The 72,089-nt window shown below is 39.2% G+C and overlaps 1 protein-coding gene across 1 annotated transcript; it reads left to right on the forward strand.

Moving 5' to 3' along the window:
• Positions 1 to 1,011: 1,011 nt before the first annotated feature.
• Positions 1,012 to 56,380, forward strand: GPR63 (G protein-coupled receptor 63). The gene is made up of 2 exons (XM_027090249.1): positions 1,012 to 2,284; positions 52,957 to 56,380. The coding sequence occupies exon 2, from the start codon at positions 53,107 to 53,109 to the stop codon at positions 54,364 to 54,366; it is 1,260 nt and encodes a 419-aa protein (XP_026946050.1). The 5' UTR covers positions 1,012 to 2,284; positions 52,957 to 53,106; the 3' UTR covers positions 54,367 to 56,380.
• Positions 56,381 to 72,089: the final 15,709 nt, after the last annotated feature.

The following is a 72,089-nucleotide window of genomic DNA, read 5'->3' on the forward strand; positions in this document are numbered from 1 at the left end:
GGGAATGGGAGGTGTGGGGAATAGACCATCTATGGACTTTACCTGCTCATTATTATACCAATCATACCAATCCATGGTTATAATGATTAGTTCAGAGACGGGCATAGGATCTAAGCAAGTCCAATGAGACTCATTCCTTGGCCTGCTTTCTTGTTAATGGGACCATTTGCTAAGGAGGTGGGACGAGGGGGAAAACCTGGGGCTGTAGGTCTAGGCCCTGATTAGAGAAAATAAAGCCAGTGTAATGAAAGCACAACCACGATTTGAAGAGAAACAGAGTCCTAACACTCTTTGAACACCTGGAGAAAAGCAAGGATTTTTTTTTTTACCTTTTTTTTTACAAGCAACATTTTATTAATTTATTTATTTTAATATCTTTATTGGAATATAATTGCTTTACAATATGGTGTTAGTTTCTGTTGTACAACAAAGTGAATCAGCTATAAGTATACATATATCCCCATATCCCCTCCCTCTTGAGCCTCCCTTCCATCCTCCCTATCCCACCCCTCTAGAAAATCAAGGATTTTAAAAAGCATTGTTTTTTTCTGCCAGTTCTACTCTTGGGATTTATAAGCATATGAGTCAATACATTTCAACCTCCTTTGCTGTAGGCTTTCAAAAGTCAGTTTGAGTTGGGTACCTATTACATCCAACTATCCTGACTATACAGCAGTTTATCATAAAACCAGTATAGCTTCACTCTTGCTCACTGCTAACCTCCTCTCTCATCTTGTCCTTTGGTTAAACAGGGCCATGTCTCCTGCTTTTATAGAGCCCAACATTCGTTTCCTCTCCACCTGGTAAGAAAGGTTTCTCCAACCTTCTGCGCATGGTCTTCCAGGTGTCTTCCCCCACAAGTTAACATGTGCTTGTTTCACAACAGCAAGTGGCAGGAGAGGAAAAAAATGAGGTCCAGTCTTAGGCAAGTGATGCGACTGCCTTTGTGTCTATTACAAAATACCTCTCCCTCACAGTCCCCACCCGCCCAGCACCCCCATTCTTTGGAGCCCAGGCTGGATTTTAATCTTCAATTGCCTGTCCACCTCCACCTCAGCCAGAGGACGCTGGGCAGGGTACAAATGACACAAAGACTGTGCTGAGGTCCCACAGTACTAAGAAGCAGCATGAGCTGGAGTCAAGAGGTAGAAAAACAAGCCCACACCCACACCCACTGCTACTGGGGTCATTTCCTAGGGTGCTGATAGCTGCTGATGCTGTGTCTCTGGGCATCGCCACACTGGGCATGTCCCGCTGTGCAGTGATCACAAATGTTGATGATAGCTGGAAAAACAGTATCACTTGTCACTTGAAAGCAGTATTTCCCAGTATCATTTAGATCTTAAGGTTGATATTTTTTCTTAAGGGCCTTCCTGAATTCAGTTTGGTGATCTTTACAGCCAGTCTTTGCTGATGCAAGTCAATAGTTCAAGACATCCAGTTGGAGGCCACCTGGCCATTGGCCATTGGAAGAGAACAGAGCACATGGTAAATCAGGGCATTTGGTAAGTCTCCCCTGACACACCAGTGACACCCTCAGGGGTCAGTCTAGGGACCCCAGCTGGTCTTTAGTTTTTTCGGTCTCCTGCACTCCTCGTGGTGGTGGGGGACTCTCAACACTGTGTTGGAGACAGGAAGATAAAGCAGGAAACGTGGGAGAAAACGCAATTCCACTGGGCAGTCTCCAGCAGCGCGCACGGGCTTCGGGGGCGTAGGTGTGGGCGGTGCCTCTGTGGAGGCGGGAAGACAAGCCCCTAAGGGGGATGGGGCGATTAGGAGAAGGGGCGAAGTTCCAACACCGTCGTGGGCGCAAACCAACGGCGAGTGCGGCCCGCCGGTGCCGGGTCCCAGCATTTGCCCTGTTTTGGCCCAGGCGGAGGGCTGGGGCAGACCGGGTTCTGGCCCCTGGAATCTCTCCGTGTCTGCAGGCTCCCTCCCTATTTTCTTGCTTCCTCCCCCCTCGCCGCCCGTCCTAAAACGCGGCGCCTTTAAGAGGGAGCTCGGTTATCCTGGGGGCGGGAACCCCTCGGCAGATCGCGAGGCGGCGGCGCTCGGCCGCGATGCTTCTCACTTTCTTCTCCAGCTGCCGTCGCTGCCGCCGCCGCCTGGATCGCCACCGCCATCCCCGCCTCCTCTTCCTCCTCCTCCTCCTCCTCTGCCTCGAAGCGTCGTTTTCTGCAGCAGAGGAGAGAAGTGCTATGTCAGGAAAGTTCCGGGAGGGACTGGCTGGGGCCATGCTCCCCGGGCTCTCCCGCAGGCGCCCGCGCGCAGCCCTTTGTATGAGGTGAGACTTGGGGTCCCTGGCCCCAGGGACAGGTAGCCGCCCGCGGGGAGCGCTTTGATTCGTCGCGGTGGGAAGGGTGTGAGGTTGGGCGGAGTGTGCGGCGGGGGAAGAGGCTGGTGAGACCGAAGTTGTGCCGGAGAAGCTCCGGGTTTTCGGGAAGGTTTTTGCAGCTGGACTAGAGGGATTTCGGCAGCCAGCGCCACACGGTGGGGCCCGGCCGGGACTCGGTGTCCCCGGGTCCCGCCTCGCCTCGCCTTCCGACGCCCCCTGCCCCGTCCCCTGCCCGCCCGAGCGGTGAGGCCTTCGAAGAAACCGCTCCGCTGCTGGCCGGACCGCGGTGCCGGGTTTCTCTCTGCCGGGCTCTCCCGTCGAGATGCTAAGCGCTGGGAGTGAGAGGCAGGGGACGGAATCCTCCTGAACTTTTACACTGTGGGCTCCTCACTCTTCAGGGGTGAAATTCACCTCGTTTGCCCAAGTCCGAGGGCTCCTTCGAGCTCCACCAGTTCTGAGAGGTTGCCTTTTACTTGTGGGTGAGCTTTCCGAGCTGTGGCTCTTTCAGCCTTGGTCGGTTTTCAGCGTTGCACTGATTTTCGTCCGCCCTCCTCCTCCCCTTTTGGGAAACATTTTTTTTTTTTTTTTTTTAAGAAAAAAAATATTTTGGAGGATTCGGGTGCTAAAACAAACCAACCAACCACCACTACAACAAAACCCAACAATGCATTTTTGTGAAATTTACCCCCCGGGGCTGACCTAAGTATTCCAAGTGATCGTTTAGTCCCCATGAAATATTTAGTGTTGGTCTTAACACTTAATGAAAGGCAAAGATCACTGCAGTAGGATGTAGGGTTTTTTTTTTTCTTCTTTCAGTGAGGTGAGATGAGGTTTCAGTCATGTTTTTTAAAAATTTCAATCATGTTTTTTAAAGATTTTTCTCTTTGTTTATTGGTTTTCATTATAGCTTAGATTAAGAAGGCTCCCATTAATTTTAGGAGTAATATTTCTAGAATCATAAATAAAACCTGATGTTTCTTGCATAATCCGACATTGCTTCAGACAGTTTTACTCCTGGATGAGGTATGTAGTAGGTGTAATTATTTGATGAAACCTAATATATAAGTACATTTATTGCCCAAGTGGCTAAGTTTTCTTTTTTCATATATCCTGTGGGTGAAGGAAGCCCATTTTCTCACACCCCCAGGTCTCTACCACAAATGTCTGTTCTTGTTTCTGTCTTCGTCACTCACATCGTATACATCTGACGACAGGGACAAATCAGAGGTGCTGATGGCAAGTCCCTATATTTTGTGAAGTGTTGCATAGCCAGAATTGTAGTGATGTAATTGATTATATCGTCCAGATTATTTTGAAAAATAAAAATAGAATGTGGGAGCTTGTTTAAAGAAAAGAGTGTCATGAAGTATTTAAATTCTCAAGTATATGCTTTACATATAATTTGTGTGTAGAAAGATATATTACCAAAATAGACGGGGAATACTGTAAGAGACAACTTATGTGCAGTGGGGAAGTTTTGAAAGAAAATCATTCCAGAATAAACATTAATATAATAACATTTTGTTTGGGATATAGGTTTTCATCTCTGAGCATGGTTTTGTCACTCTGTTGTCAAATATACCAGAATTGAAACTTTAAAAAAGCACTCTCCATCTCAAGCATTTTCTGAAAATTTGTAGCAAACTGAGCATTTTTGGAAAAAAATTTGCTTAGAAAAAGTCGCATACTTAAAGCCCTAACTGCAGTTACTATTTTATCTTAAGTTTGCTGGACTCTAGGCCAGAAAGTACCGCATTCAGTAAGGATTTGGGGTTCTAAGGTGGATGTGACTTATTTCCTAGAACTGTGTGGGTTAATATGAGTACCTTGAGATTTGGTATGTGACTTATTTGATTGAGATGATTGTTTTGTGAATAATCCTTTTTGAAACTAAGGATATATATTCATATGTATATCACATATACATATCACAAATATATATATCACAAAATCCATATCTATTTATAGATATGGGTATACATATATTTATGTATCTCTATATATCTATAGAAGGGAAAACTGTTCAGGGACTCAATAATACTCCTTCACTAAGAAGAGCATGTCTGAAAGATCAAAAGCTAAAAACATTTCTTGCTACGGCTTGTCATTTCTTCAGCAATTTCATCACTATCAGTTAAGTTAAAAAAATACTGTATTTTCCAGCATGTTCTTGTTCTCACACAAGGCTTGGACCAGGGAGCCATATGCCAATGATCCTAACCGCATATTTTTTAAATGAACTGAATTATCACACCAATGGATGATTGAATCAGGCATTTCTTAAGCTTCTGCAATTTAACTCCAGTAGAAGAATCCCTGGTAAAATTTAGCTTGTTAATATAGTGTTTTCTTCTTTTAACACTTCAATAATTACCTTCAGGGTATTCCCCATAGGTCTGGGTCTTAGAGAGTAGACATCAAAGGCATGGGAGGCAAACCTTGGGTAAGTTTTGGTACTCCAATTTGTGAAATGATGTCTTGAGTATTTGATTTGAGAGAGATACTCATTTATACTTGGGAAAATAATACCTATGATACAGTGCTCCAGTCTATAGGCAAAGCTTTGGAATATTTATCATGTTCCACAGCTGAAGCTGCTTCATTTTAGCATATGTATGAAAGTTAGAAATGAAATGATTTTTTAGACTTTTTTTTTCATTTGCTAGACATTTACCAGGAATGTGTTTATATTTGCTACAAATGCCCTTTATTGCATATGGCAATTTTTTCCTTTTCCTTTTCCTTTTTTTTGCTACTATGGTGTGTATATTTAGGGTGAGTTCTTAGTGTTTACTTGAAACAGACAGTACCATGTTTCACAGAGTTTATGTTGTGTGTCTTCAGCTTAAAAAAGTAACATTTGAAATGTTTGACTATGAGCATGAGATCACAGACTTTCAGAACTGATGGGATCTTGGTCAATTATAGTTTCAGTTTCCTGGGAATCTTCTGTTTAAGGTCAGATGCGGCCCTGATTTGAACTGGATGATGCACAAATAAGTACTTTTGCAACCACAAAACGTGGAGAACATTCCAAATAATTTGCAGTGTGGGCATGCTTTAGTGTTTAGTTGGCTTGAGGCAGTGTGCCATGCTTGTAAAAAATGGTTTTTGAAGCTGACAGCAAGCTGTTTCACTCTTTGAGTTTGACACATAGGATGAAGTGCCTTTTAGCCTCTGTGCCAGTAAATATGGACAGGATGGGAAAAAGTAATTTGTTCACATCTCTGTATGTCAGAAGATTCAGAAAACTCAAGCATGAAACTAGCTTAATATACTGGAAAACTCATTCATATTCATTAAAAATGTAATGAAGAGTTGAGAATGTTGGATTTTAACACAGCTTTCAGGTCATGGGCAAAAGAGTGTATATTTGCAGTTAGTAGGGTAATCTAGTGGTCATCTCTTGAAATTAATAATAACACTATTATTAATAGTATTTCCTTTGAGTGATAATCCTCCCAGGCCCAACTTTGATTAAAAAACATCCCCAGCCAGACACTGTACCAATCACCTAGCAAATATGTTAATTGATTCTTAAATAATTTTAAGTTGAAACCCTTATGCGTCATTGTAGTCATAAGCTTTATGTACCTTTGGGGGTTTTGATCAAAGTTTCTTGGTTAACTTCTTTTCTATCAATTGATGAAGCCCAATCTATATCACTAAAGCGTTTAAAAATATTTTAGGCACATTTTTTTATGTGAAAATTTCTAAGGATTTGCCTTGGGAAGGGAGTGCAGAAGGGACATGATTCTTTATTGCAGCTCTTACCTTCCAAAGGAAGGTGCCTTCATCTCTTCCTGTCTTTTTTTTAAACAAAAACAAACGCATAGGTAATTTTAGAGAAAGAACATTTGCAGGCATTTAAAGGTGCTTGAAGTTTCAATCAAAATAAGGGTTTCAGCTCAAAGTTACCTAAGAATCAGTGAACGTTTGTGCCAGGTGTTGGTTACAGTTTTTGGTTGAGGGTGTCTGCTGCTGATCCAAGTTGATCCTGGGAAGATACAGATTCAAAGGGAGTTGGAATGGAAAGGGGCTAATTGCAGGCATAGCATCTATGGCCTTCCAGAGGGAAAAATGTTTGCCTAAGTGTGTACTTCTATAAAATCCACTTTTTATCATTGTAGCTTATTTTTTCCGTTTCCTCCATGCTATAAATGAAGTGTATAGTGTCTTCCTGCTCCATTTTTTTTTTTTTTTTTTTTTTTGCTGTACGCGGGCCTCTCACTGTTGTGGCCTCTCCCGTTGCGGAGCACAGGCTCCGGACGCGCAGGCTCAGCGGCCATGGCTCACGGGCCTAGCCGCTCTGCGGCATGTGGGATCTTCCCGGACTGGGGCACGAACCCGTGTCCCCTGCATCGGCAGGCGGACTCTCAACCACTGCGCCACCAGGGAAGCCCCCTGCTTCATTTTTGATTAACCTTGCACTTCTAAAGTTTCACACTGTTCAGCACTAGCAGAAAGTCTGTTCTTTAAGCCTTTGAGCTTGTTCCCAGCAGTACTTTTCAAATGTGTTCCTCTTATTTTGAATTATTGAGTTCTTTAATGATACGTTATGAGTTTTGAATTTAAGATTCCTCCATCTTCCTTGTTAGGCCTTGGTTGAATTTGCTCCTACTTAAAGGTGCAGTGATGTTGGTCACTTCTCATTTTTGTGCCTATATTTCATGTACAGTTGCTATTGTGAGGTTTCAAATCTTTATTCTTTATTCGTACTCATGGAAAATTTAGAAAATCCAGACAAGCTAAAAAACAAGAAAAAAAAAGGAAAAGGAGGGCTTCCCTGGTGGCGCAGTGGTTGAGAGGCCACCTGCCGATGCAGGGGACAAGGGTTCATGCCCCGGTCCAGGAGGATCCCACATGCCACGGAGCGGCTGGGCCCGTGAGCCATGGCCGCTGAGCCTGCACGTCCGGAGCCTGTGCTCTGCAACGGGAGAGGCCACAACAGTGAGAGGCCCGCGTACCGCAAAAAAAAAAAAAAAAGAAAAGGAGAGTTATGCCTATTAACATTTTGATATATATTTTTATATACATATAGAAAAATACTATAATATTTCATTTTCTAAAAATGATACTTTACTTACTATATGTTTTTCTTTTAAATTTTCATACAAAGGTGAACCACATTCCATATCATAGAGTGATCTTCTGTAACATATTTTGAATACTAAATAGTGTTTTGTTCTGTGGATGTATCATATTTCATTGGGGAGATGCCATAATATCAGACAGGTTTTCTTTTTTTTAAATTGCTACTATATAGCAGTAAATATCTTAAAGCTCAGCTTTTGTACATATCTGTGGTTATTTCCTTTGAGTAAAACCGTGGAAGTAGAAATTTGGGGTAGGGATAAAAGGCAATGATGTTTTTTATTGACCTCAAGGCATTTTATTAGTCCCAATATAAATCTGTAGATTTAATCATAGCTTTCCTTGGTTACCGTCTGCAGGTTTTTTTGGTCAGTGTAATATGAAAGACTCAAGTCAGATAGCATTTGAACCCTGACCTGAGTGACTAGGGCTTTATCCAAATGAAATAACCCTAGATATTTACAAAGACTTATCTATAAGCTCCGGTCTCAACACCAGAACATCCATTAGTGCCCAGTTATAGCTGTAAATGCTGTTACCACCTAAACAGGAATAGCAGTTGATAGTGTGCTCTGAGAGTTCTCTCTTTTTCACTTTCGGTCTCCTTACTGTATTACCATCTGAGCTCCTGGCCACATTTACTGATACATACATAATTGCTGTATGGTAGAGTAAATAAATACTGTTTCCTTATGTATAGTCATCTCTAAGATTTAAAGATTCTATTTTCTGCCCTTTGCTGCCAACATCTAGACTCTTAATGTCCTCTGTGTGTTTATCTCTGTATCTCTATATCTATATTATATATTTATCTCTATCTTTCTCACTCTCTGTCGATAATACAAAACTTCATCATAGCCAGAAATTACGTTTTAAAATCAGATAAGTATCCCTCTGGCTACCACACAAACATAGTCACTCCCGGGAACAAATCTAGGGGTATAAAATGGGCAAACACCAGGAAAAGGACATGTGTGAAAACTTATGGATTGATAGTTTAATGTAGAGACAAATTTTCTCCTTCATTTTTATGACTGACGTTGTCTTTAGCTGTCAGACATGACCCTAATGACTGGAGAATGGCATTTGTATTTTCATGTACATTTTTCATCTTTAGAATTTGATGCTGGCTGTAAAAAGGAAACAGAGGGCTTCCCTGGTGGCACAGTGGTTGAGAGTCTGCCTGCCGATGCAGGGGACATGGGTTCGTGCCCCGGTCCAGGAGGATCCCACATGCCACGGAGCAGCTGGGCCCGTGAGCCATGGCCACTGAGCCTGCACGTCAGGAGCCTGTGCTCCGCAACGGGAGAGGCCACAACAGTGAGAGGCCTGTGTACCGCAAAAAAAAAAAAAGAAACATAAAGTAAGCGTGCACACAAACACAAACATATTTTCTGGGCCAGCTATTCTTTTTTCAGACAGTGTCTTCTCCACTGTGTGGAGACCATGTCCTTTCCTCCTTTCTCTAAGTCAGGCTGAGCTTCTCTGTGCCCTAGTATGTGGTGTTTTCCTGTTCTAGCACTTCAGAATGAATTTTTTGTTTAGATGAGTATAATGTCCCTCTTTAATATCTCAAACAACAGAATCATATCTTTGTATTTTGGCATGGAATTTAACAGGCATATAAGGATTGAACAGGTACATTTTTTCATGAGATTGTCTGGATGTTCATTGTTTACATGGAGAGGTTTAGAAAATGCTTTTTTTTTTTTTTTTTTTTTTGCGCGGTACACGGGCCTCTCACTGTTGTGGCCTCTCCCGTTGGGGAGCGCAGGCTCAGAGGCCATGGCTCACGGGCCCAGCCACCCCGCGGCATGTGGGATCTTCCCGGACCGGGGCACGAACCCGTGTCCCCTGCATCGGCAGGCAGACTCTCAACCACTGCGCCACCAGGGAAGCCCTAGAAAATGCTTTTGAAACTGATTTTACTACATATTTTTAAAAGAATATTTGTTGTGAAGTACCTTGTACATATATATAAAACGTATTTGTGAGTTAAAAAAATAGAATACCTTTGCACCTACTACCAAGGTTAAAAAGTATGATATACCTAGAATCCCTCAGTTTACCCATTCCCCACCTAAAGGCAGCCCTTGCTTTATCTCTAAAGCAACATATTCTTTAGTTTTGGTTATTTTTGGACTTTACATAAAGGGAATTATCATATGTGTATTATATACTTTTATGTTTGCTTCATTTGTTCACTGTTATGTTTTTGAAATTCATCAATTTCATAGCTGTAATTTGTTTTTGTTTCTGTTTAGTGTTTTATTGTATGAATTCTATAATTCATTCATTTCACTCTTAAGGGGAATTTGTCACTGTAACTAGGTTTTCAAAAGCATAAAGTTTTCCGTGATATCCTTTTATCTGTTTAATCACTGCCACATCTGTGATATGTCCCATTTCTTTTTTACTCCTGATGCTGCTGATTTCTGTCTGTCTGTCTCTGTCTGTTGCTGTTTCACTCTCTGTCTCTCCTTCAATCTTTTTTTAAATTTTTAAAATTTTTTGGCCACGCCACTGGGCACGTGGGATCTTAGTTCCCTGACCGGAGATCAAACCCTTGGCCCCTGAAGTGGAAGTGTGGAGTCTTAACCACTGGACCACTAGGGAAGTCCCTCTCCTTCTTCAATCTTGAGATATATCTTTTCAAAGAAAAGAGCTTTTCAAAGAACCAACGTTTGCCTTTGCTGATCATCACTATTACCTGTTTTTTTTTTTCCTAAATCCTTCATTTTTTGCTATTTTATTTTCTTTCTCCCATGTTTTTAGGTTTATTCTGTCATTATTTTAATTTCTTAAGTTGGGTGCTTAGCTCATTAATTGTGAACTTGCCTCATCAGAGGACAAGGAGTTGTCCTTGAATCATCACATTAGCTGTTTATCAGAATTTTTATGTAGTGCTTTTGTTATCATACAGTTCTAAATAATTTGCTATGGTTTCGTTGATTCATAGATCCAAGATCCATCTTGAGAGTGGTGTTTTCTAATTGCTAAACATAGTTTGTTGTTGCTGTTGCTGATTTCCAACCTACTTGTAATATGGTCACAGTATGTGGTCTCTATCATACCAGTCTTCTGATGCTCTTTGAGGTTATCTTCATGGGCTAGGGCAAATGTTCTCTTTTTAATAAGTGTCCCATGTGTAGCTTGAAAATCATGTATATTCTCCAGTTTCTGGGTGCAGTGTTCAATGTGTATCCAAAAGATGAAAATTTTAATTGTGCTGTTTAAATCTTCTTATTCCTTATTAATGATTTTGTCTGCTTGATTATTCAGTTACTGAGAAATTGTAACAATGGCTTTATCAATCTCATCTCCATAATTCACCTTCTGCTTTGAATATTTTGAGATTTGTTATTAAGTACCTTTGCAATTAGATTTTTAAATATTCTTATGGTAAATTAAACCTTTTTTCATATGTAATGACCTAAGTCTCTAATTGTGCTGTTTGACTTAACTTTTTCATTGATATTAATAAAACAATTTAGGGTTCCCTATAGATTTTGATTGGCTTGATATATCTTTCTCTACTCTTTGACTTTCAAGTTGGATTTATGTTCTTATGTTTTTAGATGTGTCCTTTGTAAATAGCATATAGCTGGATCTTTGCTTTTAACTGGAGAGTTTAGTCTTTTTATGTTTAGAATGAAGACTGACATATTTGGGTTTATTATCACATTATGAGGTATTTTCTGTTCTGCTTTATCTCTTTCTACTCTCCTTTGTTGCCTTGTTTTGAATAGGTTGATTCTCTCCCATCCCCTTTTACTATCCTTTTTATTTTGAGGGTTAGGGCACTGGCTATAAGCTCCATATCTATTCTTTTAGTGGATACCCAGGCAGTTTTACTAGGCATACTCATCTTAATCTAGTTTAATCAGTATCTTTGCCTTCTGCCATAGACTGAATTGTGTTCCTCCAGATTCATATGTTGAAGCCCTATGCCCCAATGTGATTGTATTTGGAGATGAAGCTTATAAGGATGTAATTAAGGTTAAATGAGGTCACATGGGTGAGGCCCTAATCTAATAAGACTGGTGTCCATATAAGAAGAGGAAGAGACCCCAGAGATATCTTTCTTCCTTTTACCTATGCACAGAGGAAAGGCCAAGTGAGGACACAAGTGAGAAGGTGGCTGCTCTTGATGGCTCATGTTGCCTTTATCATTTTAAGGTTTTGTTATTTTTGACTATGAGCTGCTCACTTTCCCTAGAACTTTATTGGTGGTAATTTTTTCAGGCCTAGGTTGAAGGTGAGTTCCTCCAGAGGGGAAATATATTTTGATTCTACTACTAGCTTGGACACTATTGGCTCAGGTACATTTAAATGAGATTTCTGCTTGAGGGTTGGTTTGTTTGTTTTTTTAATCTCAGGACTAGTTTGTGGATATGAATTCCTTGGAGAGATTATTTTCCCTCATCTGTCTAGCACTAGATTCAAGACTCGCAGTTTTCTTTGCTGTCTCTTTTGGCATGGAGGAGTTTATTTCTTGTTCACTTTTCACATAGTGAATTAGCCCTTTGAAGTCCTGGTTGCTGTTGGGGTCTTCTAAAAAAGCAGACAGTAATGTGTCAAGCTAAGATTGAAAAATGCTTACTTTTCTTTTTCTCTTTTAACTCCAATTTTGCAATTTATCATTTTCCTCTACTGATGCATTTTGAATTTCTGTATAGTATATTGGTATCAGCACTTTCCTAAGGCCTAAACGTCATCTTGTTTACAGTCATTTAATATTTCGTTTTATATTTTGTTCTTTAGGAAGTTAGTGTAGGCATCTTATTTTAAATTATTCGGTTACATCGGCAAGCTTGAAAGACACTGCCAGTTACATTTATTTTTCTATTGCTTCACATTTCTGGGTTTTGCCTTTAAATGGTAGTAGGGAAAGTTAAAAAGCCACCTTTGATCTGCATTGCCCTTATTTATAATCTCTAAAGCAAGTTAAAGATGGCAGACTGCAGGATTCTTCTGGGTAGTTCACTTTTGAAAAGGAGTAATTATTCCATGTTTATTTCAAATGGTTACATCTTGGTAAACATTTAAGAAATGTTTAGTTTTTCTCTTTGTTATACTCAGTATTTTTCCTTTAACCCTATGTAGTATAGATATGTGGATGCAGCCTTGGTTGTAATGATCAGTTAAAATGCAAAGAGTTTGTTTGAGAACCTCAGCATTTATATTTCTTAGTACTCAGTTACTATGGATTAGCTATAAAAACTTAGATACAGTGGTAAAATGAAGTCAAATACAGAAACAGACTGAAGTAATTAACTTGATTACCTTTGGGTAATTATTTCATTCATCAAGTCATAAAGCTAAGCTTTTAATATTTTCTGTGCTCTTTTTATGAAATAATTTTTCTTTTGCATTCTGAGTTTTAAAATCTTTTTGTCCTACTAATTTTCCTTATCTTGCATAAGGAATCACCAGGATAGAAATGATCTCCGAGGCTCACATAATAGAATTTTATTCTGGTAAGGTCTTTGCTCATATCTAGATTCTAGGTTGGAATAAAGTTTCAGGAAAAGATCCTTCAGGTAATTTTTTTTTAGTGGGTAGCCAGGGAAGACTCCTATGAAAAGCCTCATTACATAACATAGCATCCATTTAGTTTGCGGCCCTTGTAGAAAGGCAATTTTCTATTTGTCTAATATAAACTTGAGACTTGGAGTGATCATTTCACTGAATGCTGTCCCTCCCAGAATCTACGTTAAATGCTTATTCTATTCAATTCCAGCATAATAAATATTCTGCATATAAGAAGAATTTTCACGTTTGTTTCATCAGCCATTAGACAAACTCTATATTTGGGCCATTCCAGTGCAATGGTTCTTGCCATTATAGAATCTATATTGAGTCCACCCACATGTATACACACTCATGCACCTCTTTCTGGTATCACTTTCATAGGTCGCATCTGCTAGGAGAAATCAAATGAGAACCAACATGAATGAAGTATAACAAAACTGGAAGAACTCTCCATAAGTATAAACAGTGATGTGTATACCGTAGTATATAGTGTTCTTTCCGCCTTGAAATTGAAATTCCGACTATTATGTGTACAGTTGACATTGGGTGAGTGAATTCCCTCTAGTTCCTGGGTCTTACCACCCATATGTCAGTTGAATCAGCACTTCGTGAACTTGCAAAGCTTTACTGACACTTTGATTTTTGAGCAGAGGACCAGAGACTAGCAGGAGGCATCTTACTGAATGGCAGCATCATTGGGGCACTACCAGTGGGAAGCCCAGCAACAAACAAACATCACAGCCTCACCCCAAGTTCCTTCTCCTTTGTGGTTTTGTGGTGCATGATGAAGAATTGTTCTTTGGTGTTCAGAATACAGCCATTTTATCAACTTTATTTATTTATTTTTCATTTCTAAAGGTTCAAAATGAATATTCCAGATTTTCTTTAAATATTTTCTTTGCTAAGGCATGATTTTTTGGTGGGGAGGGAGCATGGTAGGTGTTGGGAGGTGATATGCAGTACTTTGAATTTAGAATGGCAATTATGTAACCCTTTTTACTTAGAGCAGTCCTTCCCCATTGTTGGCTACACAGCAAACTTAATTGAATATTAAAATTTGGAAATAATAGGAATGGAAATAAGGTTGTGTTAAAGGAAATAATTATTTTTATTCATGAACTTTGTTTTATGGCAGGATTTAGTAGAGAGTCCTTCAGCAAGTGAGGTTTCAAGAAACAGTTTTTTGAATTTAAAATTATTTGTCAACAATTTGGTTTTAGAAGACTTTTTTAGGACCACATGGATTTAGTAAAACTTTATTTATTCTTGCAGTGAAAACTTCCTGCTTTTAGTCTTCATTTATTTATTTTATTTTACCTCTTATTCCCTATGACCTACTTTCTCTAACCCTTCTCTCATCAAAAAATAAATAAAACAGAATACAAAATAAACTATAACTTCAAAATCAAAATATATAGGCCATGCCTCAGAGATATTGCAGGTTTGGTTCTAGACCGCTGCAGTTAAGTGAATATTACAATAAATTGAGTCACGGAATTTTTGGTTTCCCAGGGCATATAAAAGTTTACACTATACTGTAGTCTATTAAGTGTGCAATAACAGTCTGAAAAAACAATGTACATAACTTAATTAAAAAATACTTTTTGCTAAAAAATGCTAACCATCATCTGAGCCTTCAGCAAGTCGTAGTAGAAGCAACAAAGATCACTGATCATAGATCACCCTAACAAATATAACATATATAATAAAATATATACTATAATTATATAAAATACAATAATAAAAAGTTTGAAATATTGTGAAAATTACCAAAATGTGACAGAGACATGAAGTGAGCAAATACTGTTGGAAAAATGGTGCCAATAGACTTGCTAGATGCAGAGTTGCCACAAATCTTCAATTTGTAAAAAGTGCAAAATCTGAGAAGCACAATGAAGCAAAGCACAATGAAACAAGGTATGCCTATGCTAGTCTTTAGCCTAGTACTTTTGCAGTTATCTTAGTGGATAATATACTATCATAGAGCATGACATTTAGAGAATGTTGTAAGAAAATATGGACAAATAAATGAGGAATTATATTTTCTCTGTTTTCTACTCTTGGGGCATCCTGAGTTTTTCTTCACAGCACAGGCCACAAGGTGTAATGCAGTGGTTACTTTGTGTTTCTATGTCTGTTTGACGTGAGTCAGGGTTCTCCAGAGAAATAGAACCGATAGGAGATATATATGATTTATTATAAGGAATTAGCTCATGTGATGATGGAGGCTGATGAGTCCCACAGTTGGCCACCTGCAAGCTGGCAACCCAAGAAAGCTGATGGTGTTGGTGGGAACTGGAGGGCTGTTGGTATAAGTACCAGTTGAAGGTAGATGATTGAAGTCCCAGCTCAAACAGGTAGACTTCGAATTCCCCCTTCTTGACTTTTTTGATTTATTCAGGCTTTCAATGGATTGGGTGATATCCACTCACTTTGGGGATGGCAGTCTGCTTTCCTCAGTCTACTAGTTCAAATGCTAATCTCATCCAGAAACAAAACCACAGACACACCCAGAAATAATGTTTAATCCAGGCACCCTGTGTCCCAGTGAAGTTGACATGTAAAATTAACCATCACAGTGAGTATCCCCACTAGACTTGAGAGTTACCTGAGATCAGGAGATATACCTGTTTTTTCATTGTATGCCATGCTTAGTCAGAAGCTGGCGTAGAGCAGGTGCTTAATAACTATTTGTTAAAGGAAGAGAATGAGTTTAAATAAGTGTATAAGTTAAGTTGAAAAGTATATATCAAAGATTTAGAACATGAATGGCATGGTGAAAGACTGAGTATCAGGTGAATATCAAGATATGCAAGTGAGGTAATTTTAGTTGGCATATGATGATTCTGTTGACATTTCCTTTGTCTTTATTTGGTGGCCACTTTGAATATTAAAACTAAAGTATTACTTCGTAGATTTGTTTGTTTGTTTGTTTTTTTGTTTTGTGGTACACGGGCCTCTCACTATTGTGGCCTCTCCCATTGCGGAGCACAGGCTCCGGCCGTGCAGGCTCAGCGGCCATGACTCACGGGCCCAGCCGCTCTGCAGCATGTGGGATCTTCCCGGACCGGGGCACGAACCCGTGTCCCCTGCATCGGCAGGCGGACTCTCAACCACTGCGCCACCAGGGAAGCCCTACTTCTTAGATTTTTGAACTCCAAGAATTTTAAGTGTGACCTTTATATTTTTCAGAATCTTCCCAAGTTAAACATATTACTTTGATCATGGCAGTGAATCAAGGTCAAAACAGAATTGCCATTATTTCTGAGATGATTCAACGCTGCTCTTCAGCAATCCTGTTTTGAAATTGCACACCAAGAGCAGAATGATATTTCATTCTAGGCTGTTTCCCTTGCACTATTTTTTAGCTTCCCACTTATGAAAATGTTTAGTAATTACATATTTTCCCTTATATTGATTATTGGAATTTGCTATGGTAATGAATTTATATTTACAGAGCCAAGGGACCAAGGATTTTAGCATCTTTTTAAAGATATATATAAAATTAAGTTATATATATACATACATAAATATATATATTTTTGACTATTGTATATTCAAATATACACTCAAGAGGTTATTTGAAGTATCTGGTGATGTCATTAAGGTCTTCCAATTCCACATTCTGTAACATTTCTATTCTACCATCAGAGAAGATGTAGCTGGTTGATGCGGGTGGGGTGGGGTAGTAAGGTGGTAGGGGTAGGGAATCTTACACACTGTCTTATACCAAGAGATGACGCTTGAATCGTCTCAGACAGTATCATTGCCCAGATATGTAGCAAGAGAGAGGAGACCATGGTGTAGCATATATGTCCCCCATTTGTTTTGGATAGGATGTCCATGAATCTCCAACAACTAGCACACTACCTGGCACATGGGCGATGCCCTAAACATTTTTGTTTAATTGACTTGGTTGCAACTCTCAGGGGCAGTCACAGTCAGCAACAACAAGTGTTGTTCTGAAAAACAAGGAAGCTGTACTACAGTTTTGCACCTGGAAGTAGAGGAATAAACTGGGCATGGTTGTAGTGGACTGTTTCTAGGTGTAGGAAGGAATATACAGACTTCCACCAGGTTTGAAGCAATGACACAACAAAAGAAGCTGCATCTCTTTTGTTTTGAAAAGAGACTATTGAGGGTCACTTTTCTGAAATAAATGGGGTGGAAGCTGGAGTGGAGAAGGCCAGAGGAAGAGAAACAATAGTATCATGTCAAAATCACAGTGCAGAATCTTGAGGTGAAAAACAGGTTTAAATTCAGTTGGGTGAGATGTGGAAAATAGTCATTTCCAAGGGTGACGGGTAGAATGCTGGTTTTCTTTTTTGAGTAGAACTGCTAGCTCGTAAGTACTGGGCACTGACTGTGTGCCAGTACCTTACATGTGCTGTCTCATTTAACACGGCCCCACCGCAGCTTCAGGAACCAGGGTGTACCGTGGTCATCTCCATTTTTCTGAGGAAGAACCTGAGGACATGAGAGATTAAGTAGCCTGCACAATGACACTTAGTAAGTAAATGGTAACCAGGTACTCTGACCTCTGCTGAGGTGGACACAGTGGGCATCTGGAGGAAGGGCATGGAAGTGCTCAATAAAAAGCTTATTTTCACCCTTATTGAGTTTTGATTCCCTCCAAAGGATATGCCAAAATCATTTGTTGTTAAGAGGCAGTGGAGGGGCTTCCCTGGTGGCACAATAGTTAAGAATCCTCCTGCCCATGCAGGGGACATGGGTTTGAGCCCTGGTCCAGGAAGATCCCACATGCTGCAGAGCAACTAAGCCCATGCGCCACAACTACTGAACCTGTGCTCTAGAGCCCACGAGCCACAACTTCTGAGCCTGCGTGCCACAACTACTGAAGCCCACGTGCCTAGAGCCCGTGCTCTACAACAAGAGAAGCCACCACAATGAGAAGCCTGCGCCCACAATGAAGAGTAGTCCCTGCTCCCCACAACTAGAGAAAACCTGTGCAGAGAAACAAAGACCCAATGCAGCTGAAAATAAAATAAATAAATTTAAAAAAAAAACAAAAAAAGAGGCAGTGGAGGAGAGAGTAGCAGCATTTTTAGAAGAAATATATATGATCGTGGAAACATTTATTTTTTATTTTTTTTTATTTAAAAAAATTTTAAAATTTTTTGGCCACGCCATACAGCATGTGGGATCCTAGTTCCCCAACTAGGGATCGAACCCACACCCCCTGCACTGGAAGCTTGGAGTCTTAACCACTGGACTGCCAGCAAAGTCCTGGAAACATTTAGTTTTGATAAGATAAACTTAAGGCCTGGAAACTTTCACTTTGTGCTGTGTGACTATTAAAGAAAAATTAAATGTCTTATTTCACATAGATAGGTGTATGGGGTCAGATGGGTTACAGAGTTGCTTAAGGAAACAGTTTTTAAAGTAGAATGGCAAGCCGAGCTGTACCCAGAAATTCAGCTGCATTAAAAAAATAAAACTTTTGCAAAATAGCATGAAAGCAAACAAAAATTAGCACTTTTTTTTTCTTTTTAAAATTGCATTGATTCCCAAGAGATGTTTGTGGAAACCAGAAAGGTGATCTAGAGAATAATGTGTAAAGGTAGGTACTGTTTTTTAAAACTAGTAGGTAAATAATTGGAAGAAATATGGGGTAATTTATGAGTAGTGACGAGATAAATTACCATATATAAATTTTGTGCTTTGTGAGAAAAAAAAAATTCTTCTCATAAGTTTCTTATGCCCTTTACTGATGAGAGTACATTTCTTGCATAGTAATAGTAAGACTTGCCTAAAGGATAAGGGACGTTTCTAAAAATTTATTTTATTGAAGTATAGTGGATTTAAAATGTTGTTAATTTCTGCTGTACAGCAAAGTGATTCAGCTATGCACATATATACATTCTTTTTCATATTCTTTTCCGTTATGGTTTACACAGGATGTTGAATATAGTTTCCTGTGCTATACAGTAGGACCTTGTTGTTTATGCATCCTATATATAATAGTTTGCATCTGCTAATCCCAAACTCCCAATCCAACCCTCCCCTACCTCGCTCCCCCTTGGCAACCACAAGTCTGTTCTCTATGTCTGTGTGTCTGTTTCTGTTCCATAGATAAGTTCATTTGAGTCATATTTTAGATTCCACAATAGTGATATCATATGTATTTGTCTTTCTCTGACTTACTTCACTCAGCATGATAATCTCTAGGTCCATGTTGCTGCAAATGGCATTATTTCATTCTTTTTAATGTATTTTGTTGTGTATATGTACTACATCTTCTTTATCCATTCATCTGTTGATGGGCATTTAGGTTGTTTCCATGTCTTGACTACTGTGAATAGTGCTATGAACATAGGGGTGCATGTATCTTTTTGAATTATAGTTTTGTCTGGATATTTGCCCAGGAGTGGGATTGCTGGATCATATGGCAACTCTATTTTTAGTTTTTTGAGGAGCCTCCATACTGTTGTTTTCTGTAGTGGCTGCACCAATTTACATTCCCACAAACCATGTAGAAGGGTTCCTAAAGGATAAGGGACATTTGAGTAACTCTTCTTGTCACCATTTTCCAAATTTTTTTTTTTTTAAGTAGATGTTGGGGGTAGGTGTTTATTAATTAATTAATTAATTTTTGCTGTGTTGGGTCTTCGTTTCTGTGCGAGGGCTTTCTCTAGTTGTGGCAAGCGGGGGCCACTCTTCATCGTGGTGCGTGGACCTCTCACTGTCGTGACCTCTCTTGTTGCGGAGCACAGGCTCCAGACGCGCAGGTTCAGTAGTTGTGGCTCACGGGCCTAGTTGCTCCACAGCATGTGGGATCCTCCCAGACCAGGGCTCGAACCCGTGTCCCCTGCATTAGCAGGCAGGTTCTCAACCACTGCGCCACCAGGGAAGCCCCATTTTCCAAATTTTTAAACACTGTCTTCTGTTCTACCCATGGGCAATAGGCATGTTGAGAGAACGCTTATTTTGCTTCCTTCCTGTCTCCTCCTAAGGAGTAGAGTTTTTTTTTTTTAAGGAATGTGTCTTATTAAAAAGAAATATTAATGTTTATATTTATAATATATGAAAATATTCTTCAAGAAGAAGTCTTTCTTAAATATAAGAAAACTACTCATTTTACAAGATTTGGAAAATACAGAAAAGTAAGAAAAAATATGTTACCGATAATCCTACTGATCAGAAACATCTGTTAATATCTTGATGTGTTTCCTTCCAATTCTTTTTAAGAACTTGAAAAAACGTATCAAGAGCATGCTTTATATATGGCTTTGTAGTCTGTTTTCTTCACTCAGCATGCTCACATAATATTTTCTTGTGTCTTTATTTATTTATTTTTTTAAAGGAATCACTATCTTTTATTTAAATCCATATACCTAAAACAGATATCATATAATATCGCTTATATGTGGAATCTAGAAAAATGGTACAGATGAACTTATTTGCAAAGCAGAAACAGAGACACAGCTGTAGAGAACAAACATATGGATACCAACGGGGGAGGGGGGTGAGATGAATTGGGAGATTGGGATTGACATATATACACTACTATATATAAAATAGGTAACTAATGAGAACCTACTGCATAACACAGGGAACTCTACTCAATGCTCTGTGGTGACGTAAATGGGAAGGAAATCTAAAAAGAGAGGATATATGTATTTGTATAACTGATTCACCTTGCAGTATGGCAGAAACTAACACAACATTGCAAACAAACCACACTCCAACAAAAATGAATTAAAAAAACAAATCAATACACCTATTCTCAGTCTTCCTCTGGGTCAAACTCTCAGCATCTTTTAAAATAAAACTATTTTTCAAAAAAAAAAATTAAGAAGTCTATTTACAAGAACATCAAAAAGAGTAAAATACTTAGGAATAAATTTAATAAAAGAAGCATAAACTTGCACAATAAAAATCATAAAATGTTGTTGAAAGTAATTTTAAAAGTCCTAAAAAAAAGTACTAAATAAATGAAATGATATCCCGTGTTCATGAACTGGAAGACTTAGTACTGTTAAGATGACAATATTCCCCAAACCCCATCTGCCTTTTTTTTTTTTTTTGGCAGAAATTGACAAACTAATCCTAAAGCAATGGTAATTAAAACAGTGTGGTACTGGCATAAGGCTAGACACATAGATCCATGAAACAGAATCGAAAATTCAGAAATAAACTCTGACATTTATGGTTAATTGGTTTTCCAAAAGGGTGCCAGGATAATTCAATGGGGGAAAAAATAGTCTTTTCAACAATGGTGTAGGGACAACTGGATATCCATGTGCAAAAGAGGCTGGATCCCTATATCACACAGTGTAAAAAAATTAGCTCAGAATGGATCAAAGAAGGAAAAAAAAGGATCAAAGACCTAAATATACACACTAAAACTATAAAACTCTTAGAAGAAAACATAGGAGTGGATCTTTGTGACTCCGGATTAGGCAATGACTTCTTAGATATACCACCAAAACCCCAAGCAACAAAAGAAAAAATAAACTGGAATTCATCAAAACTTAAAACTTTTGTGCTTCAAAGGATGCCATCAAAAAAGGGAACAGACAACCCAAGAAATGGAGGAAATATCTGCAAATCGTATATCTGTTAAGGGTTCAGTATTCAGAACAAATAGAGAATACTTATAACCCAACAATAAAAAGACAAATAGCCCACTTTAAAAATGGGCAAAGTATTTGAATAGACATTTCTCCAAAGAAGATACACAAATGAAAAGATGCTCAACATGATTAGCCATTAAGGAAATGCAAACCAAACCCACATTGATACACCACTTCACATCCATTTGATCTTTTGTTGGGTCTTCATTGCTGCGCGTGGGCTTTCTCTAGTTGCCTCGAGCAGGGGCTACTCTTCACGGTGGTGCGAGGGCTTCTCATTGCGGTGGCTTCTCTTGTTGTGGAGCACGGGCTGTTGGTGTGTGGGCTTCAGTAGTTGTGGCACATGGGCTCAGTAGTTGTGGCTCGTGGGCTCTAGAGCACAGGCTCAGTAGTTGTGGCCCACGGGCTTGGTTGTTTCACGGCATGTGGGATCTTCCCGGACCAGGGCTCGAACCTGTGTCCCCTAGAGAAACAAGAATCTCATAACTGGTTCTCATTACTTGCTTGTAAAGCTCCTTGTGCCATGCCTCTACATTCCGCCATTCTTGCTCAGAGAAATAGACGGCTCCATCCTCAAAAGTCAGAGGTAATGGAGCCGGCTCGGCCATGGGCCCTCACAGTCCCACCTGGCCCCAGACTGGGTTATGGCCAAGCCAGGCATCCTGGCTGCCCATGGCACCTCCCCTCCTGTGTCTTTATTAAATACTGTTCAAATACATCTTTAATGGCTGCATAGCATTCTATTATATAAATCACATAGTTAACTCAATCTGTTTCCTTAATGTGAACCTTTAGATTAGTTCCATTTTCTTACTATGTACATGAATTTTTTATGAGCTTTATTAAGAGATGTATTTCATATATCATAAAATTCAGCCATTTCAAGTGTATAGTTTACTGGTATAATTTTACCAAGTGGTACAGCTATCACCATATCAGTTTTAGAGCATTTTCTCCCCCGCCCCATCCAGTAAGATCACTTATGGCCATTTATAGTTAATTCTTCATCTCATCCCTAGTCCCAGGCAACCATTGATCTACTTTCTGTCTCTTTGATTGCCTTTTCTGAACATTTCATTCAAGTGGAATTACATAATACGTGGTTTCTTATGACTGATTTCTTTTGTTTACCGTAATAGTTTGAGGTTCATCCATGATGTGGCATGTATCAGTACATTATTACTTTTTACTGCTGAACAGTATTTCATTGTAAGGATATACAGGCACACCTTGTTTTATTGCACTTCACTCTATTGAGTTTCGCAAATATTTCTTTTTTACCGTTTTTTACAAATTGAAGTTTTGTGGCAACCCTGAACTGTCAGATGATGGTTAGTATTTTTTAGCAATAAAGCATTTTTTAGTTAATGTATGTACATTGTTCCTTAGACATAATGCCCTTCCTCACTTAAGAGACTACAGTATAGTATAAACATAAGTTTTGTATGCACTGGGAAACGAAAAAGTTTGCGTGACTTTCTTTACTGTGATACTCGCTAAAATTTAATTGTGGTGGTCTGAAACCAAACCCATGATATCTCCGAGGTATGCCTGTAATAATTTTTTTCTATCCATTCACCAGTTGAGGGACATTTAGGTTGTTTCCAGCTTTGTCCTCTAAAGAATAATGATGCTATGAACATTCATGTGCAAGTCTTTGTGTGGACATACATTTTTGTTTCTCTTGAGTCAGTACCTAAAAGTGGAATTGCCATGCTCTGTAGGAGACTTATTTTTCACTATTTGAGAAACTGCCAAACTGTTTTCCAAGGTGGGTCTATCATTTTATTTTCCCACCAGCCATATATGAGGGTTCTTATTTCTCTATATCCTCACCAACATTTTTTATTATCTGTCTTACTTATTATAGCCATTCTAGCAGGTGAGAAATATCTTACTGTGATTTTAATATGCATTTTCCTAATGGCAATGATGTTGAACATCTTTTCGTGTGCTTATTAAGCATTTGTATATCTTCTTTGCGGTAATGTCTATTCATCTTTTGTCCATTTTTCGATTTGATTTGAATGTTATTGAGTTATAAGTGTTCTGTGCAAATTCTGGGTACAGGTCTTATATTTGATATCTGTTTTGCAAGTACTTTGAGTCTGTTGCCCGGCTTTTAATTTTCTTAAATATGTCATCTGAAGTGCAAAAATATGAATTTTGATGAAGTCCAGGTTGTTAATTTTTTCTTTTATGGACTGTGTCATGTGTATGAAGTCTTTGCCTAACCCAAGGTCTGGAAGATACATATTTTGAAGGACATTTAAAAATATTTCTAAAGGATGGATCCGAGAAGTAAAAGTTCTAGAAACTTGTAGTACAGTCAGCCTTTCGTATCCGCAGGTTCTGCATCCACAGAGTCAACCATCTGCAGATTGAAAATATTTGAAAAAAAATTACAGAAAGTTCCAAAAAGCAAAACTTGAATTTGCCATGCACTAGCAACTATTTATATATAACATTTACGTTGTGTTAGGTATTATAAGTAATCTAGAGGTGATTTAAAGCATATGGGAGGATATGTATTTTACTTATATGCAAATACTGTGCCATTTTATATAAAGGACTTGAGCATTCTCAGATTTTGGTATCCATGTGGGTGGTATGGGAACCAGTCCCCCACAGATACCGAGGGATGACTATATATTTTCAGTAAAGTTTTATTTGAAGTATTACATACAACAGCAAGTTGTACAAATCCTGAGGGCAAAGCTCAGTTAAATTTGAAAAAGTGAATACGTATGTTATAACTACCACACAGATCAAGAATGTTACCAGCATCCCAGGAAAACCCCCCAGAACCTCCAGAAGCCCCTTCCCAGTCTTTACTCCTACTCTTCCCCAAAGTTAATCAGTAATTACTAACACCATAAATTGATTTTGCCTGTTTTTGAATTTTATATAAATGGAATAATATTGTATATACATTTTTTTTTTTTGCAGTACGCGGGCCTCTTACCGTTGTGGCCTCTCCCGTTGCGGAGCACAGGCTCCGGCTGCGCAGGCTCAGCGGCCATGGCTCACGGGCCCAGCCGCTCCGTGTCATGTGGGATCCTCCCGGACCGGGGCACGAACCCGCGTCCCCTGCATCGGCAGGCGTACTCTCAACCACTGCGCCACCAGGGAAGCCTCCGTATATACATTTTTATGTCTGTGTCTTTTGCTCAGTATTGTATTTATGAGATTCATCCACGTGGTGTGTTACAGTGGTTTGTTCCGTTTCATGTCTGTGAAGTATTTCGTTTTATGAATATATCACATTTATTTATCAGTTCTACTATTATAGATATTTTTACTGTTCTATTTTTAGCTATTTTTAATAGTGCAAAATAGTGGCTAGTTTTGGCTATTTTTAATAGTGCTAGCAAAATACTTGTACTTGGTTTTTGGTGCACAAGTGTGAGCATTTCTATTCAGTGTATACTCAAGAGTGGGATTCCTGGGTTATAGAGATGGCATAACTACAAATTTACCGTAAATGGCAAACTGTTTTCCATAGCCAGTTACAATTTCCACTCCCAGCAGTAGTGTATGAAAGTGTCATTTGTACCACATCCTGACCAACACTTGCTGATTTTCCCTTTTTAATTTTGGCCATTCTGTTGGATTTGTGTTTTACTGTGGTTTTTATTTGCATTTTCCTGGTGAGTAATGAGGGAGAGCACCTTTATTTTTATTTAAAAAAATTTTTATTTTTGGTGTGTGTAGCTATTTGGTTATCTTCCTTTGTGAGGTTTTTGTTCAATTCTTTTGCTCATCTTTTGCAAGTGTCTTCTATTGTTTGCCCTGCCTTTTCTTATGATGATGCCTTTTGGTCAGCTTTTCAGTCTTTCCTTTATAGCTAGCGCTTTTGGTGTCTTATTTGTGTCTTAAAAGTAAACTTGGTTTGGAGACTTCATTAAGATAAAGAAACTTAAACTTGAGCTAATTAGAAGCTGATGTTTGGTGTTACGAGGGCTCTCCAATTTCCTGTCCATGCCTGTTCCAGGGGGTTCTTCAGAAGTCATTTTTCCCACCTTCCATGGCCCTGAACATAGCTTCTGGTCCTTTGAGACTGATACAGACTCTGCTCTGCTCAGCTTCTCAGGCTCCCAGCTGCCTCTCTTACTCAACTTTAAGCTTCTCAGCTGTTTTTAAGCCTTTCAGCTGCCAGTTTTCAGGCTCTCAACTTCTCAACTGCTTTGAGAAAACCTCTGAGCTGGCATTTTAGAATTGGCCTATGCCTCCAGGGGAAAAGTATCTGAATGCTGAGCTACCTCACTTTTACATACTTCCATCTTTCTGAGATCTTGGCCTCTCAAGTTCTCCCTGCTTTGGTAGCTCTTAGGTGCCTTCAAAGAGGTTTAAAAAAATTATTTAGGCTATTTTGGTTGTTCTTGGTTGGTGCATTGGTCTGCCACAAGCTTGTCTTTCTTTGCCAGGAAAGGAAATCCCTAGGAATGTTTTTTAAGGCTGTTGATAAAGCTTGTTGAATTATTATAAGGTTGCATTTCCGTTGATAGAGTATTAGTTTGCCAGAATTCTTTTCATCTTTTATAAACCTTTGAAAATTGACCAAGGAAAAAATAATCTTGTGTTTTTCTTTTTCTTTTTATTCTAATGAGACTGAACATTGTTTCAAACACTGGTTGGTCTTTTGCATCTTCCATTTATGATTTACCTATTAATCTCCCTGATTTTTCATTGATATTTAAGAACGGTGTAATATTGCTTATATTAATAAGAATTTGTACATCTGAAGATAAAGGATTGTTACCTTAATGAACTTAAAAATAATTGGCATTTCCATTGATCTTTATAATGTTTCAAGACTTTTGAAGGCAAGGGTTGTATCTCCTCTTTTGTGTTCTTTCTTGGTACCTGGTAAGTGGTATAGTCCAGGTTACCATGAAACAGACTGCATTAAAAAATAATGCAGGGCTTCCCTGGTGGCGCAGTGGTTGAGAGTCCGCCTGCCGATGCAGGGGACACGGGTTTGTGCCCCGGTCCGCGAAGGTCCCACATGCCGCGGAGCGGCTGGGCCCGTGAGCCGTGGCCGCTGAGCCTGCGCGTCCGGAGCCTGTGCTCCGCAACGGGAGAGGCCACAGCAGTGAGAGGCCCGCGTACCGCAAAAAAAAAAAAAAAAAAATGCAGAGATAGGGGCCAGAAGCTCTTGAAGATTGTTCCCTTTGTTCACTGTGAAAAATTTCTTTAGTTATTGATACTTCATTTAGGAGCATGGCCTCAAGCCTAATCCCATTTTTGAGTGATTATCTTCTTTCTCATATCCATCTAAATCACTAATGTAGGATCAAACTCTCCTTTGTGCTGTCCCACATTTATTGGGGATAAGTATCTGCTTCATAACTCTCCATAAATGTAAAAGGGGAATTACATGTCTTACCTTCCTCACGTGAAGTTGAATTAATATCATTGCTAGAAGTATCATATAAATGCTGAATGGCAACCTTGCCAGTTGCATTTTGAAGGGGTGTAAGGGTAAGACAGTTTCAGACTGACTTCAGGGTTCTAAAGCATGCATATAAAAATTTTTTTAAATCTAAAGCATTCTTCATTCACGCTCTAACCAAATGTTTGGATTTCAAGAAATCATCTAGACAGTTTAATTTTTAGTCACATTATGAAAATAATGTCTGAGGATGAGGGATAGTAGAATTTTCCTTATCGTGTTAGGCATACTTTGCCTCTCTAAATTGTGGAAATATAATTTTACTCCTTGAAATGTCCTTGTTTTAGTCACTGGCCAACCTTTTTTTTTTTTTGGTTATTTCATCAACTCTGCATAAACTGTAATATTTGCTCTCATGCTGCTGCCTCTGGCCCTTGAGGAATGATGTTCTGAAGAAAAATTGAAGTCTTTGGAGAAGGCTGGTGTAAAAATAAAATCCTCAAGGTGTCAGACCAAGGATGTGGGCCAGATCCAGGGACAGCATTTTTGACATCGCAGATTGCTGTATTAAATGGAATAAAAGAGCCTTTCTCTTTTTTGGGTGATGAGGGAGGCAGCAAACCATTTTGGAGGGAGTAGGGACTTTGGATCCAGGCTGCCCTGGGTTCCAATTCCAGCTCTCCCACCAGCTGTGTGTTTAGAGACACGTCACGTTCTGAGCCTTGCTTTACTTGTATTCAAAATGGGCAAAATAACTCCTATCTTTGGGGTGACTTGTCAGGAATAGCAATAATATATGTGAACATCTGGTACATGCTTGGTGTTTAAGAAACGGTAGCTATAATTGCACGTCTTAAATTTTCTCTCTTATTCTGGCATAAGACTTTTTCCCCTCCCTAATGTCATAGTGATTCATGGACTAGAGCCAGGTTACCTAGGTGCTAATAAATAGCTCTGCTATTTTTTCACTGTGTGACCTTGGGCAAGTTACCTACTTTGTAGCTCAGGCTCTTCATCTATACAAGAGGATAGTTTTGATGCCCACCTCCTAAAGTTGTTACAGATATTAATATTTATAAAGTATCAGAATAGTGTCTGGCTAATATGTAAGCACTAGGTAAGTATTTGATATATAAAAGTAGACACTCAAAGCCAACATTAATTGGTTATTGTTATTAATAGGGGTAATAGGATTAGGGATGGGTCTGGGGCACAATTGCTGTGTGCTAAGCAATGACCCGCAGGTAAGAGAAATAGACTGGAAGAAGTTTAGTGAGATAAAAATTGGCAACTCAAAAGCTGTCACAGATTCAGATGGCTGCTGTTGATCAGTAGGCGCATCAGAGTGGTGGAGGTGTTTACTTTCAGCTCATTCTTATAAGAACCTGTAGAGAAAAGTCTTCACAAGAATGGTTTCTGCTGTGTTCTCCACTGTCAGGAAAGAGACCTAAAGGAACAGGAACATGACTCAGGCAGTGTTCCAGGCAACACTCAGCTGACACTGGCACTCCATGTCAGACATTGTCTCCTTTGGTTGGTAAATATATATATTTATATGTATATAAATAGTATGTTTCACATACGAAGTTGGAGGTTGAACAAATCTATGGATTATTTTTTGAGTACCATTGAATATCATGGTACATAAAATGTTTTATTTTTATTTTTTTCAGTTGCTTTGAATTAGCATAAATAATACCAGTGTTGTCTTCTTTATTGTTGAATTTTTATAATAATTTTCTTTTATATCCTGCATTTCAGGTAGTATGAATCTTCACTTAAGGCTTTGTTTTAATACAATTTGAGTATCTGGTAGACTCACGCAGATGTTTATATGTTGCCATCCTTCACAGCTCACCCTTATGTTAAAAAACCATAGGTACTGCTCAGAGAGAAGTCAAAGAATACAACATATTTTAAAGGTAAAGCAAACTCGTAGGGGAGACCCAAGAATGTGTCCATGTCTATAAAATGAAAAATGAAATGCTTTTTATTGCAGAGTGATTTTCTCTCCATCTCAAATATTACAGAGGTTTTGTTTTAAAAAAGAGAAAGAATAAAAACAGATGGGTTCAGTAATTTCTTAGCATGGACATTGAGAATACTTTTACGACTGGGGATTTTTGGAAAGTTCACCACTTCTTATTTTCTGCAGACTTCCATTGCTCATAGTAGGTAATTTAAGTTAAGAATAAAGATTCACAAAGCTGTCTAATTGCAGTAAATGGAAGAGGGAGAATGAATAGCTAAGCTGCACCCCACATGTGCACTGTTCTTCCTTTACCTGCAAACCTACCCTGTAGGACAGAGCAGCCCAGCATTTTACCCCTGAGTTGAAAACCAGAGACTTCTTTTCTCAAGAAATCAAAGGAACTGCCTGGGGGGGGGGATTGGAGCTGATAAGGGGAGTGCACATGTACCAGTAAAGCCCTTATCTTCTTCCTGTTTGAAGGCCCACCCGCTGCTCACCCTGTAATAAAGCCTTCTGTTAAGTCCAACATTTCCCCACAGGGAGCCCCCTGACTGCTGCCTTATACAATAGGTAGGAGAGACTCCCAGAAAAGCAGAGGAAACCCACACTGGCCTTAGGGAGACAAGCTACCGGAAATATCCACGAGATATATGACAAGAAACAAAAAAGAGTGGTAAAACAAACAGAACAAATGTCCCTGGAAGAAACAGACTAATTAAGGAATAGAAGAGAGTATAAGTGAAAACTTTAGTGAGTTTCAAGAAGATGACATCTGGAAAACAACAGGATGCATTAAAATAGCAACATCAAAGAATAAGGAAGAACTCTTGAAAATTAGGCATTGTTTGCTGAAATTAAAATAATCAGTGGAAAATTTGGAAGGTGAATATTAGAAATTTCCTAGAACACAGTGCAGAAAGAGAGGCAGAAAACTTAAAGGCAGAGACAGGCTCAGTCAAGTTGGTCTAATATCTAAATACTTGGAATTCCAGAAGATACAACGGAGTCAATGAAGAGTTGAAAGTATCAAATAAATAATAGAACCTCCTCTTGTGCTCTGGGAAATAATCCAAATCTTCAGATTGACAAGTTCTGAGGGCCCAGCAAAATGGATGAAGGCAATTTTAAATTCAAACTGATTCTTGTGACATTTAAAAACACTAAGTATAAAGAAAAGATCCTAAAAACTTCTAGAGAGAAAAGTGAGCTTGTCAAGTCTTTGAACACTTCTTTGCTTTCTGGTATGATAAGGTACTTCAGGCTCTACCCATATGTTTCCTACCCCAGGCCTGGAGTCAGCCCTTTTTCTGGGGAGCTTTGGTTTCTTTTAATGGTGAATGTGTTTAGAAACAAAGATACCCTAGGCATTCACTGTATCTGCTGTATTGTGGCTTCTAGACTTTTTCAGTGGATAGAGCGGGGTGGGGAGGGGATAAATGTATATATGCTTTATCCCATGATACATACAAAATGGTTTTACCAAATAGCAGTATCACTACTAATAGCAAATAAGCTAAGAAAAGTTGAGAGGTTTTTTGCCTTTTTTTGTTTGTTTGTTTGTTTTTTGTTGTTGTTGTTTTGCAGTATGCGGGCCTCTCACTGTGTGGCCTCTCCCGTTGCGGAGCATAGGCTCCGGACACGCAGGCTCAGCGGCCGTGGGATCTTCCTGGACTGGGGCACGAACCCGTGTCCCCTGCATTGGCAGGCAGACTCTCAACTACTGCGCCACCAGGGAAGCCCTGCCTCTTTTTTTTTTTTTGTCTTTAGAATATATAGGGTGTTATAAGGGCATACAATCGGAGTGCTATGTTCAGAGATAAATTCTTTCTTCAGTGTGATTATCAATTTGACAATAGGTTTAGGTTCATTTTTTTTTTAACTGATTAAATCTTGAGGGCTTACATTTTTATCCCTTTAATTTTTGAATATGTGAAATATTTAAGTGGTTCAAATGTCAAAACTATTAAAAATATACTCAGAGAAGCCTCACTAATATCTCTGTCTTTTCTATTTAAATACCGTCCCACACCCTATTTTTGGTTTATCCTTTTTTCAAAAATAAACGAATATATGCATATATTTGTTTGCCCTTCCTTACTTCACAAAAATAGCACATTATATATACTTTTTTGTACTTTGCTTTTTTCGGTTTACAATGTGCTTGGAAATCACTGTTAGTTTATTGAAATCTTCAATCTTTTTGACAACTTCATAGTATTCTGTTATGTGGATGAGTAAAATTTATTCATCTAATCTTCTAGATAAGCAGTTAGGTTGTTTTCAGTATTTTGCTTTTACAGTCACTATTGCAGTGAGTAGTTCTGTGCCTATGTTGTTTTGTATTTGTGGAGATACTTCTTTAGGGTAAATTCTTGGAATTGAGCTTGCTGGGGCAAAGGGTAAACACACATATGGTTTTGTTTGCTAAATTCCCCTTCCAATAGGTTGTATCATTTTGCACTCCCATCAACAATATGTGGAGTTGGCTAACAGATTTACCAATATCGGGTATTTAAAAATTTTCGCGAGTCTCATATGTAAGTAATAGTATCTCTGAGAGTGTATTATTTACCTTTCTTTTAGTGAGAATGAAGTTGAGCATCTTTTCACGTGTTTGGAGGCCGTTTGTGTCCTTCCTTGTGAACTGTCAATGTCTTTTACCTGTTTTTTCTTCTTTTTTTTCACTTATGTAGGTACTCCATTTGTAAACTTTCTTATTTATGTGTAATGTGCTCATAGAATAAAGTACACAAATGTTAAGTGTCTACCTCAGTACATTTTTAAGTTGTAACCACTAGCAGATCAATAGAGAGAACATTACCAGTTCCCAGAAGCTCCCCCTAAACCTTCTCTCATCCTCAGCAAAGGTATCCACTGATCTGACCTTTATTATCATGGGTTAGATTTTCCTGCTTTGGAACTTCCTACAAAGTGGAACCAAACAGTATGTCTGGTTACTTCAACTGTTAAACATAGTATTTTGTGTTGTCGTATGTAGTAGTAGGTTTTTAAAACTATTATTGGTGTATATATTTTGTTGTATGAATATACCAAACTTAATTTAACATTCTACTGTTAATGGACATTTGGGTCATTGCTGGTCTTTGGCTCAGGGAACATCCTTCTACGTATGTTTTGGTGTACCTTTGTACTCAGAGTTATGTGTATGTTCAGTGTTAGTAGTACAATCTAAGAGAAATGGTTGTACCAAGCTACACCCCACCAGCACTCTGTGAGGGTTCCAGCTGCTCCAGATCCTCAGCAACACTTAGATTGTCATTTTCTCCTTAATGATAGCCATTCAAGTGGGTGCGTATTATTATTTTATTGTAATTTTAACTTGCTTTCCCTAATGAATAATAATATTGGTCACTTTTTCATATGCTTAACTGTATATGGGATATATGTTGTATATCCCATTTTATGAAAAGCCTATGAAGTAATTTGCTCATTTAAAAAAAGAAGGGCTTCCCTGGTGGCACCCATCGGCAGAGTCCGCCTGCCAATGCAGGGCACGCGGGTTCGTGCCCCAGTCCGGGAAGATCCCATGTGCCGCGGAGCGTCTGGGCCCATGAGCCATGGCCGCTGAGCCTGTGCGTCCGGAGCCTGTGCTCTGCAACGGGAGAGGCCACAACAGTGAGAGGCCCGCGTACCGCAAAACAAAAAAAAAAAAAAAAAAAAAAAAAAGAAACCTGGTGTGTCTGGTTTTTATTTACTGATTCTAGAAGTTCTCTATGAATTCCAGATATGAGTTCTTTATAATTATCTTCTCCCTGTTTGTGGCTTGCCTTTTCACTCTCCGTGATGATTTTTTTGATGACCAGAGGTTGTTAATTTTAATGAAATATTATTTAACCATATTTTCCTTGAGGGTAATATCTTTTGTGTCTATTCAAAACGTTTTGCTTACCTAAGGTCCTGATATTCTCCAACATTATCTTCTAGACCTTTCGTATTTAGGCCTAAGATTCCATCTGAAATTGATTTATGCCTGTGGTGCAAGGTAGGAGTCAACGCTTCTTTCTTTCTTTATGGATTTCTAATTGATTCAGCACCATTTATTGAAACACTCTTCCTTCCCCCAGTGACACCTTTGTTGTAAGTCAGGTAACAGTATATATATGGGTCTGTTTCTGGACTACATATTCTCCTCAGGTACTCTTTTTAATGGCAGACACAATGGAAAGTTTCAGGGGCCTGTTACACTTACGCAATAAACTGTGATGTTGACAAATAGTAAATAATCTAATCAAAGCCACATTGTTCTTTGAGCAAAACCCTTGTGTCATTATTCTGGTTCTCCCATGTGTTCTAGGAATATGGAGTTAATTTCCAAAGAGAGCCTAGGACATTTCAAAAATTTCTTATATGAGGAGAATCAGTAAATAAATTAGCATTTATTGAATGCTAATTTATGGGTTATAATGGGTTGAATGACACAGTCCTTGTTTTGTTTCGTTTTTTTCACTTCTAACTGTTCCTCTGTGGTCAAAAAATGACCACAAGGTAGCATTTTATAAATAGTGGACGGTGTCTGGAAATTCATTTCTGCATATTTTCATGATTAGTTTCCTTCTGTCTTCTCTTTGCACCAGAAATAACATTAAAAATACACATTGGAATTTCTGCATCCATCAATAGGTAATAGCTCCATTCTTTCCAGGTCCGCTTGGACGTAGCACAGCAAACAAGAAAGGACATCTTGGAAAAGTGGGAAGAAGGCAGGCTGCCTAGGGCCCTTGGGACTTGAGAAACAATACAGCAATGAGTTCCGTGAGTGTCCTTATTGCCGCGCATATATCCTGGACAGGCTGCTGCAACCTGGGAAAAGACAGAAAAAAAAAAAAGCCTGCTTCCCTTAGCCAAAGGATGGGGAAAAGAATGGTTGTACAACAGGAACGCCTTTGGTCAAAAACCTGCTTGCTCCTATCTTTTGTAGACATAGCCAAGCTTATTCTAAAATCTAGATGGAAAAGCACAGGCCCTAAAATAGTTAAAAACAGTCTTGAAAAAGAAGTGGGAGGAATCACTCTACTCAGTACTTTATAGTTATATTATCAAGATAGTTTGATATTTGTGGAAGAATGAACATATAGAACAGTGGAACAGAATAGAACCCAGAAATATATCCACAAAATATGCTCAACTGATTTTTGACAAAGGTGCAAAAGCAATTCAGTGGAGGAAAGATAGGCTTTTCAACAAATGGTGCTGGAGCCATTGGACATACATAGACAAAAAATGAACCTCACCTTAAACCTCATGCCTTATATAAAAATGAATTCAAATGGATCATGGACTTGAATGTAAAATATAAAACAATAAACCTTCAGGATCTCGGGCTAGGGAAAGGTTTCTTAAACTTGACACCAAAAGCACCATCCATAAAAAGAAAAACTGATAAATTGGACCACATCAAAATTAAAAATTTCCGCTTTGGACAAGACTATTAAGAGGATGACCAGACAAGCTATAGATTAGAAGAAACGAGCTGCAAACTACATATCCCATAAGACAGTATGTAGATATATAAAGAACTCTCAAAACGGTAATAAAGAAATTCAGTTAGAAAGTGGGCAAAAGATATGAAGAGACATTTCACTGGAGATGATATGCAAATGGTAAATAAGCCCATGAAAAGATGTCAGCATCATTAGTCATTAGGGAAATGCAAACTAAAACTACAGTGAGATATTATTACACATCTACTAGAATGGCTAAAATAAAAAACAGTGACAACACTAAATGCTAGTGAGGATGCAGAGAAATTGGATCACAAATACATTGTTGGTGGAAATATAAAATGGTACAGCCACTTTGAAAAACTGCTTAGCAGTTTCTTATAAAATTAAACATACAACTACCATATGACCCAGTAATTATACTCTTGGACATTTATGCCAGAGAAATGAAAACTTATGTCCACATAAAAACCTGTATTACAAATATTCATAGAAACTTTATATGTTATATGCAAAATCTGGAAACAACCCACTTATCTCTCAGCGGATGAGTGGTTAAACAGACTTGGGGATTGATGGGATACCACTCAGCAAGAAATAGGAGCAAACTATTGATGTATGAAATGACTTGGATGAATCTACAGAGAATTATGCTGAGTGAAAAAAGCCATTCCCCAAAGATGACATACTGTATGATCCTATTCATGTAACATCCTTGAAATTGTGTCATTATAGACATGGAGAATAGATTAGTGGTTGCCAGGGGCAGGGACAGCAGTGGGAGTGTGGGAGGGAGAGGGCGTGACTATAAAAGTCAACAAGAGGGATCCTTCTGATGGAACTGTTCTGTGTCTTGACTGTGTCACTTTCAATATCTTGTTTGTGATATTGTAAGAAACTCAGGGCAACTGGTTAAATGGGATCACTGTGTTATTTCTTACAATTGCATGTGAATCTACAGTTATTTCAAAATAAAAAAGTTTAATTAAAAAGATAAATGTTACTTGGTTTAGAGTTGGGTTAAGATTCTAATATAAATATCGATGTGATTCTAAATGCTGGAGAGGATTTTTTTTATTGGAGCAAAAAATTCCATAATTGATTTAAAGATTTCTATGTTCACTGTAAATTTTTGATATTTGTAAAGAATCAATTCATATAAAAACATGAATTAGAGGCTGTTTGCATTTCCACAGTGTTTTCCTCACGTAGAAACTAGTGAGGACATGAACGAATCGATGAGAAAGTATTTTTTTCCCTCATTCTTTCCTTTAAATTTCTCCAGTTTAAATTTAAGTTTCTTTTAAATATTTAGTTTATATATTTAAGCACTTCAGAAATACAGTATGGAGCATAGGACAGAATTTAGTTTTTATGGATTTTGGAAAACATGTTGAAGCACCTAACATTTTAGGAACTGGTAACTACTGTTATATGTTTCTACAAGTCCAGGCCAGTGCAGAGTTGAGCTTATTTAACCTCACTTGAAAGCTCAGCAGCCCCTGGACAAAGCCCTGTTCCCAGAGCACAGATGTGGCCAGTTTCACATCCTCACGGCTCCATCCTTACTGCTAGACTATCAGTAATGAGTGTGCTTCCTGATTCACTGGTAAGTTGAAGGCCAGGCATACTCTCTCCACTTTTCCTTAAGTTAGAACAGTATTAAATGTGTAAGTAGAGCTACAGAGGTTAGGCAACTGAAAGCAACCTAGCCAGCAACTCCCAAACCAGCACTTCTGTTTAATGCATCTGGGAATCACCTCAGGATCTTTTCAAAATGCAGATTCTGATTCCATAGCTCTGGAGCCTGATATTACACATTTCTAACGAGCTCCCAGGGGATGCGATGATAGTGCAGATTTGCTACTTTTTCATTTGACATTCCAAAGGCAATAAGATAGCAACTGGCTTATATTAAAGGCTTATCTTTTCACTCAAAGAGTAGGAGTGGAATGATAGGAGATAGAAGATGACACAGGAGAAGAAGGAGGAAAGAGGAGCAGATAGCCAGGGCCATGGAGAAGGCCTTCCGAGAGCAGCAGCAGCAGCCTGCCCTGCAGGAGGTAGAAGCACTGGTGAGGATGGAGACACTTACAGCAAGAAGAGCCATCAAAAGCAGATGTGGAAATAGCTCTGCTGGGGGGGGGGGGGTGGAGTGGGGGGCAGAACAGCTTTTGCTCTTCTCTGCTTTGGCTGAAAGCACAGGCATTGGGAACCTCCTTGAAATGTGTGCCCTGGTGTAGGCTTCACATACAGTTGGTTCCGTCACCCCCAGGGATAGCCACGTGTCACGCTAAGGAAAGCCACCACTCAGAACCTGTCTTTCTGCAGTCTTTTGCGGACTCTCAAGATGTACGGTAGCATACCAGCCGTGAAACTGAGCCCTGTGTCCTGCACAGCTGTATCTTTAATGACATCCCAACGTAACTAGAGAGGCTGGGGAAGTGAATCGTGTTCCTCAAAATATGTCTGTCATCAAGGTGGAGAAGCTCATTCACTCACCTTAGTGGTAGCTGGGCCACTCAGCTATAATGAATAATTCTTATAGACTACGGTTTTACTATATTAGAATTTCAGTGAGGCATGGCTTTATGCTTTCTTTCAGATATATTGAAAATATTCTTCAGGATTCAAGTTAATTATTTTCTCATAAAAATAATAAAAAGACATTAAAAAGTAGAAAGAAAAGGAAAAGCCCACAATCCTACCACCATTAACATATTACTTTCAGCATTTGAATGATTATTTCTTTTGAGGCTGTGTGTGTGTGTGTGTGTGTGTGTGTGTAAAACAGTTATAAGTATATAAAAATGCAATGTTCCATCCTGCGTTTTTATGACTTTACATTATAAGCATTTCTCCATGTTTCTACAGTCTTAAGTAACACTTAAAGTGTCTGAATCATATCTTACTGAGTTAACTAGGCCTCTAAATATTGGTCATTTAGGTTGAAAGAGCCTTAAAGAGCTGTCAGCATTTGGAGTATATGTGTGGGAATGGGAACTAGAAGCAGATGATTAGGAAAAGGAAATGTTCTTTCTTCTGGGTAGCTTTTTTTTCCTCTAAGTTTAAAATTATCTCTAAATCCTGAAGTGTGAGGCAGTTCTGTTACTTTATTACAAGGATTCACAGAGGTGGGTATTTTACTTGGTGGGTAGTTATATGTAACAGAATGTATTTAATCCAAGAGACTCCCAGATTACTTTTTTTTTTTTAATTTTTGAAAAATTTAAAAATTTTTTATTTTCATTTTTTTTATACATCTTTATTGGAGTATAATGGCTTCACAGGGCTGTGTTAGTTTCTGTTGTACAACAAAGTGAATCAGCCATATGCATACATATATCCCCATTACTTCTTAAAAATCAGTCTTCCTCACCATCTGGCCTTAGTGAAAGACCTAATAAAAACTTCCTACCAGATGCCTTGCTCCTGGGGAGAGAATGTCACTGTAACACAGCGGTAACTTGCGGGGTGTGTGTGTGTGTGTGTGTGTGCAGAGAGTGCACTTGGAGCACAGAGACAAGGTGCTTAGTCCAATTTGCAGCCTTAAAAAAGGTACCTGGAGGGAATTCCCTGGCGGTCCAGTGGTTGGGACTCCGTGCTTTCTCTGCCAGGGCCCTGGGTTCAATCCCTGGTTGGGGAACTAAGATCCTGTAACTCTCTGGCTCTTTACTTAGAGAACAGAAAACTGCCCTGAGGGTCAGATCCCACTGGGTACTTGACTTCGTCTATTCCCTGTATTACTATACTAATCTCTGTAGCTTGCTTTCCAAAGAGACAAGATAGATCAAATGTTTTAGTAAAGAAATATAAAGGCAATGCTGTAGAATAAACTCTTTTTTTAAGGGTTTCACAAACAGAGAATAAAAGGAGACACTGGGTTATAAATATGATGAAAGAATTTAAAAAATTAATGATTCACTAGCTTTTTATGGAGTGTATACTATATGCCAGGCTCTTAACTGGGTTTAAGGACACAGTGCTGAGCAAAAAGTATGTCACATTTCTGCCTTCCTAGAGTCCTCCAATTGGGGCAGGGGCGGGGCAGGCCTGTGCACAGGTATGGATCTAGGGATGCCGTGGATAACTGTAAAGTGACTGCCAATGGAGTCTTACCACAGAGAAATACATGTAGAAATGAGACAATAGGACAGGAGTGGGGGGTTGGCTAGGTTTTGGCCAGAGAAGATTTCCACAGTAATAGAAGAGAAAGACTTCACAAAGCAAATGGGGAATGGGGATGGATGAATAGTTAGCAGGAGGCTGTTATCCATTTAGCAAATGTTTACAGAACGTGGACCATGCGGCAGGCACAGTCATAGGTGTTGGGAATCAGTTGTGAATAACCAAGGAAAAAATTACTGCCTCATGAGACTTGTTGGTAGTTTGGACCAGAGTGATGGCAGAGGGGTTCAAGAGAAGTGGCCTGAAAGGCACAACATTTAGGAGTTAAAATGGACAGTTCTTGGGGGAAGAAATGAATTATAGCTGAGGGAGGAAGCTGTCAAGGTGACTCTTAGGTTTCTGGCTTGTATAACCAGATGGGTGGCAGCCCAGTCAGTGAACATGGGAACTCTGGTGTGGGGTCACTTAGAGGGGGGAGAGACCACCCCCCTAAGTTTAATTTGGACATTTAAGGTTTGAGGTGCCTTTGAGATATCCAAGTGCAGATGTGAAGTGAACAGCTGGGTATGTGAGCCTGGAACTTAGAAGTAAGGTTTGGGCCGTTGGAACATATTTGTCAGGTGTCTGCATTCAGGCAGTAATTGAAGGAGTGGGTAGGGAGGAGATTACATATGGCATGAGAAGAAAAGAACCAAGCTTAAATCTTCTTTTTTTCTTTTTTATGTTTCTCAAAATCAGACTAAATTATATTGCTTTTAATTAGCATGTGGATTTCAATCTGAGTACCCATATACTCCCTTAGGTATAAAAAACAAAACAGAACAAAACTTGTTTTCACCCTTTGCTCTATGCAAGTAGTTTATAGGCAAAAAAAAAGATATTCAAGTTTTAACACAGCAGTTATAGTTCTAGGCAAAGCTGTGATAAAAGATTACAGGTCCATTACCTAATAAGACTTGGTATTTCCTTGAATTTATAGTCAAACACCACTGTGAGAAACATCAATGGCAGGTTAAATAATGTGTCTGAATTATTCAAAAAGGCTGATGAAATTAAATTGGCCTGCATTTTCCCCAATAATAGTTTCAAGGCAGGTAAAGATTTCTCAGCACAACAACGACCTAATGAATGTGAGCCAAAGACTAAGAATTAGAAATAGGAGACAAAAGGAGACGAGCAAAACCCATCACCCATGGGGCTCGTCATTTCTGTTGGTTTTTGTATTCCTAGAAAGGTTCCAGAAGGTTAATCTTCTATTAACCACTTAAAAAATACATTTTCCTAGTTTTTAATTGTAATTAATTTACTTTTCTATTAAATGCTGATCTTTCTTGCCACTTGAGTTTCAGTTTTAATTGTCATCAGAAGTCGCTTAGACTATTTTCCTCTGAAACAAAGCCCTTGCTGATATTTAGTTTAATTTCTCCTTGGTGATTGTGGGGGAAAGTAACATGAATGCAAATAAATCCTCATGCTTAATAATCTAATTTTTAAAATGTCCATGGAAGAACTAAATGTTCCTTTGAACATTCTTGAGAAAAATGCTTCTTTTTTTGTGGTGAGTATTCTGGTTGGAATTAGAAATATATTAGGAATGGAACAGTGTTATAAATAGAACATTGCTATGATTCATACTTAAAATGCGCGCATAGCATTTTTTTTCCCTTTAGCTTTATTGCATATAGGTTTTAAGTTAGATATACCTTGAAAATAAGTGAAATTTTGATACAATGATGATTTTCTCTTTATAAAAATGACTTCAAATAAGGCTTCCCCTACCCCATCCACTCTACCTGATTGTTAAATATTTTCCTCTGGTTAGTTTGTTCAGAGCTTCCTTTTACTCTGTCTACAGATAAAACAAAAAATAATAATTCAACCCAAAAAAGTAGACATTGCTATAGTGATATAAATTTATTTGTAGACTGTTTTTCTAAATTTTAAAGCAGAATGCCCAATAAAGATGATTTTTTTTTTTTGCGGTACGCGGGCCTCTCACTGTTGTGGCCTCTCCCTTTGCGGGGCACAGCCTCCGGACGTGCAGGCTCAGCGGCCGTGGCTCACGGGCCCAGCCGCTCCGTGGGATCTTCCCGGACCGGGGCACGAACCCGTGTCCCCTGCATCGGCAGGCAGACTCTCAACCACTGCGCCACCAGGGAAGCCCAAGATGATTGCTTTTGTAAAAATGAAATCAAGTTGAAGTTTGGACTACTTCTGAGGTGAAATGCCTGGTTCTTTATTTCTGGCTCCCCGTAGAGAACTCAAGAGTAGACTGAGTATATTTGCATCCATCCTGGTATGTTCTTTGTCTACCATTCCCCTTTTCTAGTTAGAATCTCTAGACAAGTTATTAAGGGCCTACTATAGGTAAAGAAGATGGATTTATGTGTGATGCATGGAGGAAAGGAAAGAGAGGAAACACTCTTTCCTCTCTTAGTGTTAATTTTATTTCTTTCCTGAATGAGAGGAAAGATACGAGTGAAGGGAGGAATCCTTTGAGACCAAGTGAAATTTTTGTCTGAGAGTGTGGTGAGTATCAGAGAAGGACAGTGGTGTGATGCCTTTCCTCCTCCAGCATTGCCTGTGGCCCAGAGTGGGAGAGAGATGCTCAGTAACCCAGGATACGAGTGCTTCTTCTCTTAGGCATTTTCCTTTCCTTTAGATTTTTACTTTGCTCAAGACAAAAGTAGACAGTCTGAGTAAGGCCAATATTTCAAATTCTTACCTGTTTTTATTTTACTGTGCCAGTTATGAATTTGCTAGAACACTTTGGTTGTCTTATCAGTCCTCTGCTGGTCTTTACTAGAGGCCAAATATGTGTATACTTCACTCCTTAAGGGACAGAAGAGTTCTAGAACAGCAGCAGTTGTTTTAATTTCTCGACCTTCCCAGCAGCCTGGGCTCAGTGGACTCAAGGTAACCCTTCAGAGTGTGTACAGGGAGCTAGGACCCGGGGAGATGGGAGGTGTCTGCTGGGAGCCCTGAGAAGTCTGAACCCAGGGCCTTCACTGGGCCCAGTTTGTCAAGAAGATCCACAAACTAGATGGCTTGCTTCTCTTCTCCATGGTTAAAGGGTGCTCTAAATGGTTATTGCGTTTTTAGCATCACTAGAGTACACAGCTTTGTGTTAGGGCTGATAGGTTATAAAGAAGATAGGCTGCATCTTGCGTCCTGTTTCATATAGGAAACAGAGAGGAAAGTTCCACAGAATAATAAAGATCAGTATTGGTTTAATGTGAAAAAAACTTTTAAAAAGCCAGAAGTAAAGAAGGAAAATATATTTTGCACCCTTATTTTCACACTAGAGAGGAAATCCTTTTTGTTAGTTTGATGTATGTTCTTCTGTCTGTTGGTCTGCTTAAACATATACATTTACATGTACATACACACATGTACTGGGAATACTGGGAATATGTTGTATGTCATTCTGCAAGTTGATTTTTTCACTCAGTGTTTGTGAACATTCTCTGGTGTCACTCTTATGGATTAGCTTATTGTTTGTGATAGATTGTGTGTACTATAATTCATTTAACTACTATTTTATTGATGATCATTTAGAAAGGGTCTAGTTTTTCACTCTTAAATAATCCTGCAATAAATATCCTTATCTTCATGTTTCTGCTTTTACTTCTATAATGTGGAATTCCTGACAGTGTTTAAATTGTGTATTTTTGATATTGAAAAATACTTCCTGTTTACCCTCCAAAAAGCTGAACAAGTTTATACTCCCACAAAGGTGTACAATAAAGATATGACTTGCACAAAATAGTTGAAGTGCTGTAGAAAGATCCTGGTTATAATATGTTGTATTTTGATGGCACTTTGTATTTTATAATCCTCTTGCAACCTATCTTATTTAATTCCCACAACCACTGGGTGGAATGGCTTTATGTCTGCATTTATAGGGATTGCGTTGAATCTGTGGCTAGCTTTGGGTAGTATGGATATTTTAATAGCACTCTTCCATCCATGAACTCAGGATATCTTTCCATTTCTCTGTGTCTTCTTAACAGTTTCTTTCATCAAAATCTTATGGTGTTTATTGTACAAATCTTTCACCTCCTTGGTTAAAGTTGTTGCTATTGTAAATGAGATTGCTTTCTCAATTTCTCTTGCAGGTAGTTTGTTGTTAGTGTATGGAAACACAACTGATTTTGTGTGTTGATTTTGTATCCTGAAACTTAACTGAGTTTATTTATTAGTTCTAATAGGATATTCTCTAAGGTCATGTCATCTGCAAAAAGCAATGATTTTACTTCTTTCTTTCCAATTTGGATGCCTTATATTTTTTTTCTTGTCTATTTGATGTGGCTAGGACTTTCTAGTACTATGTTGAATAAAGTAGTAAGAGTGGGCATCCTTGTCTTGTTCCTGATCTTAGAAGGAAGCTTTTCACTTTTGAGTATAATATTAGCTGTGGGTTTGTCATATATGCCCTTTATTATGTTGAGGTACATTCCTTATATACCTAATTTATTTTGAGTTTTTATCATGAAAATATCTTGAATTTTGTCAAATGCTTTTTCTGCATCTATTGAAATGATCATACGATTTTTATCCTTCATTCTGTTAATGTTTGCATATGTTGAATCATTTTTGCATCCTAGGAATCAATCCCACTTGATCATAGTATATGATACTTTTAATGTGCTCTTGAATTCTGTTTGCTAGTATTTTGTTGAGGATTTTTGCATCTATGTTTATAAGGGATATTGGTTTATAAATTTTATTTTCTTGTAGTATCCTTGTCTGGCTTTGGTATCAGGGTAATGCTGGCTTTATAAAATGAGTTTGGAAGTATTCTTTCCTCTTCAGTATTTTGGAAGAGTTTGAGAAGGATTGATATTAATTCTTTAAATGTTTGGTAGAATTCAGTAGTGAAGCCATCTGGTCCTGGCTTTTATTTGTTGGGAGATTTTAAATTACTGATTCAATCTCCCTGCTCATTATTGGTCTGTTCAGATTTTCTATTACTTTATGATTTAGTCTTGGTAAGTTGTATGTTTCTAGGAATTTGTCCATTTCTTCTGAATTATCTAGTTTGTTGGTATTTAATTCCTCATACTTAAAATGGGGATTATAATAGTAATAATCTCAGAGTTGCTATGAAATTTTTAAAAAGCTAATTTATATATATTAAAAAAGCTTAAGACATTCTTTCACACTCTACTTTCTAGAAAAACTCAGGAGGAAAGAAGTTATCCTCTTTAAGAATACAAATTCCTGCTTTGAGTACGGACTAAATATCTTGATATGCTTCTAAGTACTTAAAAACAAAATTCTAAATTGTTCTCTTTTTGCATTTCTGCTGTTTTATTCCAAATGTGTAACTGAAAAGGTAGAGATTTTTAGCTTTCTGATTATTTTTCTCTGTATACATATGGGATATTCTGTGAAAGAAAGGAAGTACAGCTATTAAACATACTGATCTTATGATTGACAGTTTAATTTGATAAAATTATCCAGGATATGAGTGTATTCCAATGAGAACAAAGTGTTCCATGATGGAAGTAGTCCATGTAATCAACCTGCCACCAGATGGCTGGCGGGTGCCCCAGACAATGATGCCATATTCACTAAGTCAAGTTTTGGCCTCAGTGTTGTCAGATTAAGTACTAAGTGGCTGTAGCCAGATTCATTTTGGTGAGTGGAAATCCCATGTTGCTGAGCCGTGTACAACTTCCATCTGGACTTCCATGGCCACTTTGTTCATAATCCCTTTTGACAAGAACAAGAGGAGAGAAAAAGGTTGGTTGACCCCTGTAGAATGCATCATCTTCTCTACCAGATTATTTACCTCCTCATCTGTGAAGTTGCTATTTGGTGAGCATGTATATGGCCAGCCAAACCATTAGCTACTGTCCATGAATGAGTGTAGATCAGTACTTCTGACGTGTCTCTTTCAAAATGAACAACCAGGTACAGTAGGCCCTCTGTATTTGCTGGTTCTGCATCTGCAGATTCAACCAATGGCCAGTCGAGAACACTTGGAAAAACATTCAGAATGTTTCAAAAAGCAAAACTTGAGTTTGCTGCATACCAGCTATTTACATAGCTTTTACATTGTATTTACAGCTATTTACATAGCATTTACATTGTATTAGGTGTTAAAAGTAATCTAGAGATGTTTTAAAGTACACAGGAAAATGTGTGTGGGTTATATGCAAATACTGTGCCATTTTATGTAAAGGACTTGAGCATCCTTGGATTTTGATATCCGTGGGGGTACTGGAACCAATCCCCTGGGATACCGAGTAATGACTATATACCATTCAAAGCTTTGCCCTCTGGGAAGTTTTCCCTCTGCCGTGACCTTAAGGGCTCCTGAGTGGGGCTGTTGTGTTACAACTCTTCACTCTTGGGTGGCACCAATATATTGTATAGAACCATTTCTAAATCACGCCTGAATTTTTCTTCTTTAGTTAACTGGTTGGTCATAAGGAACTCGTCTTAGTGAGGTCACAGGTGACGTTTGAAGAGAGGATCAGTATAGCAAGAATAAGAGCTATGGGAATATGAGCCACTTGCTTATGTTAACCTAACTGTGCTCATAGGACTTGCCAGGCCTGATTTCATATACACTTCTTCTGTTGAAGGTTGAAGAGCTCTGTGCATACCCAATTTTATGGCTTTGGAAGGTCAGATAACGCCGTTCACGTGAAATGCTCACGCTCTGTAGCTTTGTTCAAAATCCCAAAGGTCTCTGTTCACCTATAAAAGGACTGCCAAATGCCATACTATGTAGCAGCCCCTACCTGCCACAGACACTTAAAACACCAGTGAAGCTGTTGGGTCATGTAGCCCAAGTGGCAAAGCAGCTGTCATGGCACTCTGGACCTGTTGCTGAGCCTTCTCTTATTAAATGTCCCACTCAAACCTGGCAGCTTTGCAAGCTACTTAATAAGTGGGTTAGAATAACATACCCAAATAAGTATATGATGCCATCAAAATCCAAAAAGGCTACTAAGTACTGTGCCTATTTTTTAGTGGTAGAAAGAGATATCTTGACCTACTACAAGATCCCTAGAAAGTTTACAAAGATGGTAGGTCAAATTTTTGTAGTAATCTTTCCCCACCTTTGGCACACCTGTGTTTTTCCAAGTATAGAGTAGTTACTAATTACTTCTCAGTCAGCACGTAATGGAAAGCATGACATTCTACAGAATGGAGAGGCAGTCAAGGTCCCTGTGGACTAGATTATGAGAGTGTGCTGGAGAGCTGATAGAACCCTGAGGTAGTGTAGTAGGGTGCCAGCTGGAGCCAAACTGCTCAGGCATTCTTTGCTAGCACATATAAAGAAAAAAATAATAATTTGCCCAATCAATAGCTGTGTACCAGATGCCAGGGAGTGTGTTTATTTATTCTAGCAAGGAAATCACATCTGGTACAGCATCTGCACTCTGCAAGATCCATCTGTTTTCTCTAATGCCAGATAGGCAAATCGAATGTGGATGTTTTAGGAATGATCACCTTCGTCCTTTAAGTCCTTGATGATGACCCTAATCTCTGCAGTCTCTACAGGAACAAAGTGGTCTCCGGTTTTCATAGGTAGAGGTAGTGCTAGGAGTTTCACCTGGCCTTTCTTAACATTATAGCCCTAACTCCACACGTCTGGGAACCAGTGAGGGAGTCTGCCAGCTGCTGAGTGTGTCGGTACCAACTCCACATTTCAGAACTGGGAAAATAATGATGGCATGAGTTCTGGGGTGAGTGGTAGCTGGAAGTGAGCACAGACTCCATTAATCATGTGACTTCTATAAGCCCCTACTCCGCATGGTGGAACACAGTACCATTTGGGGTCTCCAGGAACGAGAGTCATTTCAGAGCCATATCCAACAATCCCACAAAGTTCTGATTATTTCCCCTTCCTCAGTGTATACCCTGGTAATTTGTTGCAGGTTTTTTGGGGAAGGCTGGAAGATTTATAGTATAAATTTATAGCTGTGTAGCAAGGTCCTTCCTCGAAGGGGCCTGGCTTTCTTGAATACAAGAGGTTCTAGATCTGTGTCCTGGCTCAAGTTTGGGAATTGATTGAGGAGTTGCATTTTTCTCTATTATAGCTTTGCTGCTTATACAGATCAAGTAGCACTTGGTAGCTTTCTAACTATTTCTCTCTTAGAAACACCATGATCAAGCACCAGTGATCTCTGCAGGTCAGACTATTCTGATTTCAGCTTTTGCTCGCTGCCCATTTTGATAATCATGCTCACCTCATCTTTTGTTAAGTACTGTCACTGAGTCCCTGCCACTCTGAGATACTATCATCCCCATTCAATTTAGGAACCCATTTCTTGGATGACAACATTGCCCATTGTCGTTCCTGGTCTTCAGAGAGTAGCTACTATAGAGCTCTTCAAGGATGCTGCTGGTCCTTTCAACCAGTGTATCTCTCAAAGACTTGGTGAAGGCAGTGCCCTCTGGGTCCTACCAAGTGATGTAGTTACAAGTGGGTGAGCAGGTTGTACGTGATAAATCCAGTTCAGCATTCCTATCTGCTGAAGTCTTTGGATGGTTCCCTCTCCACCAAGGAGTTATGGCATCTCAGTTTCATGTAGTGTAGGTTACCTTGGGGACCAGGCTTCCGCCAACCAACCGAACATACTATGAGAGGCATTTTCAGCCGTTTGAGCTAGCACAGAGAATCCAGAATCTTGTTTTAGTGTGCCCATATCAATAAATTTGATCTGATCTAACAATATATTCCTTCTAAGCTGACTCAATACCCTCAGCATCCGTTTCCATGCATACTCCCTGGTTTCTGTCTATGTAAATTGGAATTATCTTGCATATCTTTTGATATAAATGGTACTTCTTTCTAGGTCACAATTTATACCTCACACTGGATTCTGCTGGGACTTGATTCTGGTCGTAGGTCTACAAGCAAGAGAGGTAGATGGAGCAGGGTCCTTAGGAAGGGCAAAAGTCCCTTGCAAGATGCTATCTTAGGTGAGGCCCTTACTGATTTTTCAGGCCAAGAGAGAGCTAACCTCATTAGGCAAGGGAGGAAAGGCTATTACTATTGGTAAAGAAGACTGCAGCACAAGGTCCTAAGCCTCAGCTTCATCAAAATACCCATATATCCTCATCCCAATTTTCAGGCCCCTACTCCTTCCCAATCAGGCCCTAACTTTAACAGAAGAGACTCTGTAAGGTTGGGAATTCAATTTGCATTGTAACATTGCCACCCATAGGATTAGACTTTGATTTAGTTTTCAGAAATTCCATTTCTGGGGCAATAGGAGATAAAAGTTTTCTTTCACTGTTGTTGAAGAAGCTTTCTGGATCTTCATCTAATCCTTGAGCTTGGAATCTAAAGTTCTCAATTTAAGTTTTTCTCTCCTCCAGAAATGCAAATTCCAGGCCCCACCCCAGACCACAGACTTAGAGACTCAGGGGGTGGGGCTCAGGAGTCTGTAGTTTAACAGATGCTCCAGGTGATTCTTATATACCCTCAACTTTGAGAACCACTGATGTAGAACAACACCTTCAAAATTCTCAGAGAAAATTATTTTCATCTGAGAATTCTAAACTGAGACAATTAGTATGAACAAATAAAGACTTATTCAAACATACAGGACTCAAAATTTACCTCCCTTGTGTTCTTCCTTCAAAAGCAATTGGTTCCTGGAAAAGAAGGAATTGAACAGAAAGGAAGCAGTGAAGTGGAAGACAAAGGACCTAGGAAATATGGAAGCCAAGAGCCCAAGGCAGAAAGGAGGATTTCCAAGATGGTAGTAAAGAGATGTTTCTGGCTGGCATCTTTGTAACAGAGAGAAGTGTATCACTTCAGGGAGGGACATGAGGCCAAAAGAATGACTCCAAGATAAAAATGTAGTTGATAAATCTGACCTTCCAAAGTATAATACTTCTAGGTATAAAAATCTCTCAGGTGGGGCTTCCCTGGTGGCGCAGTGGTTGAGAGTCCGCCTGCTGATGCAGGGGACACGGGTTTATGCCCCGGTCCGGGAAGATCCCACATGTCGCGGAGCGGCTGGGCCTGTGAGCCATGGCTGCTGGGCCTGTGCGTCCGGAACCTGTGCTCCGTGGGAGAGGCCACAGCAGTGAGAGGCCCGTGTACCGCAAAAAAAAAAATCTCTCAGGTGGAGCAGGTAAAAAAATATTGATAGTTATTTTTAAAAATTGAAAATAAAAAGTAAATTATTTATTCTAGGAAATCCAAAATGTATACAAGAAAGAAAACATTATTTTAGCTTATCAGTAAATATACTATTAACCTAAATACATTAATAGAAACACTAACTTCTGTAATTCAAAATTTTCAAATGAAGATTTTGGTAGTATGAAGGGATGAGAAGTAAGTTAGGAGGTGCAATGGCAGCTAAACCCTTATCCTAACAGGAAATCAGGACATAATATACAATATTGATAAATCAAATCAAAAAGCAATTTCTTCATATTATTTAGATATATAAAGAATAAGTACTTTTGATAAAAACCTTTAAAATAATTAAAAATGACTGCCTCTAAGAACAAGTGGAATGGTGAAGGGTAGTACAGGATTTGACTGTCATTGAAAAACTCTTGATAATTTTTTAAGCAAAATTATGTACATATAATGTATAAATAAATATTAAAATGAGTAAAGAAGAAATTCTCTGATCTGACAAAGCATAATGCAAATAAATATAATTTACCATATATGCATTGGCTGTGTGCAAAGCATAGTAGTCATAGGGGACAGTGAGATTTATAAAATCAGTCTCTGCCTTTTAGGAGCATACACTTTTTTCAGAGAATTGAAACAAATATCTAAAGCACTGGAATTGCAGATAAGACTAAAGGATGAATACCAGGGGAATTCTACAACCTCCACTGCCCATTCCAGCCTGTGAAGCCCCAGTAATTGTGAAATTCTGGCGTACCCCAAACATAAAACACTTGTGTCATTAATCTGATTGCCCCAGTGTTGTTTCTGTAGATGCTATAAGACAAGAGAAAGAATCATAAATTCAATCACTTCTGCCATACGTGAGTTTTACGTGTGTACATACACGTGAGGTGTGTGTATGAATATATATATATATATATAAACCTTCACATACAATTTTAATTTTTTCTTAGAATATGTAACGAGAGTTTCTGACAAATGGCAAATAAAGACTAGCCTAGATTAAACATTAGGACTGTTAAGCAAGTATTACTGACCTGAGCTAATTTTCTACTGTTCTTATGTTGCTACTGTCCCATTTCCTGTGGAAGTACAAATTTTAAGTATAAAGCTTTTATTTAGTCTTCTGTGAAATTCAAAGAAACTGCAGGTCACAATGGTATTTGATGAGAATACCTCAGAGGAAAAAATCTTTCAACATAGTTACAATGAGTATTCAAAAGCTCTGCTTTGGTTATTACACTTTGCAGTGAGAAAAGAAAGGCCAGAGAATATTTCTATTCTGGTAGCCAGGAGTACAGTGAATGAAGAGCATGTACAGATACCAGGGCAAAGGCATTATTAACTTCATGTATGTTACGTTCCCTGTTATTAGAAATTCCAGTTCTTTTCCTTAATGTTTAACTACAACATTGCTTTTGTTTAATCCTTTTATAGATTCTTTATATATTTGGGAAATTTACCATTTCTATTTAATGAGCACTGAAAAACTGATTGGAAGCTCTGTGTGTGTGGGTTGGCCTTGATAGTGGGTGGGCTTCAGTATCGAGGATAACTGGGCACCAAGCTGGCATGTTTCTTGGGACACCATCAAGTGTTAGTATCTAGAATTTTTTCCTCTAGGACTTTTTAAGTTACTGGAAATGACAAGTCCTTCAGTCCTGCACGGTAGCATATGCCTGGCTGCTGGCTGTCTGGGAACAGGGTGGAGATGGGGGCTAGGTTCTCATACTGAATGTGCAGACGTTCATCCAGTCCTGCTGTGTTCAGCCCTGCACCAATATGCTAAAGTTTAGTGCTTATCAGGTTCAGTTGTGCCAGCGACTTGGGCTACCGGCACAGGAGTACGTGCTTTCATGTGGTTGCTGGAGGAGAAGACCCCCGAGCCTGGAGTGGGGTTCCGATGGCTCTGTGTATAGATTTTTCAATTTCCCAGTTTTCAGCCACACCTACACTTACTGTGGTAACTGGTACCTCCTAATCCAGAGCTTCTCTGGGGAATCTACAGGGTGTTTCAGCTTCTTCTAAGCATATTTCTGTGTAAGTATTGAAGATAAGAAATTCTCTGTTCTACTTTGTTCAGTTACCACACCACCATCTGCCTTTTGCTTTGAAACATTAAAAAAAATCTCTTATCTATTGATATATCTTTCATTCATACTTCTTGTCCTTTTGAGTTGTGCATTTTATTTTTAAAAATCCCTTTACTGTCATTTCAGTGTAATTTTGAGGTGGTGGTTCGGTCCTGTTTAACCAGAATTCCAGGAACCATTTGTTCATCACTGTCTCTCCAGTGCCTGGCTCATAGTAGGCTCTGAAATAAATATTTGATGGATGAATAATTGAGTGACTTGAGTTAGAAGTTTTTACAATGGCAGTAAAATGTTGTGACTATATATACACATGTAACAAGCTTAAAAAGCATCTTTCAAATTATGGTTTTGTTTTGGCTCCGTTCCATTTTTTGTTTTAGTTCCTCAACATGGTTGAGAAAACTAAGTGTTTTAAAGTGTGTGCTACCTTCAGGATGGATATGTTGGTTTACTTGGTCAAGCACAGTTATCACTGTTACCTTAGACTTAATATACACATTTGCCTAAGGTACACATTTATAATTTTTCTCTAGAGATAGAATCGTATTGAGGCTGATTTATGTAGTAAGCACAGTCTTTATTCTTATTTGTATGTATATTTAGGTAGTTATAAAGAGACTTGTGGTGATTATGGTGTAAAGCTACCACTGCCCCTTTTTCCATTGGCCCTTTGTGGTTAATAAAGTTTGGGAGTCACTGGATTAGTGGGGCATCTTATCCAGGTATGTTTTTCATTTCAAAGTGAACATGTGAGGATGGATAACATATAGTAGAGACAAAGAAATTAAGCTATAACAGTGAAAGTGTATAGTACAGTTAATATTTTGAACAAACAGATGAATATTCTCCTTCTTCATAAGGTTAGCCCTGGACCACAAATTGGGGATTGTAGATACGAGTATGGTAGAGAGCCCGTGAATTGACTACAGTGCTGGATCTTGGGTCTCGTAAATGGGATGCTTCTACCCTCAATACTATAGGAAATGAATAAATGAACTTTTAGCATTTACCCCTAAGATCAATGAGTAATTGCAAATTTAAATAATGAGAAAATTACAGCATTGTCTTAAACTACTGTGCACCCCCCCAATCTTAGGGATTTATTAAAGGAATCTACTCAGAAATCCAAAGACAGTTCTTTCTAATTAAAGAGATTAAAGCTACCTCTCCAGTAAAGAAGTAAGAACCTACATAACAGAAGTGGGTTAGGAAGATAGTAGATTAAGGAAGTCCTTTACAGAGAACTCCAGGGTCACAGAAATTAAGAAGTTGGGGGTTAGGATAAGAGAAAGGTGATAAACTTTTTGGAGCAAGAAAACGAAATGTTTTCTAGAATGCATTATTCACGCCTGAATATTTTCCTAGTCATCTTCTTTAGAATCCCCATCTTTATTTCTTGGTTGACATCTATCAAGTTGCTGACATATAAGGCTTAGGGAGAAGAAATTGAGAAGGTAGGAGTATTTGTATCAGAAAATAAAGGGTGGAAATGGGTGCATGGGAAAGAAGAGAGAATAGGAGAAGCAAAGAGAGCTTTAGAAAAGAAAGGAAGTCTTAAAAATATGACCAAGACGTTTTACAGATAATTTTTCTTCTCTTCTTGAATAACTTCTCCAGTAGTTATGTGGTGGGATTTCTGGGAAGAAACACTTACAAATAAAATAGAAAGCCAGGAAACTGTTTCAGACCCTTCACTGGAAATAACCTAGTGCCTACTTGTGAAAGGGTTAAAGCAAAAGTGTCTGATTATCATGTGTTAAATAGGATACTGATTTCAAGGTTCTTTGCCAACTAGTTTTGTGCTAATGTAAAAATGGAATATGAACCTGTACCAAAGATCTATCAGGAATACTCTCAGGAGAACCATTATTAATAAAATCTGTATTAATAGTGACTGTGGAAAGGCTATGCTGCTCCTGGAAATTTAAAAGAAAAATTAACTGTAAAGTTATAATTTTTGCCTTTAAGGCAGTAATACATTTTCATTCTTTTCACTTACACTTTATACATGAATGTCATGAAATTTCCATTGTAGTTGACTAAAAATGAAACAACAGAACTACAGTACTTTAGTGATGACTAGGCTAGAGACTTAAATGTTTTTAAAGGGTTAAAAAAAGCAGAAAACTGGTCCTTCATGATGAAAAGTAAGAAGTCAAATGTTATTTACAAAACTCATTCCCATTCATTTTTTTGTGTTTTGGGCTTGTTTTCAGGCAAAAAGTCTCCTATGGAAGATGGAAGTCTTTGTGCGTTTTCCAGAGTGTGTTTCCAAGCCCATCAGTGAAACATGATACTGCTGCTCTGTGTTGAAATCCTTGAAGAACACCTACATCTCTGCCGGCGCCTTCCATCCTGCTGAAACCATGGTATTCTCTGCAGTGTTGACTGCGTCCCATACTGGGGCATCCAACACAACATTCGTAGTTTATGAAAACACCAACATGAATATTACGGTCCCTCCACCATTCCAGCATCCCGACATGGGTTCGCTGCTTAGATACAGTTTTGAAACCATGGCTCCCACCGGGATGAGTTCCTTGACACTGAATAGTACAGCTGTGCCCCCAACACCAGCGGTTTTAAAGAGCCTAAACTTGCCTCTCCAGATCATCCTTTCTGCTATAATGATATTTATTCTGTTTGTGTCTTTTCTTGGGAACTTGGTTGTGTGCCTCATGGTTTACCAAAAAGCTGCCATGCGCTCCGCCATTAACATCCTCCTGGCCAGCCTGGCTTTTGCAGACATGTTGCTTGCAGTTCTGAACATGCCCTTTGCCTTGGTCACCATTCTTACCACCAGATGGATTTTTGGGAAATTCTTCTGTAGGGTATCTGCCATGTTTTTCTGGTTGTTTGTGATAGAGGGAGTAGCCATCCTGCTCATCATTAGCATCGATAGGTTTCTTATTATAGTCCAGAGGCAGGATAAGCTGAATCCATATAGGGCTAAGGTTCTCATTGCAGTTTCTTGGGCAACTTCTTTTTGTGTAGCTTTTCCTTTGGCAGTAGGAAACCCTGACCTGCAGATACCTTCCCGAGCCCCGCAGTGTGTGTTTGGGTACACAACCAATCCAGGTTACCAGGCTTATGTGATTTTGATTTCTCTCATTTCTTTCTTCCTACCCTTTCTGGTGATACTGTATTCGTTTATGGGCATACTCAATACCCTTCGGCACAATGCCTTGAGGATCCATAGCTACCCTGAAGGTATATGCCTCAGCCAGGCCAGCAAACTGGGTCTCATGAGTCTACAGAGACCCTTCCAGATGAGCATTGACATGGGCTTTAAAACACGTGCCTTCACAACCATTTTGATTCTCTTTGCTGTCTTCATTTTCTGCTGGGCCCCATTCACCACTTACAGCCTTGTGGCGACATTCAGCAAGCACTTTTACTATCAACACAACTTTTTTGAGATTAGCACCTGGCTACTCTGGCTCTGCTACCTCAAGTCTGCATTGAACCCACTGATTTACTACTGGAGGATTAAGAAATTCCATGACGCCTGCCTGGACATGATGCCTAAGTCCCTCAAGTTTTTGCCGCGGCTCCCTGGCCACACAAGGCGACGGATACGCCCCAGTGCTGTCTACGTGTGTGGGGAACATCGGACGGTGGTGTGAATATTGGAACTGCCTGACGTTTTGGGTGATGGTTGTTCTTTATCTGACTTCGAATTTTTTTCTTGTGGCTTCTCCACTTAAACTATATTGTTTTTCATAGGGGGTGTGTGTGTGTGTGTGTGTTTGTGTGTGTGCGTGTGCAGTGTGAAGAAAGAATGGTGATTAGTTATAAGTCTGTTACCAAGGATACACAATAGGGAAGTGATCACACGTGTTACCTCCAGGGTTCAAGAGAAATCCTTGACTTAGGGTGGGGAGATGGTTTTCTGTTCCTTTGATTGATTTTGTTTTTCTAGTAGGAATCAGGATTGTGCTTTATTGAGCCTGCAGTTACAGTGAATTGTAGCTATTCTGTATGCTGCTAAGATGCTTTGTCGAGTTTTATCAATTATTTTTTTCTGGAAGACACTGCTGCTTTTTGCCATCACATTGGAGCCAAAAACCACATACATCTCAGTAGATAAATATTTAGTTTTATTTAAAAAAATAACCCAAGGGGGTTAGTGACATTCTAAAGGTCATGAATATTTACTTTGGTGCACTTTAAGAAACAATGTACAGACTAATTCAGTCATGTTTTTCAGAATTGTTTTTATACATGACATGTTGTGCTTCAGAAAACATTGCATTATTTCTAGGAAGATAGTTTTTTAAAAATGTTTTGTCTGTACGTACAGTTTTAAAGGAGGGAACATAAAAATGAAGAACTTTTTCTAAGCACAATAGTGATTCTGTAGAGCGGTAGGGCAGAGTTGAGATAGAGCACCCTTGCGAATTTCAGTGGGATGCAGTGAGGCTGTGGCTGGTGCGGGCTGTGGCGATTCCTTTTACCCAAGGATTCTCTGAGTCCAGTGGGGAGAAGGGCACCATTTACTAGACGTCTGCCATGTGCCAGGCCCTGTGCATCATTTTATCCTCACAGCATCCTGTGAGGGAAGTATTATTTCTTCCTTTTTGCAGATGAAGAAGGCAAGTCTCAGAGAGACTAAAACCCTGCCCAAGGTTCGTGGTAGAGCTGGGATCCAAAACTCTGTCCAAGTCCTGAGACTGCATTTCTACTGTACCACACGGACACCTCGTTCAGGTTCAGGTTTGGACGTTTCAGAGTCAAGAGGGAACTATGTGTATCCTTTCATTTTCTTTTAGACTAAAACCTTCTTTTTAAAAATAGCTTCATTTTTTGTATTACCAAAAGAAATGTGAAACCATTACAGAAAGTCTGGAAAATAGAAAAGAAAAAATAAAATCATTTATAACTACCTTTTTAGAGCGGAACTAAAAATCTTAGGTAAGTAAGGGTATAAGGAAATAAGGGCAATTTTTTGGTTTGCAAAACAAGTGACAATGACTGAGAAGTTAAATACAGCTGTATATAGGTCTTTGCCCTGTGGGTTTAGATGTTACCAGTTGTCCAGATGTGTTTCTCAATGTTCTGGGCAGAACAGCATTGTTGCCCCAATGCTTGCCCAGAGCAGAGATGGCTATTGAAGACTGTGAATGTGCTCAGAGGTGTGTCTCCTGTAAAGAGGTGAAGATAAGCCCCAGTCTGAGCCTAGAGCAAGTTTTCATTAAGGCAGGTCTGGGGTTTCAGATTATTTATCTCTTGATGATGTTCTGCCTCTCCCCCACCCCAGGTGCAACCAGGGCCTTTGGTGCCCTTCTTTCTCTAATCATGAGAACACGTTATAAAATATCCCCCGGGGATGGAGCTGCAGACTATGGCCATAAGTGCTGAAAGTGTAGCCTCTTGGCTACATCATGGGCTTTATAAATAGGCAAGTTAACCTTGAACATTTTTTGGATTTATAGCATGTTTTCAGAATTATAGTGCTTTGTGACCAGTGGGAAATTAGCCACTTTTCTTCAGTTGTACAACCAGAGAGTTGGACTAGATGAATCTTCAAGGTCTTGTCCAACTCTAATGTGAGAGTAGAGATTTTTTTTTTTTTCCCTGCGGTACGCGGGCCTCTCACTGTTGTGGCCTCTCCCGTTGCGGAGCACAGGCCCCGGACGTGCAGGCTCAGCGGCCATGGCTCATGGGCCCAGCCACTCCGCGGCATGTGGGATCTTCCCAGACCAGGGCACGAACCCGTGTCCCCTGCATCGGCAGGTGGACTCTCAACCACTGCGCCACCAGGGGAGCCCGAGAGTAGAGATTTTTAAAGAGCCCAGCTGATATCAACTTCACTCTTTTGTCTCCAGTATTATTTTTTTACATTTTACTTCATTAGATGTTTCTTAAAATTGAATATCTGAAGAGCATATGGCACCATATCAGGAATCAGGACTTTGGAAGGTGGATGTCATCATGAAAGACCTGGGAAACCCTGCTCTTGAGGCGGTTGTCATGGTATTGGAACTCATTTTCCAATTAACTTCTCTTTTGGGATTCAAGCATGTTATTCAACATGTTGTTTTGAGATCATCTTCTGATGATACTTGCCTACCTCTTTGGTTTCTAATTTATATTATTCACAGGCAAAATTGCTTTTATCCATAGGGATCTTACAGAACTTAAACACTGTAGTAGATATTAGTAGCACATTGAAGTGTATCATGCTTTCCACTTCCAATATAAACTAGATCTCAGGCAGATATTAATAAGTATATTTGAAATTAGACTTTCTCTGAGGAAAGTCAGCATGATCTGTATTCATCTTACATATTGGCCGTAGGTCTTGAGACTCCTTTTGTGGTTGGAGCTGAAACTGAGCTTTTGTTTTCTTTGTCCTGTTTTTATGAGCAATCCTTAGGTACTTTAGTGCTGCCTGGTAGACAGTGCACCGTTTGGTGAGAGCTCTGGGGTGCCTGCTAAGAGGCTCAGTGTTTGTGAAAGACAACCGTGAGGGGCCTTTGTGAGAATTCAGCAACCACACTGAATAGCAGTTCTCTTTACACTGGATCGTCTTGATCAGATGACAGTTTACAAACCATTTTGAACGTTTTTATCATGTATACATTTTGAAAGCTTTAAAAAAAAAAGTACTGTGGTGTACCTTTGAAAAATTTAGGTGCAGTATCGTATGTTGCCTATTCTCCTACATTTGTCTGAGGGAAAAAAAATACCACTACTAGTTGTCACCACTGGCTGACAAAATCAGAAATGTTTTTGGTTTTGTTTTTCCTTCTGGTGAATAAGTAAGAAGCAGGAAAGAGATAATGAAATATTTGTGGTCAAAGAAAGAGTCAAAAGAAATCCCCAATAGTCTGCAAGAGTGACATTCCAACTTTCATATGAATTTGTGTCTAAGTATTCCCGGGGGGCTTGTTAACAGTACAGATCCCCAGGGCCCCCAGAGGGTCTGAGATTGGGCCCACAAATGCACACTTTTATTTTGTTGAGTATTTGGCCTGATGCTGATTCAAGTGGTCTCTGGGGCATACTTCAAAGAAACACTCCTGTGGAAAATATATCCACTTAAATATTGTCTGTTTTATCCAAAAAATGTTTGTTTTGTGTTGGAAGCCATTATCTCCTAGTGCATGGATAATGCGCATTGAGAGGAAAGCCTGTAATTGTGCCTAATTTGCTGCCACTCGTATTAGTGCTGGATCACACCAGTGTCAGCTTTACCGTCTTTGAACTGGCAAAATTCTGATAAACCATGTAGTTTCACAGAAGAGCAAAAAAGGTGACTTAATATTTGAAAGTCATGATTTTCAGGAGTCTGATTCCTCTAATATTTTCTTTTCTCATAGAGAGGTATCTTTATTGTACGTATCCTCCCAAAGCGTATGAGGGGAATGCAAAGATTCATCCAATTCCTATTGCTGTGCTTATGCCAGCTGTGTTCAATGGAAGCATGAAGAACGTAAAATAACCATTTTAATCTATGTATTTCAGTTGCTGACAAGGATATTTAACTTAATCTTGATCTTTGCTTTTGTTTACATGACAATAGTTATGTATATATCACAGGAAAAATGTTCACTTGCTTGACATTTTACTCTTCCATGATTTTTAGTTTATGTTTAAAGGACTGTTTAATTCAAATTTATTTTCACAACCATAGTCTTCATTGAAAACTCGATTTTTATAATAATAAATGAAAACGTCGAAGCACATGTTTGTTATTACAAGTAAATGGTAATACAGTTCTTAGATATATATTGGTACTAGTCCTTTGTAATTTAAATTAATTTATTTTACAATAGTACCTAACCTATATGAAAAAACCTCTTTGAATTTTGGGTTGCAATATTCAAAATCAAAATGTATGATTATTTGTGCATATTCTTATTACAACCAGGAAAAGAGCTCCCAATAAGAAAATGAATAAATGTTTAACATTTCTAAAAGTGAAGTTTTTTTAAAAGGACTGCTTCATTTATCTTAGAAAAAATTGTCATGAATGATACTTTTTGTTAAATTAAAATCTGAGTTTAGTTTCAAATCCTGCTTCCTTTGGGTTTTTATTTTCAAATTAGCTTTTAAAGCCTGTATGTGTATTCTAGTTTTAGAAATTCTCAGAGTAATTAAGGATGAAATGAAACTTGGCAAAAGACTATCAGTATTAAGAGACAGTTTTAAGACATTCTGTCTAGGAGAGTTATAAAAATTTTCCTGCTAAGTCATTTGAAATTAGATTGTCACTGGCAAAGCAGTGACAATGTTTGCCTCTATCTTGATGAAATGATTTCTTATTGCACTTCCTTTTCTAAAATCTAAGGCCTTTCTAAAACCTACTTTTAAATCTTAAGGAAATATTTATTTTTATATGAGTTTCAACTTTTTTGCCAATTAGACATGAGGGTTTTATTTTCTCTTTTTCACTTATATGCAATAGCTAAATATATTTATTTTTAAATTATAAAAGGTTGATTTACAAAAGAAGGTTGTTATTGAATCTATTATACATCTGATCGTTCTTTCTGAAATGGAAAGGTAAGAAAGAAATAGCAAAATAGAGGAACCTGTTGAATTAAAAGCATTTTCACATCTATCATGAAAATAATTAACCCCACTCAGCTCATTCATAATAAAGAGAACCTTTAGGAGAAGTTTCTACCTTCTATGTCAAAGTGCAGTCAATTAGATTTAATGCAAAAAGAAACAAAAATTTCATGGCTATCTCAGCATTTAACCCAGGGAAGCAGAACTAGTAGAAGATATTTATTAAGAGATTTATTGCAAGAATTGGCTTACATGATTGTGGGGCTGGCTGGGCAGACCTAAAGGCCAGAGGGCAGACTGGCATGCAGGACAGGCTGGGAATCACAGGCACAAACTGAAGCTTGCTGTCCACAGGTGGAATTTCTTTTTCCTCAGAAAAGCCTCAGTTCTGGTTTTGACCTTTCAACTGGTTGAATCAGACCCACTCAGATTATCTAGGATAATCTCTTAGTTAATGTGGACTGACTGTAGACTTTAATCACATCTATGAAATACCTTCACAGCAACACCTAGATTAGTGTTTGATGGAATAACTAGGGACTGTAGCCTGGCCAAAGGGACACATCCAAAGACCGTCACAGTGATGACATCCAAATGTAAAATATAATAAAATCGGGACTTCCCTGGCAGTCCAGTGGTTAAGACTCTGAGCTTCCACTGCTGGAGGGCACAGGTTCGATCCCCGGTTGGGGAACTAAGATCCTACATGTTGCGTGATGTGGCAAGAAAATTTTTAAAAGTGATAATAAATAAAATATAAATTAAAAAATAATATATAATAAAATCCTTCTATGATGCTGTAGTGGTAGTATAAAAAACTAAGTCGCATAAATCTCAGTGTTGAGATTAATATAATGACCAAGATAAGTTTGTTGAAGAGGATGGGAAGCATATTCTGACTGCATTATATTCAAATTCACATAATCACAGGGCACAGTATTTATCTCTGGATTTCACTGTAGCTATTGTGAAAGTTCTCAAAAGGAAGTAATAATCAACTGATTAGATGATTATGTAAATCAACTTTCTTCCTACGTAAATTTTATTTGTGATACTTGCCAAGGATGATGCCTTTCTTCTAAGAAATTTGAAAGCATAATTAAAACAGTATTAACTCTCAGCATAAAAATATGCTAATAGTAAATAATAATAATGATGATGATGATGGGTGCCATTTTTTGTCCACTTATTGTAGTCAAAATACCCTTTATTTTAATCCACAGTATTTTCTCCTTTTTCCAACTGAGGAAACTATGCTCCCAAGAGATTAAGTAACTTTTTCAGGCAATAGCTTAGATTCAAATCTAGGCCTAATGCCACAGTTCAGAGTTTTCTGGACCATCTTCCCCTGTTATTCCCCGGTAACAGAACTGAGTTTCTTTTTAACATCTTTATTGGAGTATAATTGCTTTACAATGGTGTGTTAGTTTCTGCTTTATAACAAAGTGAATCAGTTATACATATACATATGTTCCCATATCTCTTCCCTCTTCAGAACTGAGTTTCTAGTGAGACCAACTTACTAAGCATCATACTAGATGATGATTCCTCTCTATGCATTAGGTAAATAATCATAACAGAAAAACCTATACATAAAGTTGTGGATATTAACACAAAACCTAGGTTAGTTTGTTCTCGATTTTAAGTCAATAAGTAGATTTGGCTAAATCAGAATTGAGACTGTCAAGCTGTCTGGGCCCCAGGGAGCCTTGGGTACACCAAAGCCCACTTGGGTTCTAATGTCACAGAACCTTCAAAAACTTGCTGACTGTGGCAGAAATTTTGGGAATGCTTAGATACCCAGACAGTTTCCTAGATTGCATAGATCTCACAACCCCTTTTGGAAAGTTTCACCCTGATGCACATTTGGGGTTTGATTATGTGCCGATTTGTCTGAAGTACTATGGGTTTTATCTATAGTAGCCAAGACTTTGGAAGAGAAGGTGGAGGTGATAATCAGGAGCCCTTGGGTCCTCCTGCCAGCTTTGACACTCCTGCTGTGCTGCCAACCAGGACTCCTTCAGCCTGACATAAAATGGCAGGGTTTTAACATGCCTATAAACTCATGATTGGTATAGTAATTAGAATTCCTTAGTTGATTGCATTATTTGTACAAAAAAAAAAACCAAAAAAACTTTGTTACCGTAGTTTGTCATGTATTTTTACAAATGATGAAAAAAATTTAATTGTGTAATTTATCTTATTGACCATCTGTTCAGGTACACTTACATTTGAAATTTTGTAATAGTAAATACTGTGAAACTACAGGATCTGTGGTTGGTTGGATTCTTGCCAGAGGAGCCGGAGGGCCGACTATAAGTTCTACAAGGATTTCCCACCTCCTGGAGGGTGGAGATCCCAAACCTCTTGTTCAAGGGTCAGCTGTATTCCCTAATAAGCAGATGAAGAAACAGGTTTAAATAATTAAATGACTTTCCCAAATTTTTGCAGCAGTTAGGAGGCAGAACCAGGATTCAAACCCAGCTGGACATCCCTCAGCTTGAGAGCTCTTGACCACTTCGAGTCAGTGGGATTTTACCGTCACAGAGAGAAGGGCTGGAAAGTGAGCTTGCGAGCGTTGGAAAAAACCAGTAACCAAGTAAACAGAGGTCAGATAAATGATCCTGGAAAGGCTCTTAATCAAATAGATACATTTTTATTAGTAGAAAGAAGAAAAATAGAATGTTTACTTTTGTGTGTGTGTGTGTGTGGTACGCGGGCCTCCCACTGTTGTGGCCTCTCCCGCTGTGGAGCACAGGCTCCGGACGCGCAGGCTCAGCGGCCATGGCTCACGGGCCCAGCCGCTCCGCGGCACGTGGGATCCTCCCGGACCGGGGCACGAACCCGTGTCCCCTGCATCGGCAGGCGGACTCTCAACCACTGCGCCACCAGGGAAGCCCCGAATGTTTACATTTTTAAGAAAACAGTTTTTTTTTTAGTTCATCACCCAAGATTTACCACTGAAAACAGCTGAGCTTGTGGAGAAAGGCGCACAGCCAGGTCAATGTGAGGAGGCCAGGAGCAACTGCTTCCCAGTGCGCAGGCAAGCAGCTTATTCTCAGTTCGGACATAATCTCTGAGGGGGCCTAAGCTGGGTCTACACACCCCAAACTTCTCTGGTAACTATTGCTATCGCTATCACTTTTGCTCTTCTGGACTTAACACTGGAAGAACTTTTTCTTCAGGGGTGCTGGGGACTCCTTGGGAAACTGTTAGTACCTAGAGAATTTCACTGTGCTCCCACCCCCTCTTCCAGGATTTATCTAACGAGCAAAGTAACTGCAAATGGCACGGAAGACATTTCCCTCTGACAGGAAGAAAGATGGAGTCTTCTTGTATGACTTACCCAAAGGTATTTGTAGTCTTAAATGCCGTGATTAACTTGGATTGCAAGGCATCACAGTATTTTATGTTCATCTGTGTGAAGGCTACTATTGCCAAGTAACAGGTTCTGTTAGATCTCTCTCCAGGGCAAAAGGCTTCTCGTGAAAACATTTTCAGTAAAACAAGATGCACATTGAAGGAAAAATAGAGAAATAGAGAAATGTAATCTGACAGAGATGCGATGACAACCAAAAAAAAAAAAAAATCAGCTCAGTCTTGATTTCTAGCCCTACCTTTCCCCCTGGAGTTCTCATCTTTCTTTTCCACTAGGCACTAAACTCCCTGAGGGCAGGGCCCTGTGCTTGTTTATTATTTCTCCAGCACCTAGCATGGTGGCTCACAGAGAAGGGCGATTCTCAAAAGTCTGGAAATGGACCTTTTGATAATAGAATGTTGATGGTTAAAATCGTAATGGACTTACATAAACCAAGTAGCAAGTGCTAAGATCAGCACACAGGGCTTCAGTCTCCAAGTCCAGTAACCTGCCCACTATATAAACCTGCTTCCTTGACTTAGAGGAGAAAGTAATCAGAAGGTTTTCTGACACTGAGTTTAGGCCAGTTTAGGAGACAAGTGTGTGGAGTGGACAGAACTGCTAAATTTTTTTTTTCAACATCTTTATTGGAGTGTAATTGCTTTACAATGTTGTGTTAGTTTTGGCTGTATAACAAAGTAAGTCAGCTATATGTATACATATATCTCCATATCCCCTCCCTGTCGCGTCTCCCTCCCACCCTCCCCATCCCACCCCTCTAGGTGGTTACAAAGCACTGAGCTGATCTCCCTGTGCTATGCGGCTGCTTCCCTCTAGCTATCTCTTTTACATTTGGTAGTGTATATATGTCCATGCCACTCTCTCACTTCATCCCAGCTTACCCTTCCCCCTCCCCGTGTCCTCAAGTCCATTCTCTACGTCTGCGTCTTTATTCCTGTCCTGCCCCTAGGTTCATCAGAACCCTTTTTTTAAGATTCTGTATATATGTGTTAGCATACGATATTTTTCTCTTTTTGACTTACTTCACTCTGTAGGACAGACTCTAGGTCCATCCACCTCACTACAAATAACTCAGTTTCGTTTCTTTTTATGGCTGAGTAATATTCCATTGTATATATGTGCCACATCTTCTTTATCCATTCATCTGTCAGTGGACACTTAGGTTGCTTCCATGTCCTGGCTATTGTAAATAGTGCTGCAATGAACATTGGGGTGCATGTCTCTTTTTGAACTATGGTTTTCTCAGGATATATGCCAGTAGTGGGATGAGATGCTAAATTTTTATTTGTTAAACCTGGCAACCCTGAGAGTAGTGCACATATGTATACAGTTTTTTGATCCTATAATGTGCAAGTCGTGGCATGGAGGAGGTCCTCTGTTCCTCTTGTTTATGAGGCTGGTCTGTGACTACATCTTGTGGTCTTGACTAAATATGCTGGGGTAGAGGAGGACGTGACTCCTGGTGCAGCTGAGGAGCAGATACAGATGGACGGATAACAGAAGTAAAAGGTGTGTTTTGTAACTGTTTTGTGTAATCTCAGTTTGTTGGTAAATGACTGGTGATGGTGATATGGACAAGATGTATTCAATAACCACCTCCATCAGGGAAATTTTGGTCGGGAAAAGTTTTCAATTGCTAGAATTAGACATCCATGTGTTGAATGCCATTTCAACACTTGCAACAGAAATTTGGAGTTTAAAGCACTTTCACCATAGTTTTGGCAGGACTGGGAACACATTTTTTTTTCAGCTGTTCTTCCTGATGGGTGCTATAAATAGCTTTGGGGAAGTATATAATTATCTCAAAGTAGAAGCTAAAGATAAAAAGCTGCTTGAGATTTTAAAGGAACATTTAATAGGTGTTATTATGTAACATTTATTAAGTATGCTCACTGTGCTCATTGTCTTTGCCAGGAAGAAACTTAGAATAAAAAGTCAATCCAAGATGTGACATGTATAAATAGACCAAAAGGTATATTAACATGGTGCCAGAACAAAGGGTTGATTCAGTAAAAAAGAAAATTTGGGAAACAAAAAAGGCAGGCAGATCAGTACAGTGTTGCGTAGAAATGAAGAAAACTTACATTTAGTAACATATCTTTAAAATACTGGCAGTTTAAAACAAAGATGCATAACCACATAAAAACAGGTAACATTATGGTATGTGTATGGGTAGTACTGTGTTTTTGGCAGCTAGCTCAGCCTTTTATATATAAAAGGAGTTTACTTCTCTGTTCAATGAATAAATACTAAAAGATTTAACTATAAAATAAAGATCCATTGTTGGCCAAAGCTAGGTCAGTGTTATAAAGAATGATTTCAGTCATTGGCTCCTGGCTAAGACTGTGATTGCTGTTTAAAGCCTATAGAAAGTCCACAACCAAGTAATCATATTAGAGACGTCCATCGTTTATTTGATGCCTGCTGAATGATGCAAGTACTATATCTACATAAATACATAATCTCTAATTCTTATAATAATTCTAGCAGGTAGATATTATCATTCTGTTTTACAAATCCTTCAAGGTTTTAAGTAGTTAGATGAATTTTAAGAGGCGACAGGACTTACAAAGTGGAGATACAAGAATTCAACCCCACGTCTGTGTGAACACCAAAACTTAGGGGTTTTTTTCATGTTGTAGTACTATCTATCCAACCTTTTGCCTATGCATTCTTGTTTCCTTCACCTTATTTCTCCTTCACTTATGAAGACTTTTCCTTTAGAACCTGATTGTCCCACTCAACCTAGCTTGGACTTCATGATTTATCCTGTGGCCTCTCGTCCTGCTCTCAGCTTTTCCTCAACTCTTCTATGATCTCCTAGCCCTAAGCTTTGGTGATCTGTCTACATTCCTCACATCCTCATTTTGGTATATACTAGGTTCAGCATTGCTAAGGCTAAGAACTCCTGTGTGCTGATAATTTACATAGATGCCACCCCACAAGATGAATATCCTTATTATGGCCTGAAGTCATGTGCTTCTTATTTGCAGACAAGAAGCACAGAAAACCAAAGATCCTTATGAAGCATTATTGACCCTTATATCCTCAGAGAATTTCCTAAGAGAACTTCCTAATATAGGGCAGAAATCCAATCAGCCAGGCAGGCACACAGCTCCTGGAGGCCAGCACCAGGAGAACTCTTTTGAGACCTAAATAATCCAAACAGTAAACAAAGAATGATTCTTTGTGTTGCGGTTCTTCCTGGGAAGAGATTCAGACATGGTGACCACTAGAAAGGCAGGCAAGATTTTGGTAGCAAAGTTCCCAAAGTAGGGAACTTTGGTGAAGTTCCTACTCAGACTTTTAACCCAGATCTGAATACCTCCTTCCTTGGGGATGTTAGGTTGGCCAAGAGATCATGGAATGCCTAGAGGCATGTGGCTCTTGTCATGAGGTCCTGATTGTCTCAGAAACAGGGTTTCATGAATGTTTACCCTCTTCTGCAGCCTGGGTGCTCATCTGGGTGCTTTCAACTTACTCCCAGGCTGACACAAAGTAGTATTTATGCCATTAAAGGGTTAGGAATAACATGAGAGTGAAAACAGCAGTTCCTTTCTCTTCCAGAAAGGGGTCAGTTACCCCCAGTAATATACTCAGCAGTTAATTACTAGCTTATGAGAAAACTGAAATCTAAGGCATGGATACGGTGAGGAAGTAGAACGTGAGAACACTATCAATGTGTGGCAGGTGCAGACCAAAGTTAAATAAAAGAATTTGGGAAATGATTGAACCTTGAGAAATGGGGTTTGCAGGAATGAGGCCAGTGAGTAGAGGCTTCAGGAAGCTAATGGATAAAGAGCTGGCTATTAAAGATGAGGGCTGAAGTTGTCTGGATTTGCACAGAAAATGGACCTTTGCTGCCCTCACATCTCTGCCCAAATCCTGTACCATGTGCTCTATTTGTCTTCGTGCCCAGCAACCCAACTGGCTCACAGGCCTCCTGACTCAATCCCCATTACTTACTGTGTTGTGAATGGCTTCCTTCCTTGACTTTTGGGAATGCTTTCCTAGCATTTGGTTTTGCTTCCTTCTTATACTACAATTGAAATTCTTTATTTATGCTTCTTCAGGCCACCCTGGACAGTCATCTCCCCTGGTCTAACCGTAACTCTGGGTGTTATTATCCTGGCCCGACAAATGTGACATGAACATCAGTGGGTATATTCAATAAAGTAGCGCTAGCTTTTTTGACAGCAAACTCCTCAAATCAGTATCTGAACAACAATAGTTTATTTCTTTTTCATATAACAATTCAATTTACATGTTCCTGGTTTGGCTCCAAGTAATCATTCAGGAATCCAGGATGATAGAAACTCTACATCTTCAGCATGTGGATTCCAACGTGCCAATATCCAGTCAGTAGACTGGATAAAGGTACCATGCCTGGACACCTGGGAGATTTTTATGGGCCAAGCCTGGAGGTGGCATTCATCACTTCTTCCCCATATTCCATTGGATAAAATTTGGCCACATTGGATACACCTTCTTGCAATGGAGACTGAGAAATGTGGTCTAGTTGTGCAACCCCTGATGAAGTAGAAATGAGTTTTTGTGAAAACGGTGTTTTCTGCCACAGTAGAGCCAGCAGTGACCTCTTTGTTTCTGACCAGAGTATCCCAAAGAGAAGAAACCACCTGAGACCATGGGCTTCCCTCACTGTTTGGTAGTGACACAGGGCAATTACCCCATATGCAGGCCCAGCTTCCCTTTGAAAGACTTCCCCTGACATAGTCTAGCACCTAGATTTCCTTATGCTATTGATGAACTCTGTATCTGAGGCTGTGAAATTTATGGGTGAGCCAGAGTGAGTAAAAATCTTGATATCCTGGCCGAGAAGAGAGACAAATAGATGAACAATCCCACACTCACGACCAGCCAGACTCCTCCTGAAGCATCATGCAGGATTTCTGGAAGTGTTTCAGGCCACATCAGGTCATCCGACCTGACAGCGAGTGTCTCCATCATCTGTCCTCTGTACGGGGACATCAGGCAATGTGTTGCTGTGTATAGGAAGGAGTTCTGGTTGTTGGTACACATTTTATTTAACAACGAGGAGAACCTGAATGTCTCAGGAATGCTTTCTGGACACTTACTGACATGATACTTACATGATTTATTAGTCTGGGCCATAAAGTCAGTTGTCTATGCACAGAAAGTCAGCTGGTAAGCCAGCCATACAGTCTCATTGGCTGAGGACTGGAGATAACCCATGTGAGTGGAGGACGCATGTTGTTGCCATATGAAAGTGCAGTCAATGGGTATGTCTACAGTTGTACCCTAGAGAAACCAGCTACTTCTGTAAATATTACCCTCCCTCTATTCAAGGTGCCCTTTACTCAGTGATGGGAAATGTGCAGCCTGCTCTAGTAAGTGCAACTGCTGGGTTTTCTCTTCCTCTAGCTTGTTCTCCTCTTCTCTCTTAAGCCAGTGGATTCTGGGTGCTCATGGGACTGAGGTGAACTGGGCACAAACCCATAGAATGGTAGTTGTAGAAAATCCTGTTTTCTGGATCCTGGTGCCTAGGCTCAGCTGCTGAGCTGCCCCAAATTTGTGCAAGTCTGAGTATATACCACTGATTCCCACTGGGGGATGGACACTGGGGGAGGGTGCATGACCCATGAATGTCTGGGTGGTAAATCACATAGAACCCCTGGTGCTAGAGGTCAACCATATGACCACACAGGCATAACATGTAAAAGTGGATCTTAACCTCATGTGTCTATGACCCTAGCATTTGTGCAAACTCATGAATTAGATTCTCCTACCTTCTGACCATATTTCTTAATTCTTCCATTTATGAATTCACTGTACTTTTAGAATCTGATGCTTGGCCATAAATTCCTGTTTTAGCTCCTTGATTATGATTCATATTATGCTCCTGGAATTGTGGCTGCAAGCTTCCTTGGGAAAATATTTCGGCTGGTCCAAGATTTCCCCAAGATTCCCGTTGATCACCTAAGCCTTAATCTGCAGCTGTCCTGCTGGTGCTTCCTGGGCCTCAGGAGCTGAAGATGGGCATATGTGACCATTTGAACAGATAGGACAAATCGTCAATGAAGGTCAGCGCCCTAACTTGCCTGTATCTTGATTCTTTTGCCTCTAAATTACTATATTCCAAATATTTGTGTGTATGTGGGAAAAACCCATTTAGCTTATTAAAAGTACAGAGCCCCAACCAAGACCTACTGGGTCAGAATGTTTAGTAAACAGTTTGGTCCCTATTCTGTTTTCTAGGAGGTACTCTCTCATCCACTGCTTCCCATGGCTACATCTTAGTGGGTACTGGGGAGAATGAGCTATCTATTCATATCATCATGGCACATTCTACTTTGAGCTAGTAGAGTTTCAGGGTCCTAGGAGTTGATTTAGAGTTCAAGCAAAGCAACTTCCTTAACAACTTGGAGACTTTCCACCCACCACCTCCCTTTCATTCCCTGGATTTCATGGGCTAGCAACCCAAAGTCAGACATCTTATCAAGGCGTAGCTTTTGAAAGATGAAACTGGGCATGGGAATTTCAGTCTCTCAGTAGCTGGTGTTGGGTTAGTCTCAGACATTGGCGTATGCACTTGACTCTCAACTAAATGGCTTTCATTTTGATCTCTGCCTAGGGAGAACATTAAACAATAGCTGTGGTATGAGTCACCAGTAATTTGCCTTTTGATCCTAGGCTCCATCCCAGCTTCTACTTTGCAATTAAGTTCGTTGTTCCCATTGTCAGTCATTCCTAGAGTGCATGACAGCAGATAGTTGAGTGGGAACACATCCCAATTTTGTCTCCTGGAATAACTCTTCCCTGCCTTTTCTGGCAAGAACCTTAACTGACAGCAAAGCATTTCATCTTTTGCAGCCCCTGGTTTCATTTCTCTGGATTTTTAGCCAACTCAGATTGCAGGCCACAGGCAGAAATCATTTCCATCAGCATATTCATAATTTTCATTCCTTTCTGCTTTGAGACGGGCCAATTTCAGCTGAGCCTAAGTGAATCTTTTCATTGTAGGACCTTACAGAAAGGCACAATAAATAACACTCTTATCTCTTTTCTTATCAAGTCTTTATAAATTTATTCATTTTGGGCTGTGTTGGGTCTTTGTTTCTGCGCGAGGGCTTTCTCTAGTTGTGGCAAGCGGGGGCCACTCTTCATCGCGGTGCGCGGGCCTCTCACTGTCGTGGCCTCTCTTGTTGCGGAGCACAGGCTCCAGACGCACAGGCTCAGTAGTTGTGGCTCATGGGCCTAGCTGCTCTGCGGCATGTGGGATCTTCCCAGACCAGGGTTCGAACCCGTGTCCCCTGCATTAGCAGGCAGATTCTCAATCACTGTGCCACTAGGGAAGCCCTTTTATCAAGTCTTTTATTGGGAAACTTCAAGAGGCACATGGTCTCAATCCCAAGGTACAAGAGTAAATATTTTTCTACTCCTCATCAGGGATTACCAACTTTCCTGCCCAAGATGGAAAGTCTACTTTCTACCCTACCTTCGCCTATTCCATTTTTTTCCCCGTTACTTGCACTATCCTACTTCCAGTTCCTATTTTTCTTTCTAAATTCTATGAGGACTCTTTTCACTTGTAAGTGACAGAAAACCACACAGTCTGGTTTGGGTCTAAGGAACATACTGTACTCTGGCGCCCAGAAGATCATGGGCTAAAAGTGAGGGGAGGAATGAATGTTTCTCTAAGAGAGAAATTGGGGTACAATGATTAAAAGGATGGTCTATCAATATTGAGTGGTTAAGAATGAACACATTTTCATTACATTTGGTTTCTTAGCTGAGCTGCTGAATGCTGCTGGAGACTATTACACAACCCTAAAGATCAGTGACATTTCAAGTTCATGTTCTTCAACTTTATTTTGACTTCAGTCCTACTCAATGAACTTTTCACATTGCCCTGGTCATGTCTTTTACAGGTTCCAGAAAGAATTATTCCTAACCTCACCATTCTTCCTTAGGCCCAGCTCCCCATTCAGCAGACTGCCTTGTCTTTTACTTCCTACAGGAAATTGTAGGATAAAAGGTGAGACCTCCCTCAACTTCCTGTTTCTACATATACAAATTTGTCTATATTGAGACCAGTTTTACCTCCTTTCCTGCTCCTGTGTCCTCTACTTCAGCCTTCTCTCCTATAAAGGAAACCTCCAGTTATCGTTGCACCCTCTGTCCTATATTTGCAAAGTCTTCCTCTCTCTGTGCATTCCTCTCACAGTCAGAGCTGGATCTACCTACCAGAAAGCCAATGAAGCTTAAATAATCTTCAGGGCTTCTAATTTGCCTGAGCCCCTTTCAAGGCTCTGGGTGGGACTTAGTGGTGTAGTCACATGATCATATGTATTTGCACAATGTGCAAAAATAAGATATATTAATGGTAATATTTCTGTATATACTTTCTCATTCACTCTAGGACCACCGTGTCCACTTTGACTCACCTTCTGTCACATTTCCTTTGTGTTTTGGAGGGAAGTAGGCATTTTGGGATCCAAATTGAATTGAGGACACATTTTATTTTAGATTTAGTGGGATGAGTATACAGTTAAGTTATTGCTAGCAAGACTAGGGTAGGAATGGCTTCCAGGAATACTCCCACTCCTCACTGTGCTGGCTCACAACTGCAATGTGATATGAAGGTGCTGTGCGAATGCATCTTTTGGTGCCTGGCACCGGAAGTATGAGGATAGTGTAGGAGAAACAATATTTGAAGTATTTGGAGCCAGAAATTAATCTGTGGAGATTTCTTTCAGTCTTCACATATGTAAAATTATAAGTAGAGAATTCAGTTCTCATTGAAGCCTAGTGAAAGCAGAAGTTCTCTTTCTGTTGGCAACATATTAAATAATACAATAAAAAATTCAGCTTACATATAAGTTTCTTTTGGGATGGGAATAATATGAAGGAGAATTTATCAGAATTCCTGTGTTTGCAAAACAGAAACATTTAGCAGTATTACAAATGACAAGTGTCTATGTTGAAATCTCATGTTTTATACATTCCAAACATTAATATTAAAAAATAAATTTTGAGCAATGACATCAGAATGACTGAATCATCTTCTTGTTATCTCTATTAAGATGTGTCCCCAATTCAATTTGGGACCCCTCTATTTTTATTGTGCTATATGAAAAATGGAATATTTATTTCAAAATGTATTTCTTTGATATTGGACCAAATAATATATCATATCTTCATTTGCCTTTTCTATTTATTTACATATGATCTATGTTGCCCATTTTTCTCTCTGGGTGATTGCCTTGGCAATTTGTAAGAGTTTTTCTAATGTACAGAAGACATAGCCTTTGCATCAGTTTCTCTTGCCTTTGGCCATCTGCTTTCGGATATTTAAACCACTTGCTGACCTTCCTGTCTTCCCATGTTCTGTCTTCTCTCTGCTTTCTTCAGGTCATGAGCATTCCTCAGGGTAGTCTTCTGTAAACTTCTCCAACCCCATTTGTCAAT

This window comes from Aethalodelphis obliquidens, unplaced genomic scaffold, assembly GCF_003676395.1.
Source record: "Aethalodelphis obliquidens isolate GAN/ISIS:26980383/991018 unplaced genomic scaffold, ASM367639v1 scaffold3, whole genome shotgun sequence".
Taxonomy (NCBI): Eukaryota; Metazoa; Chordata; class Mammalia; order Artiodactyla; family Delphinidae; genus Aethalodelphis; species Aethalodelphis obliquidens.

Bases quoted from the DNA above. Each gene is read 5' to 3' on its own strand.
- GPR63 (XM_027090249.1), top strand. From the start codon at position 53,107: ATGGTATTCTCTGCAGTGTTGACTGCGTCCCATACTGGGGCATCCAAC.